The sequence below is a fragment of the Spinacia oleracea genome, chromosome 4 (genome assembly GCF_020520425.1).
Source record: "Spinacia oleracea cultivar Varoflay chromosome 4, BTI_SOV_V1, whole genome shotgun sequence".
Taxonomy (NCBI): domain Eukaryota; kingdom Viridiplantae; phylum Streptophyta; class Magnoliopsida; order Caryophyllales; family Amaranthaceae; genus Spinacia; species Spinacia oleracea.
Window position 1 is genome coordinate 90,388,704 of NC_079490.1, and position 72,089 is coordinate 90,460,792.

A 72,089-nucleotide genomic window follows, 5' to 3' on the forward strand; every position below is an offset into this window, starting at 1 on the left:
TAATAGTGTTATATAAATGGACACCTCACCTTTTCCCACCTCTCCTTCTTCATTTTCTTCTTCTCCCTTTTTTTCCCCTTGGTCCTGTACTTCATCATTCTCGCCCTGTGTTTGTGATTGCTTGGGTGATTTTGATGCATTGCCTGCATTTTAAGCCCACCAAAAGTATTTGGTTAGTGTGCACAAAGTATTAGTAGAATAAAACCATGATTTCCAAATCAACAATAAATAATGTACATTGTTTTAAAATAAATAATTCCTCACCCTCGTCTCCCTCTTCAACATTCTCTGCCTCTTCTTCTTCTACGTTTTCTACTCCTTTTTCTTCTTCCACTTGATCTTTTGTAAATAATTATAAGAATAAAACTTTGATTTCTACTTCAACACAAAATAATTATAAGGTATATTATTAGAAAATTTAATTTCTTACTATTTTCTCCCGCTTCTTCCTCTCCTTCTTCCGCCTGTGTTGGGTGATGTGTTTCCAAGGAAGCTAGCTAGTGTGGATGCTACATCCATTTCTGCTGCTGATGCTACTTCTGATGGTGCATTTGCTCTTATTTCCCCTGCTTCTACTGTTTTAGCAAGTGCATTCAAACAACGTCTTATTCCAAACATATAACAATTGTAATTATAACTAAATTTTATTATTTGATTATAATTTTATAAATGAATTTTCCACTTAAAGAAATAACTTGTTAATGTACCTGATTAACTTCTGCAGAATTTTCACTTATTTGCGCAGCAGTCTACATGCAAACATACAAACAATAGAATTTCCAGTTAACAAATCGACGACTATAATATACAGACACACATAATAAACCGGTAGTAATTCACAATTACCTCCTTCCCAAACACAACATTCAAATCATTGTCTTCGGGGTCGATCGTGAACTGAGCCACTTCTAGTGTGTCCACATTTTCATTAGCAGTGTTAACAACACTTTTCCAGGTTTGGTGACTTGGATCACCAGTGTTATAATCATGTCTGTTCGTAACAAATTTGGTCTTAGTATTAGTTCTCATAATTAAAAACGATCTTTTGTAACATAGCACTAAACCAAAAGCCATAACATACATTACTCTGAACAAAAGATGGAGAACACATCGGAAACATGCAATATGTAGATTGATTTAGTTAATTAGTAAGATTTCAACCAAAACTAACACATTCCAAATTTATAAAATGAACAATTAAATAAGTAAATCTAGACTTACTGTTCCTCGTCGTCTGCCATGGTAACTTCTGACTCCAACTCCCCAATTGGAATAGAGTAACAAGCGAACACTTCGGATATTATTCTGAATTTTGCTGGGAATTAGATATTTTGGGGGTTTACAGTTGCTTAGGAATAAAATGGAGAAGAAAAAGGGGTTTCGCGGTTCAGATCAAGGAAAACTCAAAAGAAGAAGATGGAGTAGTTTAATCTTGACCGTTTATATTGAGGAAGTAAAGGGACAATTTTGGTCAAAATTTGGGAGTTATTCAGAAATTAAAGTAAAAATAAATACGATATTGAAAATTTCAAACAAACATCCAATCAACTTACAGTAGCAATTAATTTTCACCGATTTCCAATGCTACTTTTTTCATAGCTCTCTGCACACAACTGTTGACGTGTATTTGGGAGAAAGTTGAACGTTTCACGTATGATATTTCCAATTCCAACTAAGTATAATTTTTTATAAACAATGTTTTGTTTGTGGCATACTAAATAAAATTAAGCAAACAATTATAACAATAAAGTTTATAACTATATGTTGTAGTCATACTAGTAAAAAGACATGGGTGTACGATTTATGTAGGTGTAACATTATTTTAAACTTTGCTGCATTATAGTACTAGAAATGTCCCCACCCCTTTCCTTTAGTAAATACGTTTATATAGTAAGCGTATATAGAACACTAAGTAATCGAATTACAATTTAATTATTGTTATTCATCTAATCTAATACTATATGTTAAAAGAGACACCAGGAATGACACGTGTCATTTCCTGGTGCGGTTTTTTCCGGCCACAATGTTTTTTCATTTGTTTTTATTTAAAAAAACATTATATTACATTTTTTAAGGAAATTAAGAGAAACATATATTTTAACCACCCCTAAGTAACTTCCATATTAACTACCATTACAATACTAACCACCCTACAGTTTAAAGGGATAAAATGGTCATTGTACATAAATATCCTTTGGGGGTTTCGTGACTACTATATATGCGCATAGACCAAACATGCATCATGCATATAACCATACACCAACGCTAATCAATTCTCACAATGTATAACCTCCCCCATTTTACGATTACCTTCGCCGAGCGTGGGCTAAATGACAACCGCGTCAAAGTGGTGAAATACATTCTTCTCATAGTCCTTGTTATTGTCATTATTTTTATACACTCCGTCTATTGTATTTATATAATATTATTTTACGGCCAATTTACCCCATGTTTACGTAATGCTTGCAGGAAATACCGGCTAAATTTAAGAAGGCTAAGGACATATAGCGCAAGAATTTAGTTGCTGGTAGGATATGCATGGCAAATACACAAAGGGAATGGCACGTTGCAATTTGGCGTGCTAAGGGGCACTTGTACATCGGGGCTGGGTGGGAACATTTCGTTGGTGATTTACACCTTCGAGACCAAGATGTATTGTATTTCTATTATGCTGGGATCGGTGTCTTTCATGTCAAAGTTTACAATAATTCCATGGAGGAAAGGTTCTATGAACAGCCCGCTGGACCTGTTGACGTGGAGGAGGCTGCTATAGGGGTGGAGGTTGTTGACGTGGAGGTGGCTCCAATGGAGGAGGTTGTTGACGTGGAGAATGTTACGGAGGAGGCTGCTATAGGGGAGGCTACTGTAGAAGAGGCTGTTGACGTGGAGGATCGAGAGGAAGCTGCTATAGAAGAGGCTGTTCACGTGGAGGACCGGGAGGAGGCTGCCGTAAAAGAGGCTACTCGGGGCTGATAACGTGAAGAGCCTCTCGTAGCAGAAACCTTGTACAGTTCTTGCATTCATTATGGATGCTGGATTGTGTGTGGGTTGTGTAAATAATTTACTCATGTCGTGTGTGAATTGTAATAATTATTTTTAATTGCGGATTGTAATAATTAACTTATATTGTGGATTGTAATAATTAAATATTATTTGCAGGTCCAGGTTTGATGTTTTTCATTTAAACTCATAGAACATCAATGATTTTACTATCCTAAACATGGCTTGTAGTTTTAGTAAATGTAAATTATAACAGAGGTAATCCAAATAAACTACCAATTACCCTTGTGTTTTATAACCTTAATCTATAAAACGACACAAAACGATCTTTAGAATACTCAAACATGACTAACTTATGATTACTACTTTGCCAACAAATAATATCTTAACATATAGGAATACCTTTTTAATAGCACAAAAAATATTAGTATGGCATAAAATATTTAACTGTATCTACTAAAAATACTAGTACGTTATAAAATATCGACACTTATTTAAAACATTAGTATGCCAAAAAATATTTAACCACACTTTTTGAAAAATATTAATATGAAATAAAATATACATAGTCAACAAAATCGTTGAACATATACTATACAAGTTCAAATAGTCCAATGTCTACGGCCTCACGTCACATTGGTCACTAGAAGTAAATGCCAATCCTTTAAAAAAATGGTCACGATTTCGATTCTAACTTAAATTTTATTTATTGCCCTTAACTTTTACAATAATGTTAAGTTGTTTTAAAATTATTTTAATCAGTACACTAATTAATTAATTAATGACAACAAACATCCTTCATAATCTGTGTCAAAGGATAAAACGTAATAATAATAACACAATTTTGTTAAAACATCCCCTATTCATCTACAGGGAATGGTTACACCAATAAAAAGTCATAACTTTTCTAGGGACATCACTTAGGGTTTAGGTACTATATTGTAATTTCTATTTAGCATCCCCTATTTATACTTTATTAGTTGTAATTTTTTTTTTAAGTTGTTACTATATTTGCAAAAATTCAGAGCAATTGTTAAAATTTGATGTAACACTGGTTGTAATTTGAATATTTGCATTTAATTGATAAATTTTTTATTTAATATTCCCGCACTAGTTAATAATAAGGGCTACGTAATATTTTTGTGAACAATGTTGACACACCCTTCGTGAAATATTGGATCCGCCACTGCCTATCGTTGTCATTGTTATTTCAATTATAACCATAACATGTTTCATTGTAATTACAAAATATATAGTTCAACATAAATATGGATAATTTTGTACTATGTGTTTTATATTCATATTTTAGTTGCGTGCATGCTTATCTCAAAAATTTGTAAATGAAGTGCATCAAAGCCAACCTAATAAAGGCATAAAATGGATATTACATACTCAAATAAAAATTAGGAAAATTTGTAATTATTAATACAACTTTTTCCCGGTTTTCTTTAATTAAGCCTACCTATGCGATATTTCTAAATAATCCAACCTTTATGACCCAACTACTATTATTAAGCCTGGATGACCGGTTACCTGCTACAAAGTCAAGGAAAATTTGTAATTATTAATCCAACCTTTGCCCGATTTTCTTTAATCAAGCCTACCTATGCGATATTTCTAAATAATCCAACCTTTATGACCCAACTACTATTATTAAGCCTGGATGACCGGTTACCTGCTACAAAGTCAACGTTAAAAACGTTGACAACCTAAAGTTGGTTTCCCTGCTAAAATATTGGACACGTCATCATCACTTGCCACCTAAACAAGGATTTCATTTTTTTTTCCAAAAAACCCTTAACCCTTCTCTTCTCTGTACCGTGTTTCAATTCCTCTCTCCTCCATTACTGCTGCTTCAACCACAATTGTACTGGTTCATGACATCATCAGCGATTTTCTTGTGGAAATAGGTGACTTCATCCACGCGCATTCAAATTTCGTCTCCAAAATCGTACAATTGAAGGTGAACTTACGAACCTTAGCGTTTTTGTTCCTGTTTTGGTAAATTTTGAATTTTGGGCTTCCTTGATGGTCAGTTCGTAAAAACCCGAGCTGTTGCAATAATATAGTTTTTTTATGTTGTGGGATGTTGGTTATTGTGGTCTTGTTGAAAATTTAGAAAGAAAAAAAACCTTAAATTTAAAGAAGATCCAGATCCAACAGGCAATTGCTTTACCCCAGCCATAACAATTGCAGATTATTTTTGATGAACTTCGAATGGAGAGGTATGAGGGATCGACAATGGTGGACAAGTGATAGAAGAGAAATAATGGAGAGGAGTTCAGAGATGAAGCAGAAAATCGCAGAGGAGAGAGGAACGGAAATTAAAATAGCAATTAAAGAAAATAAGGGGAAAAAAATTATAATTGTTGTATGCCACGTAAGGGTAAATACCGTCTATAGCAGGTTAGTAACTTGTTAGGCTTAATAATAGTAGTTGGGTCATAAAGGTTGGATTATTTAGAAATATCGCATAGGTAGGCTTAATTAAAGAAAATCGGGCAAAGGTTGGATTAATAATTACAAATTTTCCTAAAAATTATGTAAATTTATTTAAAAATTCCATAAAAGTACTTACATTATCCGTCGTTAATCGGAAATTTACACACACACAACTTAATATTATTTACACAACACAATCCTAAAAACTTTCATCAACTAAAATAATGATGCAAAATACAAACTTTGCAATACTTACACACACACACACACACAAACCCATACCAAACACATAACTAAAAACACAAACCATTTGCAGCGTAGTGCGCAACATAAATTTAATACAGATCAACAAGTCGTATTCTCCAGACTAGCTTAGAATTTGGCGGGTTATCATTGAAATCGTTGAAGTCGATGTTACTAGGGACGGAGAGCAGGCGGTAGCGCTCACCCCTTGAATAAAGTGTCCTGGCCTCCTCCCACAGTTCACACACGCACTTATACTTTATGCGAGTGAAGGTACCATCTTTTTCTTTGTAGTCCTTGATCTCGTAATAACGGAAATTGGACATGCGAACTTTTCGAAAAAATTCAAACGTCCAATCAGGGTGAAAGTATTCTTGTATGAGTTCCATGGCCCATTTCTTACAAGCAAAAACGGAACTTACCCTCGTTGGTCGATCCATCTTAGACCAAATTATATCCATCAAATCAACGTCCGAACCAACTATGTTTGCGCTCGTACAAGAAGGGCTGCTTTGGTCTTCTTCAACCACCGGGTTGCTTCCAAACTTCCGGTGAAGTTCGACTTTGAACATATTAATGAGATCCGGCATGCGTTCACTTTTGTGTTGTTCCGTAATGTCAAACCGCAAGTGGTGGTTGGGGCACACCTTTGGATATTTTGCGGCAGAAATTTCCATTGCTATAACTAAGTATATGTTCTCTAGAGATAAATATTTAGTAACTTTGGGGTGGTTAGTGGTATATATATAGAGAGATCACGTTAATAACTGCCACACCCCTCACATACATAATAAGCGTCATTATCAACAAGTACGCAACACCTCAATTTTATTACCAATTTAAAAGGGCATACTAACTTTTGTACATATCAGAAGGAATATTTAATATAATATTGCGTAAATTTTACAATTTAGACTAACTTTTTTACGTATTAAATGCATACTAATTGAATACTATTTCAGACAAAAGTGAACAAAATTGCTAAACCCGCTCACATATTTGTTCATTTAGTTTTGTCATACTAATTATATATTATTTAAGCCAAATACTATAAAAATTTACTACAGGAATGCAGGATAATTAACACAATAGACACCTCAAACATAAGAAGTCGAGTAAATGAAACTGATTTATGACCTTCATGATTTTAACCGCTTTGCATGCAAACCAAAACAAGACCCAATCAGGGGTCGTGTCTCTTCAGAAAACATAAAATATGGTCTTCCTTTATAAAATCCTCGTAAACTTCTCCACCCTACCAAATTTCCGTTTTCCTCACACCCTCTCTCTCCTTCTCCGCCCTTATTATCTCAAACCGAGATAATACCATGTCAAACGATAATGATCAATATATTTCAGCATTCACTTGCATAATCCAAAACCTCCCTGTCAAGTATAATGAAAATGGTAGACCTGTTAGTCAAACCTATGAATGGTTGAAAGACTTACTTCTAAGCCTGGGGTATAGGGAAAAGAAAGTCACTCCTATGGGGTGTGGTGGTGAGTATGGTCTGATTGAGTTTGGGACGCAAGGAATTGAACTTCGTTCTGCTGGTCGTTTGGCGTGGAAGTTTAATCGTGCCCGGCATGGAAAGTTCAGGTGGCTTCTTGGCGCTGATAAGAAAGGGCCCTATGTATGGCTGGCCAAGACAATTGACCTTCCCCTTTTTGGGGGGAATCAGGTTGATGTTGTCACTGTTGACAGTGCATGGAAGCGCCTAATGATGGAGGAGTACTATCTCAATGACATGGCAGACACATACGCAATAACTGAGGAAGCTATTGCTACCCGTTGCTGATTATTGCGGCTATAATATTCAACGTTTTTACAATGAAAAAGATGTTTATAATATGTCCTGGTATTAAAGTTCACTGTGTGTTATTTTTTAGTATAATTTGTAGTTCTTTTAATATATGGTTCCCTTTCTTTAGTTTTAATATTATGGTGTTTGCTACATTTATATGAATATTATTTGTATAATGATCATATAATATGATGCCCCTTCTTTTGTATTGTGTATATTAAATGCAGCATGATGCCATTGTCTTGTGATGTACAATATGGGTATCGCCAGCAAGAATCAAAATTATAAGAATCTCTAATCCAAAAGTATTACTTGCTACACCAAATAAAATTAACATAGAAGCAATGTTATTGTTTTGCAATAATTGATCACGTGACTTTTTGGCAGCTTGATGACGTTTAGGTTAGGTCTCCGATTCGTGTTGTTGTTTGCAAAAAATCTTGTTGGGACACTCACCCACCATAAACATTTAAATCTTGGGTGAGAACTTTATTACATATGTAACGATTTGTATGATTCATACCAATATACAAAAATTACCGGTCGGGAAAAAAATTATACATACTAATTAATTGGAACGATCACCGTTTCTTATTACATCGATGGGAAAAAAAACTCATTCGAAAAAAAACTCATATAGTACACATTTTAAAACAAATTACGTAATAGTACATGTGATTACATAAGTAATGTATGATTACTTGTGCAAAGAAAATGCATTTTCAACGACTGGGGAAAATCCATATCCACCATTTGGGCCCAAGTCTAACAGTAAAGCCCGTTCAATGTTCTCTTGGTCCCATAGGCAGAGTGGTGATGCGTTGTGCCTTATCAGGTGGTGAGATCTTGAATAGGCTAAAGTTCCCAAGTAGATAAGCTAGACGAAAATTCAATTTGTAAATTACCAAAATATTAAAAACAGTGTACAACACCTTAATATAATCGAAGTGTATGTAAAAAAATGACTTGCAAGCAACAATAGAGTGCATCCACCATAGGCCTCCTTGATGTGTGGAAGTAGTGATTACGATACCTCACCAGCCACTTCAAAACATAAGCCCCCCAATTATATTCTCGTGCATGTTCAGCTTTGTCTAATACACGTACATGCAATGTACTTATATGTCCCGATTTAAATGCCGGACATAAAACCATGCCTAGTGTGTATAGGAGGAAGTGTTTTTGAAATTCATTTTTGCGCGTTGTACCTCGGAAAATATTTCGAACCAACTCCGAGTCTAAAATACGACCACGAGTCGTGTATTTCGCGTACTGCTTCCTTAGCCCTTGCAACACATCGCTACTTGCCTGATGTGGATAATTTAGGTCCTCACCAGATCTAAGACCTAGAACCGAACAAACGACTCCTTCGCCTACCTTGATCGAGTAATTGTCCCTAATTTAAAGCTCTAACTTGTTCGGGTCAAACCTCGATGTGATCCACTGAGCAAACCTAGGATCAATATGTGTGATATTCAAACACAAAATTTCTTCGAACCCCATTTCCTCAACCCACTCTTTCTGAATTGTTGTCAATCTTTTAACCATGGAGGTAAATTGACCAAGATCACATTTCGACCTAACACACTAAAGGAAGAATTGTTACGGTTTACCTAAGTTGATTAAAGGGGCAAATAGTTTACTCAACATCTACTAATGTATACCTTATTAAATGCTACCCAAATTTGGGGCTTCGGTAGACCTCCATTAAACTCCCTCTAAGGGGCTTAACCTTGTAATATTGTTTTCCCTAAGTTGGCTAACATGACTTTTCCCCAAATCCTGCATTAATATATATTTTATATTATACTGACTATTGTTGTGATTTTCATAATAATAATTATGAAAGTGCTAATGAAATCCATTTCACATTACTGTAAATCTGTAATTTAAAAATTTTATTTCAGTCAAAACTATGGAATTAAACAATACTCGTGTGTAATTGAATAAAATTATTTTGTACCTTAGCACAGCGTTTTGTTATTGCAGGCCCAGGTAACTTCGCCACAGACTTCCTCTTCCTCGTGCTGGGTTGTTGTTCCTCTTCCCCTCTATTATAACTCTGGATAATGAAAGTAAATCCTCCCCGTTGGTAAGCCTTGTCCTTCATCTTGTCGAAGTCTTGAGAGTCGTCATAAATTTCTCCCTCCTTTGCAAAATATTGAATATCCCGGACATACCAGATCTTGAATTCTCCAGTTCCGTGACTTCGGATTAGATCATTGACATTATCAGGGTTGAAATGTCTTTTTGGCACCAAGTATGACGATGATAACCCTCCAAGGTACCGGCGTCTCGGGAAGAAATACAATTTCCCGGCGTGCCATATGGTCAGACACACCAAAGGGTATGTGCTACGGTTGCCCCTGTCAGAAAACCAAATAAATCAGGGGAAGGTAGACTGAAATATACAATTAAAACACCGGCACGCCGGGAATATGTACTTCTACCCCAGTTTTGGCTCCAAACCACCAGCAATTTTCCAGATTTGGGGCCAAACAGAAAGGTATTTTCCAGATCTAACTTACATGTCGACAGCTGGGTTATTCTTGACTCTCCGTTTCATTTCAATAATAGTGGAGTGAGTCAATAAACAAACATTTATGGAACTTGAGCCCTAACTCAGTTTAATTCGTTGTTGAAATTAATGTCAATCTTCACAAGTGGGTGTGCAAAGTGGCAGAAAAGTTAAAGGTTGCATAGAACAGTAAAGGAAAGGAAAGGAATCATATCATTAATTACTATTTAATATTCTGACATTAATTAACGTGGCATACTAAATAAAACATAAAACCAAATACAAATTTAAAAGGCTCGGAAAAAAGATCCCAGACCAAACGAAATTATGTCATACTAATACTTATGATTTCTTCAACGTCTATGACTTTGACAAAATATCACTTTTACAAAGTGTTACAAAATTCGCCCGTTTTGGCCTGGTTCAATCGTCGCGGCAGAGGTCAACGAAGTGGACTTTCTTTTGTCTCTTGTGTCGAATGAGGTACTCACCTGCCTCCATAGGCTCCCTCTTCAATAGGGTTTCATCAACTCTAGCAAAAGCCACCACCCTTTCACCATCTTTGTTCGGCTCAAGGTCTTCCCAAGAAAACTTCTCAAGGAGGTACGTGTCTCTCTCTTCCTTGTACACCTCGTCCACACATGGGGCGTAGCCTGACGAGGTAACCAACAAACCTGTCTTGAAAGGGACGACATTCTCAACAACTTGCCTCATGAAAATCCTCCACTGGATACGAGACCTCTCATGATCATGGCGCTCGAGATCGCGATGAAGTTGTTCGGACATCTTCTTTGACCAGCGGGGCTTTCTCTTTGGACGGACTGCAAAACAAGGAGGTGGAAAACATTACAAAGTTAAAAGGGATTATACTAAAAACACGACTCCTACTGAAATAGACACAAAATAAAATTGAATTGAAGACAATTAAAACACTTACTACCTTCTGGATTGACATTGGTAACCTGTGGAGGAGTCTTAGCATTATCTCCCACACTACATACCTTCTTCCCCCTTGGCATTGTACTAGAATTATCTTAAAACAAATTCGTGTAGATTTCCTAACCCTAATGACAAATGTCTACAGCTTATGGTGACAAACAATAATACTAAGATCTATATATAGTGTCCAAATCCGTGTAGTCAGTATGTTTTTGGCGGGAAATCCTGATACTTTCGCTAGTTATGCCGATTGAATTATACGTTCGTAATTGTCTAAATTATTGATACAGTATTTAAATTCATTCACAGCAATAAAAACTTTTAGTATGCCGAATTTTTTGAGGACCTATTTGCCCGTCAGGATTATGTTTCCCGCTCAACTCCAATTGTCGCAGACTGGCAGGCCCCACATATGAAAAACGACAGAATACTATCATTACTTTGTTTATTTCTTTTATTTAATTGAGACCTTTAACGTGTACAATGAATCGCTAGTGATTTCTTTAGGAAGGTCATCAATTGTAAAAGCAAGCATATTTTTCCTTCATTTAGTGTGTTATGTATAAAAAAAAAGGGTAACAAATAAGAGTAAATAAACAAAATTGTTTTCAACTACCTAGCCTTCACATATTCATAGGGGTGTCAAATCGGATCAACGGATCGGGATTGGGTCGGACTCATCGGATTCGGGTTTAAATAGATCGGTTTGGAACGAATTATTTTGGCTAACGGGTCGGATCGGATAGGATTGAAAACTTGACGAATCAGATTGGATCGAAATTTTTGTGCACGGGTTCATATCGGATCGGGTTGTTGAGTATATATATATAGTATATACACGGGTTGTTGAGTATATATATAGTATATGCACGAAAATTACCCTAAACCCTAATATCGATGACTTAATTAGGAGACGAAAACGAAACTAACTTTACAAGTCATAAGAATTTAAGATCGGTAATATAAGTAATTGCGTATATATATAGTATAATTTAAGGTCGGTAATTGAATTAACACCCCTACATATTCACATGTGCTAATCATAGTATAATTCTCATCCTCCCTTCAACTCGATAGTTAATTAACCAATTTTTAATTATATAACACCTCCTCCACTAATTCCTAGGTATGAGGCTCGTCGGTCGGGGCCTACACATTCGGACCCCAATCATATAACTCACGATAAGAAATTCTGCTTTCTTGATGATGGGTGCGGCCCAAACCCGTATGTAACAAATAATGGTATCGTGTTAGATTACACTTATTTTTTATGTTAGGAATATCTATGTGCACTATTTAATTTCCGAAATTTATCCTACACCATAATAACAAAGTCTCTCCTTCGTAAGTCATAATACATTCCAAATAAAAGATAATAACGCATTCTATATAAAAATAATTAGTCATTCATTTAAACAGTAAGCTGTTAAAAGGGTGAGACGAGGCTCTGAACATGGCTCTCCGCGTGCATCGGTATCCATTCAAAACGCGTACCTTGTACATGTCTATGCTCATCAAAAACATGATCAACCACCTTTATCTCATCAATTTCATGGTGTACCAGACATTTTCCAGAGGATGAGAACGCTAGAACATGTGGGAAGAACCAAGTAATTCTAACCCACTTCACCCAAGAATGGCAAAAACCAGATTGTTGTTGCACCAATCTCCAAATTTCGAAATCGGGATTTTGCTCATCTACACGCTCAGAAAACAAAGTAAGACACCATTCACTCACATAAAGCTTGTACATTATATTTTTAGTGACCGGGAACTCCACATCTATGAATTTATAATCCAACAAACAGAAACTCATAATGTGGTTATCTTTAAAGCCGGTGACTATCCAATACAGACGATCACCACAACAAACAGCATTACTATCACCCGTTGGAAAATATCCAACCTCCGTTGGGAATTCAAGTATCGGGTTCCATTCACCACCTCTAACCTCGAACACCCAAGCCTCCATTCTTTTGATACCATCTTTTCGATAAAGAGATTGAAATGAAGCGAATATCTTATAATCATTGACATTAGATGCATAACCAAAACCACATTTAGTTAAGTGTTCCACGGACGGAGTTTCAATAACGCGCCTAGATTTGGTTTCTGGGTTCCACAAGATGAACTTACCCTTTACAAAATTACCACAATCAACAAAGAAGCATATTAAACCATTACCAACATCCCACAACACAATTGCGACGATACAACTCAAGATTCAATCCAAATTCCCTTCTAACATCCAATTGAAGTAATCTATGACCATTTTTGCTTTTTTCATCCAAATACAATAGGAAGCACTCAGTAGCAGAAGTCCTAATCAGACTGTCATCTCTCATATGAAGACCCCTTAAAAAAAAGGAAGTACGAGATGATAATGAATGGAGTAAATGGGATTTCACAAACCCTGAGCTAGATATTACAAGATACCAACTTTTGCAAACAGATTTGAATCGAATTAGGGACTTTACCGGAAGTCGGGGAAGGATATGATTGGAAAACAATTCGTCAGGGATATGAGGGAGGTCATACTTCAACTTCGAATTGGCCATATTCCGTCCTATGACAATGGCGGTGAAGCGGTGGTTTAAAGCTAGGCGGCAGTTTTGTGTAGAACGGATCTGTTTTGTGTTGCAACGTCTCTTTATAAGATAAGGAAGGATCCCAAATTTTAAAATTCGAATAATTTTTGTAATTGAATAATTATTTTAAGACCGTCTATTTATAAGATTAGGATGACAACAGGGACAATTAGCACGCAATAAAATGAAGATATCTAAATCAACTTTTAGTATGTCGATTACATTATACGAAGGTAATTTTAAGGAAACTACTGATACCATAATTAAATAAATGCATATGACTGAAATATTTTAGTATGCCACATGTTTTGATTCCCTATTAAAATGTATTCAAAATTCTTTTCCTGCTCAAGTCCAATTGTGGGCGCAAGGCATGAATTATTAAACTGATAATCATTCCATATATAAAGTAATGAATTATTCAAACCTGATAAACATTACTTAGTCTAATTTCTTAAATTTGGGGTACAATTGTTGTTTGAAACCAAAATTACAACATTGGAATACATATAATCATTCACTCCTCTAAACATTTAGGCGGCCCTAATAATATACACATTAATTACTAACTCCTAAACCGGCCCTAAACCCTAAACTCGAAAAAAAAACTGATAATATACCCATTAGCTCAATTAACATTAGTAGATTATATGTTGGATTGAAAGGGACACCATTCATAGATGTTATCCAATTATAAAAAATATGTTTCGCACATTCTATTTCATATTCAGATTAATAAAGTCCATTGACTAATCTAGCAGATCCATAAAACATATCTTTAAAATAAAACGAGCAAAGGAAAATCCCTTAGCATCTAATCAAAAAACATAAATGATGTTTTCAGTAACACCTGGACCATGGAAACACTCGTCCAGTTCCAAAACGACCTTTCCGTTCTTCTGATCCTTCTTCACATAAGCTATAGTTGAAACTAGTTACAACTATTTGTTGGTACGCAGACCATATTTTAAATTACAAACTTTGGTACTTTAGACCATTTGTACACATTTTACAGATGTTAAGCACATTTTATTATAACATTTAGGGTGTAGGGTTTAGGGTTTAGGGTTTAGGGTATGTACACGTGCATACTAACGTCATCGTATCAGTACTATATTTTGCCTGCTGGTTAGGATTGAAATTTAAAAGCAGCATACTAAAAACGCGGTGTCTGTACTAATATTTGTCTACTGGTCGTCAAAGTATGTTTAATACAACTTAATCCCATGACGTCCTCACCTCAGAAATTACAATGTCACACTAAAAAGTATTTTAAAAAGTAGAATAATTGATTAAACTTTGAAATAGCAACATCCTTCAGGTATAATCCGTTCAAACTAATAGTTTTCATGGATATCTTAATTTTGGGGATTCACCTAAAACCTAGAACCCAAAGACAATTTACCATATTCCGCTATTGGAAGATAAAACCCCGCCGTGTCTTCCCCGTATCGACACCGTAATTGCTGGAAAATTGGAGTCTGCTTCCCTTATTTAATCCGGCGTTTCATATCAATTCATCGGAGGGAAAATGGTGAATTCGAAGATGAAGTACGACCTTCCTCATATCCCTGATGAATTGTTTTTCGATCAAACCCCGACTACCGGTAAGGTCCCTGAATCGATTCAAATCTGTTTGCAAGAGTTGGTTGCATGTTATTTCTAGCCCGAACTTTGTCAAATCCCATCTACATCATTCAATATCATCGTGTAATTGTTTCTTTATTAGATCTCTTCCGTTTACGAAACAGAATCCGATTAGGAGTTCCCCGACTGAATGCTATGTGTTGAATGATAACAAACACGAAAATAAGTTAGTTCAATTGGATGTTCACAAGGAATTTCAACTGAATCTTGAATTGTGTCGTCGTAATTGTGTGGTAGGGTGTTGTAATGGTTTAGTATGCTTCTATGTTGATTGTGGTCGTTTGGTTAAGGGTAAGTTTATCCTGTGGAACCCAGCTACCAAAATAAGTCGCGTTATCGAAACTCCATGCGTTCAACACTTAGCTAAATATGGTTTTGGTTACGCATCTAATATCGATGATTATGAGATATTTGCATCATTTGAGTCTCTTTATAGGAAACCTGGTACGACACAAATCCAGGCTTGGGTGTTCAAGGTTAGAGTAGGTGAATGGAACCCAATAATTGATTTGCCAACGGATGTTGGATATTTTCCCAGGGGTGATAGTAATGCTACTTACAGTGGCGATCATCTGTATTGGATAGTTGGTGGCTTCAAAGATAGTCACATTCCGAGTTTTGGTTTATCAGATTTTAAATTCAAAGATGTGAAATTCCCGGTGATTATGAATACAAGGTTCAAGCTTCATGTGAGTGAAGGGTGTCTTACTTTGTTGTCTGAGCGTGAAGAGCTTACTCGGGGTACAGAGATATGGAGATTGGTGCAACATCCATCGGGTGAGTCCGATTCTTGGGTGAAAATGGTGACAATCACTTGGTACTTCCCCCGTATTCTAGCGTTTTCACCCACCGGAAAATGTCTGGTCCAACATCATCTTGATGAGGTAAAGGTGGTTGACCATGTTTTTGATGAGCCTGCGCATAAACATGTTGAAGGGGTATATTTTGATGGTTTTCCGATGCACGCGGAGAGCCATGTTGAGAGCCTCGTCTCACCATTTTAAGGGCCAAAACGGTAAGAGGAATGAATGACTATAACTTATTTGGTTTTTATAAAAGATTTGTATCCAAGATATTATTTTGACAACCTTATATGTAAGTTTGTTTTAAGGAAGTATTGTATTAGATTATCCAAGATAAATGAAGTTCACTGATTATTGATCCATGATACTGTAGACACCTACTTTTGTCCCCATTCCCGAAAGGGAAGGTTCGATGATGAGAACATGAATCTCCACTTGACAACGCATCTCCTATAAAATAACGAATCTCAATTCCCCTTTTCATTTCACCCAAAACCTGCTATTTATAGAAACATTCTATTTATGGAAAACTGCTAAAAATAGTAAATACCGTAATGAGTAGTTGTTAAAAGTGGAAAATCATAAAAGATAGAAACCTGTCAGAATTAGGTGTTGCACTCCAACATAAATCCTAAATGAGATAGAAATTGCGAGAGAATCCTGTTCCTAATACGATTCGAAAATAAGAGTTACGTATTAATTAAAATCCTAACGAGCCTAGAGTTCGTAACGGGCCCAGATGCATTCCATCATAAAATTAATACGCACTAAAAGACTCGATTAAGTCTCATATACTCCGGATTCTAAGAGTCCGAATCTGACAAAGAAACGGCCCAGACCCTATTTTCAACGCCTGGCTCTTGGCGCCGAAATCTTCGGCGCCCAGCCCTGGGCGCTGAAATTACCTAGGACGTGTTCTTTCCTAATTCTTCGTGGATTAGAGTTCTACAATTCTATCTTTCCACGAACTCTTTTCTATAAATATAGCCCCAAGTTCGACGTGAAAAGAACACACGACACACAATTCATATTCTGAGTATTGACTCTAAAACCCTAAGCCTAAGCCTCACGCTGCGAAATTGATCACGCGTTCTGTCGCAATCGATCCAAAAATCGAACAGAACGTATCCTGTCCCGTAATTTGAGATTCTTTAAATAAAAGGAGAAATAGCAAAGTCAAAGCGGTTAGTTTTCTGAGAACCGTGACGCACCTTGAAGGAAATAATGCCCTTGGTCCAAGTATGCATTCTATAGTCTAATAAGTGCGGTTCAGTATTAATTAACAGTTAATAATTCAGTGAGATCAAGTGAGCTGAATGCCTAGCTAGAGACCGCTTCAGTTCAAGTGGAATTAATGATATTAATCCACATCTTACTCTTGACTGAACCCGTAGGGTCACACAAATAGTACGTAAACGGATCAAGTATTTAATGGCATTAAATACTCTATCTATGGATATTCGGAATCGACGGATCTTGGTTTTAGTGGGAGCTGAGATCGTCACAAGCAAGAAATGAATACTCCGGAAACGATGATATTGCCGGAAACGGAAATATGGATCGTATCGGAAATATAAATATTATCCAAGTCGTAGATGTTGCCGGAAACGGAAACATGGTACGTATCGGAAAATATTATCGGAAATGGAAATATTGCCGGAATCGGAAATATTGCCGGAAACGGAAATATTGTCAGAATCGGAAATATTATCGGAATCGGAAAATAATTCCGGGAACGGAAATATTAAATGTTTGTTCGAAACGAAAATTAATTCCGGAATCGGAAATATTAAATATTGTTCGTATCGGAAATGAATTCCGAAAACCGGGAATTTTATCGGAAGCGTATCGTACGAATAGGCATCGGACGAGGCCTGCCGGACGAAGGCCCAGCACGAAGCCAGGCCATCGCCCAGCAAGCAATGGCGCGCCACAACACAGCCCAAGGCTGCGGCAGGCCTACCGCAAGGCAGGCCCAGCGCGCAGCTTAGGCCATGGCAGCCTCGTGGGCTGCGGTAGCTCGCATGGGCTCCGTGGGCGTGTGGGCTGTGCGCGGGCATGGCCTGCATGCTTGCGGGTCATGCTTGTGTGTGTGTTTGTGTCCATGCATAATTCCTAAAACTATTAGGATTTGATGTATGATTAAATTCCTATTCCTATTAGGATTATTTAATTAAATAGAGTCCTTGTAGGATTCTAAGTTTAATTAAAACGTATCCTACTAGGATTCCAGTTCCCTTTCCAAACCTCTATAAATAAGGGCCTAGGGTCATAATTTATATATACAATTGAAGTATTCAAAGGGTAAGTTTTTAAAAGAAAATTCAGCCACACTCTTGCACAATAATAACCGAAATTCCTAAGTACCTTAAGGGCGATCCTAGTTGGTCAAGCTTAAGGCGGATCCGGACGTGCTGTGGACTATCTACGGAGGGACGACACTTGGAGTCCTAAAGACTTGTTCTTGTTCCGTTCGGGCGCAGCTAGGGAGGGCACGCAACAAAGTGTATGCATCTAAACTATGCTAAATGATTATGTGTAAATAATATGCTTTCCTGGCTTTATGATTTTTTCCGCATGATTTATGTTTTGTCATATGAATCATAACCTAACAGTGGTATCACGAGCCTCTTATTATTTTCATAATCTAAATTGCATAAACATGGTTAAATATTACAAATTTGCAAGAATTAAAAGGGGTGATTAATTTTCGTAATTGTTAATCAATTGCAAATTGCGTTTATTTAATTATACGTACGCAGTTTTTCGGCAGTTTCTTCGTTACTCATCCAAATCGAGTGATTTTTGTGTCAATTCCGCATGTAAAAGGCATTCTAACATTTTGACAAAAATAGTGTTTTTCGGCCGAACCCAGAATTCTCAAATTCGAAGCCTAACTATGACTTTTCGGAGGTTTTAGTTTTTCGAATGCAAAATTTCGTAAATTTAAGATGTTAAATTAAATATTTGCGATTCTTGTTGACAAATCTTGAATTTTTGATTGACCTACTGTATATGTTTAACAAGTTTGAATGCCTAGCCTTGTTAATTATGCAATGTAATTTGTAATTATGATTAATTTGTTGAAAATTGGAATAATTTAGAATTAATTTGATTTTCATAATTAGTTATAATTTAATTAGATACCTATGATTAAAAACCACCATAAAAATTGTAAATTTATGTTAAATTTTAAATTTTTATGACCTAGACTTGAATCCATGTTAATCGGAAATCAATTAAATTATAAATTTTCGATTTTTCGCCCTAAAATTATGAAATTAATATTATTTATTAATTTGTCATTAATTTTGAATATAAATTTTTAATTTTATGCGACTCGCTCATATAACTTGCACGCACAAAGCAATGGACGCTACGTGTTACCCTTAAGGGGTGTTGTATAGTGCGGGCATGCGACGACGAGCAAGGGAGCTCGTCGCCCATGCGGTACGAATGCAGCGAGCAAGGGCATGGTGCACGAGCACAAGGCAGCAGCCCTGCCTTGTGTCGTGGGCTGTGAGCAATTGGCGTGTGGGCAGGGGCGAGAGCAAGGCACGAGCAGTCGCGTGTGGGCAGCAAGCGTGCTGCGCCACAGCGCGCACTGCCTCGCGCAAGCATGCGGAGCCTCGCGCGCAGCGAGCGCAAGCTCGCGTGCCACGAGCGCTACGCACATCGTCGATGGCTCGCGCGCAGCGAGCGCCAGCTCGCATACTGCTGCCTCGTGCGATGAGCGCAAGCTCGCGTGCGGGAAAGGCAGGCGCGCAGCGAGCGTTGGCTCGCATGGATCGAGCGCTGGCAAGCGAGCGCAGCGAGCGTTGGCTCGCGTGCATCGAGCGCTGGCGCGCGCAGCAAGCACCAGCTCGCGTGTTCGATTGATGCCTTGCGATGGTGAGCAGCAGCGATGCGACGCAGCGCATGGGCTGCGCGCACATGGCCAGCGATGGCTGTGTGCGTGTGGCCCTTGGGCGTGCGTTGCGTGGGATTGTTGCGTTGCGATTAGATCGTTTTGAAATTTTAATTTGAAATTTTCAGTTTACGTAATTTTAATTAATTTTAAAATTAATAATTTAAATTATTTTCTTGGATTTTAATTTTGAATATTGTAATTATAATAAATTTTATTTATTCTAATTATTTTACTAAAATTAAAATCATGAATTAATTTAAATACGACTGAAATTAAATTAAACTTTTTGGATTCAATTATAAATTTATATGAGCTTTAAATTTTAATTAAATTTGTATGTTTCCGGTTAGACTAGAAATACATTTTTATGTTTAAAATTAGTAAAGCATATGAATTTATTGGTTTAAGTGGGAGCCCTTTTTAGTCATAAACTCTTGATTAGGTCTACAAATCCTTAAGGTTAAAACAACTTGATTAGAATTAATAAGGACTGAATAATTTGTAGATTATTGGTGCCCTTGATTAATTGCTGCAAATGTTTATGTGATGCATAATGTGTTTTACTAACCAGCTATGTGGGCCATTCATGATAATGAATGGGTGAATGGTATATATTGTATATGTACTGTTTTGCAGGTTATAAAGTGACTAGTATGGCCCAAATAGGATAGAAAATATGGTCTGCGTACCATTAATTTGAATGTAATTGGTCTAAAGTACCAAAGTTGTTTTTCAATTCAAATATGGTCTGCGTACCATCAAATAGTTGTAATTAGTTTTAATTATAGCTTATCCTATTTGAAGAAAATGGTGCCTCCCACGGAGATTTTCAAGACGGACTTTGAAGTTAAAGCTTCAAGATGAAGTCGGGCCATACTAGATCACATTTATCTTATGCATGCTTTAAGTTATTTATTGCTTTAAATATGTCTTAAATATGCATGAGATCAAAGCTTGATTATGTTGCATGATTAAGGATTTTAGTTCACTTAAAATCTAACCAACATAGTAAGAGCCTTAAGTTCCAAACTTAAAAATTGAGTTAAAAGGTGCCATGCCAAAATATACACTTGCTTGGATATCCTTTACATCAATCTAGTAATAGTTTTCGCTCAGCGAGGTGTTACTTATTGGTCCTAAAGGGGCAAGGTACACAAATAATTGTGAGTACATGTTAGTTTTGGTGAAACTCAACGATATAAGTAAGGAGTCCTTTTATGTCGTGGCAAAATCGATAGGTTTACCTAATAAGTTCTTAGACGTACCTATCAACCAAGAATAGTTTCTAGACTATTAGCAAAAGGTTTTTGCTTACCTAAGATGTTTTAGAATTGAGTCGACAAACTGTGCTTAGTTCTTCAATGATTTTAGGATCTTGGAATCATTTTATTCACACCTGCCGGAACAATAAATTCGAATAAAATGCTAATAACTTGTTTAAATTGAATGATTTCTTTAATTTTCAAGTTATTATTCATGATAAATGTTTAGACTTTGCATGCTTCAATGTATGTTTTAATTATTGTTTATAATTAAATATCTTGCACTGCAATAAATCCTTTTAGAAAGGTAACAGTAAATTTCCTCGATTGGTAGTGAATTCAAGAACGATTCACGGAAATGAGAGAAAATGAGCGATTTAAAATGTGCGTTTCTTTTAGCGACTTTTATGGTTGTTTTCGAGAATCAAAGTCGGATGGCAAACCGATTGGTGCTTGTGAATTCAAAATACAATGTAGTTTTGAGATCATAAAGCATTGAGTTTAAACACTCAGCTTTACCAATGGTTAACAACCTAAACATCTTTGTCCATTTAATTCTCGAATGAGTCTAGTCCCTAGACATTCGAATAGATCGATGCTTAGAGAACTTTAGAAGCTTCTGGTAAGATCATCTAGTTGAAACAAAATATTCAACATAAATTAAAATGGTAAGAACCTTGTTGGAATGACATTGGACATGTCTAACAAAGTATAAAAGTCAACACTAGAGAATTAAATTCTTAAGACTATAAGAAAGAGTACGAGAAATAGAAAAACAAGGAACAAATGAAAGGAATTTACAATTCCGTTTCTACCTGTAAGTTTATGTTTAAAGAGAAGTGACCTAGCAATCAAACTTCCTTGGTATCATATACCGCTTGAGGTTCTTACTTCGGTAATAACTCAAACAATGGAAGCTAGGCTACACTAATGGCCTACAAGTGGGAAATGAAGCATGGTAATGCTACATTAGTTGTAGGGTCATCTAGTTTGTTTTAAGTCCTTTCAAAGGCTGGAACTTAATGGCTATTTTGTTCCATGATCAACAAACCTAAATTTCTGTTTTCAAACACAGAAAGACTCACATTCAAGGAAAACAAAAACAATGTTTGTTTGTTTATTTGAATGAAATGGTCATTTACGGGTTGAGTCAATATGCTTGATTAAAACAAACAACTCTTTAAAGAACTTTACTAGGTTCAAATCAACCCCTTGATTTGAGTTCCACTAATCTTTGTCATTGTTGCTTAGACCATATCAACAAGTTAACATTCAAAAGCTCTATTTTGATGGACTTTTGAAAGTTCATTGATTTCTAGATCAATTTAAGACGACTAGTCTTACTTGTTGAAAGTAACAAAAGATATGAACTATTGTTAGAACGCCTAGACAATAGAGTTCAAAGCTAAAGAAAGATTTTATGACTTTATTATTTCACATGGATTTGAGTGAATATAGGTTTATTTACTCAAATGTGATATAAGTTGAATCTGTTTGGCTAGTTCAAAGATTCAGAAGTATAAAATCCACTTGGCAAGAAATCATAAAGATCTAGGTTAGATCATGTTGATGATTACTTGAGACCAAATATGATCATCAATGATTGTGTGTTGTAAGTTCACAATCTAGCTCCATAAGATATGGCATATCTACGTTGGAATGATCGAAGTCAATTAGTACTTGATTCGATTAATGATGAATCATAAAGACTTTTCCTATAATTTCTAAAACAAAATGCTCAACTACCACCAAACTAAACCAAATTAGTCAAAGCTATTGAAAAGTAATTTCAGAATAACTTTTCATAAAATATATCTAGAGAGTTGCAAAACTCAGTGGGAGCTTAGTGTTTGTCATTCGACAAACTAAGGCCCAAGTATAGATATATGTTTCATTGTGATTTATTCAAATGAGACACAAGGGTATTGTTTCTACCACGAATTTTTAAGAACATAATGTTTGTTTGCTCGAAATAATGTCCTTTTGGGATTCGTTTCCAAAATGACAAGTGGGAGAAAATAGACCTCGAAAGTCTTCGAGGCAAACAACAAACATAAACGGACATTCCGGAGGCTTTTCGAAGTTCTTTAGAAAATCCGAACACGTATTCTTTAAGGACTTTAGAAGTGGCTTTTAAAGAATAGACATCTCTTAGAAGACTTTACAAGTGCTTCAAGGAGAACAGAATATTCAAAGGACTTTCAAGTGGCTATTGATATTCTATTGTTTGATGTTCCATACCCAAGTAGGCATAGAGTTCAAGTCACTGAAACTATGCAATTCTTCTATTAGATAGTGAAGAAACATGGAGTTCAGGTCACTGAAACTATGCAATTCTTCTATTAGATAGTGAAGAAACCTACAACTTGCAGTCAAACTATTATCATGTAGATTAATGAGTTTGTGACCTGTAAGAAAGCTATGACGAAACCCAGATTCCCTAAAATGGTTAGAGGCCATATATAGACTCAAATGTTTTAAATGGCTAGAGGCCATAAAACATACTCAATGTTTTGATGACAAAATTAAAATTTTGTTGATTTGCAAGAATAGTTTCACACCTATTGGTTGCAAGTTTGTTTTAAGGGTAAAAACCATCAAACATGAAATTGTGTTCACACACAAAGCTAGATTAGTTGCTAAAGGTTATAAGCAAATTCACGATGTGGATTGTGTTGAAACCTCATGCAAAATCGTAATGCTTAAGTCTATAATTCAAGCAATGATTGCATATTGGTACATGTGGCAATTGGATGACAAAACATCTTCCTCAGTCAAATGTTGGAAGAAACTATGTACATGGTATGTCATAGGATTTGTGGATTCAAATAAATGCTTGAAAAGAAAAGCTAGTTTATAAAATCTAAGTACAGATTTAAGCAAGCAATTGGGAATTAGAAATGTATTTTAGTGAAGCTAATAAGTATTTTAGTTTCATAAAATGTACATGATTCTTATAGATATATAAGAAGTTTAGTGGGAGTACATAAAAACTTAACTGGTCCTGTGTGTATCACACACATATCTCTCTATTGTAAAATAACATTCAAATGCTAATGACTTAGATTTGAAATTATTCATCAATGATGGACCAAGGCGAAACTTAGTACATACTGGGTATTAAGATCTATTTACAAAGATCTTATATTAATGTTTTGGATTAAGTAATGGCATTTACTAAATCAAACACGAAAGACTCCATTGGAGATATTCGACCCATGTGAATAAATCTAAGTAAAGAATGTTTGAACTATGTATAAGCATTTACTAAGTTAAACATCAAAGAATCTAAGTAAGATTCTTAAACCTATATTATATGTCAAAGAATTTAGCTGGATTTAGTATCTACTGAAACTAGATGAGCTAAAGTTACATGAATAGAATTCAATTGGGAATTATTCTGCAAAAGAATTTATCATGTATGATATAATATGAGGATCGCCAAAAACGTATCGTATGACTTTAGGCATGACGAACATATACCAATCTCTATTGATCTAAGTAAAGATCAACTAGATTGAGATCAAGAATACTTATGGTACTTGAAAAGGTACATAGGAATAGTTCTTGATTCAAGGAAATAAAGATATGCTAAATATTGATGCTACACGCATAAACACTGGCAAAGGATCAAGCAAAGACCCTTTGGAGTTAACCATTGACAAGGACGAGCTAAAGAGCATCGTGTTTCGAAATGGCAACATGGATTGGAGACCATGAGTTGTTGCGTGGGAAATTAAAATATTAATTTCTATGTTCTAAGATACAGTTGGAAAGTCTTCCACATATCTGTGAACTGCTTGGATAAGCAAATCCAAACAAAGCATCACTAGCAACCTAAACAGTTGAAGTAAAAGTACTTATTGCCTAAGAAGCAATAAAACAGAGTTGTTTATATTAATGAGTTCTTCATTGAACTTGGGAAGATCACATGTCTGTTGACTTAATGGTTCTTCATTGCAAAATGCGTAGTACCACTAATGTAGCAAGAAAGACTAGATCACAAAATAAACATACTCAAAAGTTCTTATCATCATATCTTGAAGAACATTCGATGAAAAGGATGTTAAGATTGGCAAAGCGTGATAACTAAACCTATGCAACAAGTGAGAAGCAACACTCACGTTGTAGCAGTGCAAATCAAGCATAGCTTTGAATTCCATGAACTGTTTTAAAGATGGGTTTCAGGCCCATGGTTGTAAAACATTGGGGTTGAAAATTTATCATATATGAAATGGATTTTCATATTCCATTTAATCTTGGTTTAGTATTAAATGATGAGTCCCTTCAATTTGACGATATATTCAAGATAGACTGTCAGGACCAGTCCTGTGACTAAGAAATGTCTATCAAGTGAACTTGAATGTCAAAAGTTGAAAATGGTCCCTGGTCGGAGTTTTCTATAAAGATGGACGCATAGAAAACGTTAGACGACTAGAATGCAAGATGACTAGTAGTTCTGTTTCTTGAACTATGTGGACATGGCAATGTCAGAATCATTTGCGTAGATACTTACTTTGGAAAGACTAGTATCGGACAAGACCTATGAAACTTTACTGTAAGAGATGAAAATCTGTCATAAGTAAATTTCATTAAAATTATTAGACACTAAATCCTCAATACCTGAGTGATTTGAGATTACTTGTTTGAGAACTGGTTGCTTTGACGTTGACCAACCGTCGCACCGTAAAAGGAGGCTATAAAGGCAACGCTCAGGTAATCACCTATCAAACGAAGTCTAATCTCAAGATCGCAAGATTGGGATTGTCCTCCCATAAATCGGGATGAGATGCTTAAAAGTTGTACAAGGCCACTCGGAGAGTTAGAAACTGTGAAATGCATGGCCGTGCTCGGATGAATCATAGGCTATGATTATCTGTTAATTTGATCAGTTGAACTCTGAAACCGAGGAACACCTCTGGACATAATAAGGATGACAACTCTTACCTTATGTTCAAGAGCAAGCATCGAGCGACAGAGGAATTAGGAAATGCACACTTGTCCCTAAGGACAAGTGGGAGACTGAAGGAAATAATGCCCTTGGTTTAATAGCTCTTTTTTTTTTTAATAGCACAAATATGTGATTAAAACGGGATTTGGCCATTAATCCGATGAATAAATTTGATTTTCGTTAAGATAAGTGTGATAATTATCAAACGACTATGTGAACTATAGACTATGTGTATGTGTTTTGTGACATGTGTTATGAAGCAATGAATTAATTTTTAAGTCATAAACTACATATAATTGATAAGGAAATGTCATAAGAAAATTTAGATAGAATATTTTATGAGAATTGAAGAATTGAAAACAATATTGGGAACTCTGATATTGACATTTGGGGTAATACGGTAATTCCCGAAAAACACATTCAAGCACCTAATTAATGAAATTAATTTTAATGGGAACTATTTGGGGAATACATGTGACATATTAGGGTATTAATCAAGGTATTCTAACCTCCTAATCACCCATTAAGTAAAGCTTAAACATAGATACTTCCAGCAGTATTCTGCAGCAGACCCACCTTGGGAAATGACCAAATTGACCCCCCTAAGAATGAGAAATTACAAAACTACCTACACCCACCCTTCCTATAAATACAGAGCAACCTCTCATAGTTTTCTCCACCCCAGAAAAGTCCAGAAACCCTCTGCCCAGAGCTCTTCCCTCCTCTCCTTCTGTCTCGCCAGTTCTGGCGTGTTCCAGGTGAGGTTTCACCTCCAATTTTCGTCCCTTTTCCTTCTGAATTTTTGCATGAAACTTTAGGAAATTGTTCTTTACCTATTTGTGCAGATTGGGTAAGCAATCGTTTGTGGAAAAACCAAGGGAAACCAAGCCAACCGAAGCCAAACCCACCAGCTAAGGTAAATCTGCTAGGGCTGTAACTTGGGTTGAATTATACCTTATTCTTGGGAGTTTTCTTGTCAAATTCTTATATTATGTTGGTATTGAATTAAGGGAAAGTGTTAGTGAAGGAATCTCTGATTTGTGAGCCATAGTTGAGGAGATATCACCCCACAATTAAGGTACACAAAACAACCATCATAAGCTTCTTTTTAAAAGCTATGCTATTTGATATTTATGGATGATTTTTGGGTGAAACAAATTGTGTGAATTAAATATTGTTCTTGGTGATGAAATATACTTGGTTTCCTGTTTATTAAGTGGTTTTAGTTGCTGGTCAAGTCGTGATTGGTAGGTAGTCCAGCAGAATCCATCGAAACGAACCGTAGTTTCAATTGCAAAGTTTCCTTGTGTGATTTTCTTTTATAAACTGAATCAGTTGAATTATAGAACTTTGGATGTAACCTTTTGTAGTCAAGATATTCATGTATTGACCTGTTTCCTTAAGGTTTAATTAGTTTTGAATAGAAAGGATTTAAATTTACACAAAAACCTCGGGAATTGCTCGTTTTCGCTTAAACTAAAAATCTTAAATTTCAAGCTCTTGTTTTGAAAAGAATTTGTGAATTTTGACAGCAATTATTTGAGAAACGAGATTTCAATGAAATATGAAGATAACCACTGCTAGTTCTTGATTTATTTATTTATAACTCGTGATGTAATTATGATATAAGATTTTTGAAATGAGTTTTATGATTAAATTTATCAATTTTGGTAACCAAAAGAAGAAAATAAGCTATTTGATCTTTTAAAAAGTCTAATTTTGAGCAACCCATTATATTATGTTGTTTTCCAAGATAATATCTATTCTATTCGTTATCGAGTTTTGAAGATCTATTAACTATGTTAATATATTCTATATTTCAAACTTTTGATTAAGAATTTATTTAATTGGAGGAGTCAATATAATTTCCTGTAAAGAGTATGTTCGTATTGAATAATTAAGATCAATTTTTTTTTTAGTGTGATATAATATAAACTATGTATATTTTGATACGATTAGATTGTGTATTTATACATCGTTTTATACTATATTTTAATGAGAATTATTTTTAAGATCTAAATTATAGTGTTGGGTATGTAACCACGTACGATCAAGATAACATTAAGTTGACTAGTCTTAATTGAGCTATTAAGCTAACTTGGGTATAACCTATATGCATATGGAGTTACTTATAAGGAAGATTTTGGGTTATTATACTTGGAGTTATGAAAGTTTCATAGTATAATAAGGGTTTGAGTTTATTATACTATTGTGACTAAAGGTTTGAGTAATTTGAAATGGTGATCTTTGTGCTACAAACTTAATATTTGCATTTTTGGGACCGAGTATATATCAATAGATTAATATTGAGTTTACTACTTTTTATTCGTGAGTATAATTCCTGACAAGCTTAAGGATTTCGGCTATATCTTGGATTTTAACTATATGCGAGTGCTTTCAAGCGAACCGAATGACATATAGGTGCTTAGGTTATCTTGTTTTTAAGATTTATGTATACAAAGTTTGTGAAAATCTTTGGATAAGCTATTATGATCTTTAAGCAAATCTTTTGAATGGATTTGTCAAATTGAATAAGTATCATTGTGACAATATTTTCAACTATGTTTAATTGTGTTTAATTCAGATGTGACTTGGTTTGTGATACAAGCCTTTGAAGAATTATATTTATATATTTCTTAAATTTGTTAAATGAGTTTTAAAATGTGTTTTAGTGGGGAAGAAGCCATTAACAACGGCCATGAACAAAACTTGTGTATTTGTGTGTGATCTGTGTAAATGCACATCTGTGCATCTGTGTAAATGTACATATGTACATCTGTGTGGGGACATGTCCTAAAAAGTCTTGCAAGCATGTGTGAAAAGGTGGGTGACGACCCCTAAAAAGTTTAGAGACAGTGGTTCTTCAACCCATCTCTATTCGTGTTCTCTTCCCCGATTTTTATATATGTTTAAAAGATAAAATGTGTTTGATTATGCTAGAAGTAACAATTATTGTTTAGCTTGTCAATGTGTGTGATTTGAAATGTAAATGATTTGCTAGAAAAAGCAAATATCTCTAAAATCTTTTCTTTTGTGCAAGCTTTGGATTATCAAGGATTTCTAAGAAATACATTTTATATATTACTATTTGATATTATTTCCAAAATACATTATCGTGAGCAATCCGTATTTGAGTTCGTTGTTCCAAAAAGGAATATACATGTGTGATTTGGATGTGAGCCTCAACATGAAGGTTTTCTTCATATTATATTGGGAAGTGAAGAATTAGTCTTGGTTATGTCGTGTTAATTGTTTAAGCTCGTGTAGACTTGAGATACGAGTTGAGAATATGTGATGGATTCATTCTCAAAGCATATGAGATTAGTTATATTGAAAAATGGATTTGAAAACTTCTGAAAATATAAATCGTACGATCTTTGGAAAACACTTGGTGACTAAGTGCAACCTTTGCTTGATTTATTTATCAACTAATAAAATCAAAGTTGTGTTCAATGTTTCATGTGCTTTAAATTATTGCAATTTGATTACTGAGTTTAATTTGAATATGATTTGATTCATATTGAATCGGTTTTGTCTTTAAAAATAAATAAATCACGAAATTATATTTTTAAGCCACTAAAATGAGTTTCAGGTTGGGCAATGTGTACTCGATTTCCCTGACTTTGTTCTTTGAACCTGTCCTGGTGGGGACAGAGTCCTTTTTAGTAATTTTGCAGGTATTGTGTAAGCTCGGATGTGGATTACAGATGTGATTGAGGAAGGAATAATTTTGCTGAAATGTTTTGAGGCCATCAAAGATTATGATAGGTTAAGATCTCTTGTGTATTTATATTTGATTATAAGGGATAATTCAGGTTTTATTTTGTAAATTGGATTCTAAGTGTAATTAGTGAGAAATAAGTAATTCTAAATAAGCAGCTCAAAAGTGTGGGCTGTTACAGGTGGTATCAGAGCCAAGGTTGATTTTGGGTTTGCTATGATCTTCATATCATAGTATATGAGTTGAAAATGGGTTATTGATTTGATTAAGAGTTAATAGGTAAGTGAGTTCTATTTGGGATGTTAAGCACAAAGTCTTGAACGAGTCAGGAATTGAAGGGAAGATTTGAAGTGATGATAAGTTTACTTGTGAAATATCTTATGGATATGAAGATTAGAAAGCTAAAGATATATGTTCTGGAAATTGGTGAACCTCATTTAACCATGTGGAAAGAAGTGTCAAGGATTGAGGATATTAGTATAGTTATGCATTTGGAGATGATGGATTGAGGATTATAGATTTCATTGGTTGTTTTGAATTGTTAAAATTAGATTATATAATAGATTGTTTGATCTTGGAAATTAAAGTCTTAACGAAAATATTAGGCTCATTATAAAATCTATTGTTTGATTTCGTCATCTCCTGATCGATTGTTTTAGCAAATTGTCTTAAAAAAAATATATATCTATTTAATTCATTAAAATCATTCAATACGATTTTCTTTCATTATTAAATGAAATAATAAAATTACCTAGTGATTCTAAATTAAGCTAATTCCCTTGTACTCTTCACTTCTTATGAGTCTTCCTTTCTACATCCATGTAGGACTAGTGTCTTGTTGTGGAAATAACAAGTGTCTTCCACCCTCTATCTATGTATGAGTCAACAAGTTCATGTTAATCATTTTTTTAAGGAAAAGCATTTCAGAAATTTTACAATGCAAAAACATGGAAACATTTCCCCTTTCTTCCCACGCACGATACATCTTCTTTCTCCTCTGAGTATTTTCATTCGTCATTTTTGTTTGATCAAATTCTTCCATCATTCGATCATATTTGGTAAATGCTTCCTTCATGAAAGTTATAGCCCATGAAAGGATAATCATTTTAGCCTCAAGAATCACTCAATTTGGATCTGTGGGAAACTAAGCCCGAAATACATTGGACCTTATGAGATTTTGAGAAGAATCGGAGAGGTAGCTTATGAACTCGCTCTTCCTATCGAACTGTCAAAGGTGCATAACGTATTCCATGTATCACAGCTGCTGAAATATGTTTATGATCCATCCCATGTATTAACCTATGAGCCATTGCAAATCGAGGAAACCTTGAGCTATATATGAAGAAAGACCTCTGCAAATTTTAGATCGTAGGGACAAAGTATTAAGAAATCAAACGATACCATTGGTTAAGGTCCTATGGACGAACCATGGGACCGAGGAGGCAACCTGGGAAAAAGAAACAGATATGAAACTCCGATACCCACAACTATTCTAAGGTACGATAAAGTTTCGAGGACGAAACTTCCTTAAGGAGGGTAGATTTTAATAGCTTTTTTTTAATAGCACAAATATGTGATTAAAACGGGATTTGGCCATTAATCCGATGAATAAATTTGATTTTCGTTAAGATAAGTGTGATAATTATCAAACGACTATGTGAACTATAGACTATGTGTATGTGTTTTGTGACATGTGTTATGAAGCAATGAATTAATTTTTAAGTCATAAACTACATATAATTGATAAGGAAATGTCATAAGAAAATTTAGATAGAATATTTTATGAGAATTGAAGAATTGAAAACAATATTGGGAACTCTGATATTGACATTTGGGGTAATACGATAATTCCCGAAAAACACATTCAAGCACCTAATTAATGAAATTAATTTTAATGGGAACTATTTGGGGAATACATGTGACATATTAGGGTATTAATCAAGGTATTCTAACCTCCTAATCACCCATTAAGTAAAGCTTAAACATAGATACTTCCAGCAGTATTCTGCAGCAGACCCACCTTGGGAAATGACCAAATTGACCCCCCTAAGAATGAGAAATTACAAAACTACCTACACCCACCCTTCCTATAAATACAGAGCAACCTCTCATAGTTTTCTCCACCCCAGAAAAGTCCAGAAACCCTCTGCCCAGAGCTCTTCCCTCCTCTCCTTCTGTCTCGCCAGTTCTGGCGTGTTCCTGGTGAGGTTTCACCTCCAATTTTCGTCCCTTTTCCTTCTGAATTTTTGCATGAAACTTTAGGAAATTGTTCTTTACCTATTTGTGCAGATTGGGTAAGCAATCGTTTGTGGAAAAACCAAGGGAAACCAAGCCAACCGAAGCCAAACCCACCAGCTAAGGTAAATCTGCTAGGGCTGTAACTTGGGTTGAATTAGTACCTTATTCTTGGGATTTTTCTTGTAAAATTCTTATATTATGTTGGTATTGAATTAAGGGAAAGTGTTAGTGAAGGAATCTCTGATTCGTGAGCCATAGTTGAGGAGATATCACCCCACAATTAAGGTACACAAAACAACCATCATAAGCTTCTTTTTAAAAGCTATGCTATTTGATATTTATGGAAGATTTTTGGGTGAAACGAATTGTGTGAATTAAATATTGTTCTTGGTGATGAAATATACTTGGTTTCCTGTTTATTAAGTGGTTTTAGTTGCTGGTCAAGTCGTGATTGGTAGGTAGTCCAGCAGAATCCATCGAAACGAACCGTAGTTTCAATTGCAAAGTTTCCTTGTGTGATTTTCTTTTATAAACTGAATCAGTTGAATTATAGAACTTTGGGTGTAACCTTTTGTAGTCAAGATATTCATGTATTGACCTGTTTCCTTAGGGTTTAATTAGTTTTGAATAGAAAGGATTTAAATTTACACAAAAACCTCGGGAATTGCTCGTTTTCGCTTAAACTAAAAATCTTAAATTTCAAGCTCTTGTTTTGAAAAGAATTTGTGAATTTTGACAGCAATTATTTGAGAAACGAGATTTCAATGAAATATGAAGATAACCACTGCTAGTTCTTGATTTATTTATTTATAACTCGTGATGTAATTATGATATAAGCTTTTTGAAATGAGTTTTATGATTAAATTTATCAATTTTGGTAACCAAAAGAAGAAAATAAGCTATTTGATCTTTTAAAAAGTCTAATTTTGAGCAACCCATTATATTATGTTGTTTTCCAAGATAATATCTATTGTCTATTCGTTATCGAGTTTTGAAGATCTATTAACTATGTTAATATATTCTATATTTCAAACTTTTGATTAAGAATTTATTTAATTGGAGGAGTCAATATAATTTCCTGTAAAGAGTATGTTCGTATTGAATGATTAAGATCAAATTTTTTTTTAGTGTGATATAATATAAACTATGTATATTTTGATACGATTAGATTGTGTATTTATACATCGTTTTATACTATATTTTAATGAGAATTATTTTTAAGATCTAAATTATAGTGTTGGGTATGTAACCACGTACGATCAAGATAAAATTAAGTTGACTAGTCTTAATTGAGCTATTAAGCTAACTTGGGTATAACCTATATGCATCTGGAGTTACTTATAAGGAAGATTTTGGGTTATTATACTTGGAGTTATGAAAGTTTCATAGTATAATAAGGGTTTGAGTTTATTATACTATTGTGACTAAAGGTTTGAGTAATTTGAAATGGTGATCTTTGTGCTACAAACTTAATATTTGCATTTTTGGGACCGAGTATATATCAATAGATTAATATTGAGTTTACTACTTTGTATTCGTGAGTATAATTCCTGACAAGCTTAAGGATTTCGGTTATATCTTGGATTTTAACTATATGCGAGTGCTTTCAAGCGAACCGAATGACATATAGGTGCTTAGGTTATCTTGTTTTTAAGATTTATGTATACAAAGTTTGTGAAAATCTTTGGATAAGCTATTATGATCTTTAAGCAAATCTTTTGAATGGATTTGTCAAATTGAATAAGTATCATTGTGATAATATTTTCAACTGTGTTTAATTGTGTTTAATTCAGATGTGACTTGGTTTGTGATACAAGCCTTTGAAGAATTATATTTATATATTTCTTAAATTTGTTAAATGAGTTTTAAAATGTGTTTTAGTGGGGAAGAAGCCATTAACAACGGCCATGAACAACACTTGTGTATTTGTGTGTGATCTGTGTAAATGCACATCTGTGCATCTGTGTAAATATACATATGTACATCTGTGTGGGGATATGTCCTAAAAAGTCTTGCAAGCATGTGTGAAAAGGTGGGTGACGACCCCTAAAAAGTTTAGAGACAGTGGTTCTTCAACCCATCTCTATTCGTGTTCTCTTCCCCGATTTTTATATATGTTTAAAAGATAAAATGTGTTTGATTATGCTAGAAGTAACAATTATTGTTTAGCTTGTCAATGTGTGTGATTTGAAATGTAAATGATTTGCTAGAAAAAGCAAATATCTCTAAAATCTTTTCTTTTGTGCAAGCTTTGGATTATCAAGGATTTCTAAGAAATACATTTTATATATTACTATTTGATATTATTTCCAAAATACATTATCGTGAGCAATCCGTATTTGAGTTCGTTGTTCCAAAAAGGAATATACATGTGTGATTTGGATGTGAGCCTCAACATGAAGGTTTTCTTCATATTATATTGGGAAGTGAAGAATTAGTCTTGGTTATGTCGTGTTAATTGTTTAAGCTCGTGTAGACTTGAGATACGAGTTGAGAATATGTGATGGATTCATTCTCAAAGCATATGAGATTAGTTATATTGAAAAATGGATTTGAAAACTTCTGAAAATATAAATCGTACGATCTTTGGAAAACACTTGGTGACTAAGTGCAACCTTTGCTTGATTTATTTATCAACTAATAAAATCAAAGTTGTGTTCAATGTTTCATGTGCTTTAAATTATTGCAATTTGATTACTGAGTTTAATTTGAATATGATTTGATTCATATTGAATCGGTTTTGTCTTTAAAAATAAATAAATCACGAAATTATATTTTTAAGCCACTAAAATGAGTTTCAGGTTGGGCAATGTGTACTCGATTTCCCTGACTTTGTTCTTTGAACCTGTCCTGGTGGGGACAGAGTCCTTTTTAGTAATTTTGCAGGTATTGTGTAAGCTCGGATGTGGATTACAGATGTGATTGAGGAAGGAATAATTTTGCTGAAATGTTTTGAGGCCATCAAAGATTATGATAGGTTAAGATCTCTTGTGTATTTATATTTGATTATAAGGGATAATTCAGGTTTTATTTTGTAAATTGGATTCTAAGTGTAATTAGTGAGAAATAAGTAATTCTAAATAAGCAGCTCAAAAGTGTGGGCTGTTACAGGTGGTATCAGAGCCAAGGTTGATTTTGGGTTTGCTATGATCTTCATATCATAGTATATGAGTTGAAAATGGGTTATTGATTTGATTAAGAGTTAATAGGTAAGTGAGTTCTATTTGGGATGTTAAGCACAAAGTCTTGAACGAGTCAGGAATTGAAGGGAAGATTTGAAGTGATGATAAGTTTACTTGTGAAATATCTTATGGATATGAAGATTAGAAAGCTAAAGATATATGTTCTGGAAATTGGTGAACCTCATTTAACCATGTGGAAAGAAGTGTCAAGGATTGAGGATATTAGTATAGTTATGCATTTGGAGATGATGGATTGAGGATTATAGATTTCATTGGTTGTTTTGAATTGTTAAAATTAGATTATATAATAGATTGTTTGATCTTGGAAATTAAAGTCTTAACGAAAATATTAGGCTCATTATAAAATCTATTGTTTGATTTCGTCATCTCCTGATCGATTGTTTTAGCAAATTGTCTTAAAAAAAATATATATCTATTTAATTCATTAAAATCATTCAATACGATTTTCTTTCATTATTAAATGAAATAATAAAATTACCTAGTGATTCTAAATTAAGCTAATTCCCTTGTACTCTTCACTTCTTATGAGTCTTCCTTTCTACATCCATGTAGGACTAGTGTCTTGTTGTGGAAATAACAAGTGTCTTCCACCCTCTATCTATGTATGAGTCAACAAGTTCATGTTAATCATTTTTTTAAGGAAAAGCATTTCAGAAATTTTACAATGCAAAAACATGGAAACATTTCCCCTTTCTTCCCACGCACGATACATCTTCTTTCTCCTCTGAGTATTTTCATTCGTCATTTTTGTTTGATCAAATTCTTCCATCATTCGATCATATTTGGTAAATGCTTCCTTCATGAAAGTTATAGCCCATGAAAGGATAATCATTTTAGCCTCAAGAATCACTCAATTTGGATCTGTGGGAAACTAAGCCCGAAATACATTGGACCTTATGAGATTTTGAGAAGAATCGGAGAGGTAGCTTATGAACTCGCTCTTCCTATCGAACTGTCAAAGGTGCATAACGTATTCCATGTATCACAGCTGCTGAAATATGTTTATGATCCATCCCATGTATTAACCTATGAGCCATTGCAAATCGAGGAAACCTTGAGCTATATATGAAGAAAGACCTCTGCAAATTTTAGATCGTAGGGACAAAGTATTAAGAAATCAAACGATACCATTGGTTAAGGTCCTATGGACGAACCATGGGACCGAGGAGGCAACCTGGGAAAAAGAAACAGATATGAAACTCCGATACCCACAACTATTCTAAGGTACGATAAAGTTTCGAGGACGAAACTTCCTTAAGGAGGGTAGATTTTAATAGCTTTTTTTTAATAGCACAAATATGTGATTAAAACGGGATTTGGCCATTAATCCGATGAATAAATTTGATTTTCGTTAAGATAAGTGTGATAATTATCAAACGACTATGTGAACTATAGACTATGTGTATGTGTTTTGTGACATGTGTTATGAAGCAATGAATTAATTTTTAAGTCATAAACTACATATAATTGATAAGGAAATGTCATAAGAAAATTTAGATAGAATATTTTATGAGAATTGAAGAATTGAAAACAATATTGGGAACTCTGATATTGACATTTGGGGTAATACGATAATTCCCGAAAAACACATTCAAGCACCTAATTAATGAAATTAATTTTAATGGGAACTATTTGGGGAATACATGTGACATATTAGGGTATTAATCAAGGTATTCTAACCTCCTAATCACCCATTAAGTAAAGCTTAAACATAGATACTTCCAGCAGTATTCTGCAGCAGACCCACCTTGGGAAATGACCAAATTGACCCCCCTAAGAATGAGAAATTACAAAACTACCTACACCCACCCTTCCTATAAATACAGAGCAACCTCTCATAGTTTTCTCCACCCCAGAAAAGTCCAGAAACCCTCTGCCCAGAGCTCTTCCCTCCTCTCCTTCTGTCTCGCCAGTTCTGGCGTGTTCCTGGTGAGGTTTCACCTCCAATTTTCGTCCCTTTTCCTTCTGAATTTTTGCATGAAACTTTAGGAAATTGTTCTTTACCTATTTGTGCAGATTGGGTAAGCAATCGTTTGTGGAAAAACCAAGGGAAACCAAGCCAACCGAAGCCAAACCCACCAGCTAAGGTAAATCTGCTAGGGCTGTAACTTGGGTTGAATTAGTACCTTATTCTTGGGATTTTTCTTGTAAAATTCTTATATTATGTTGGTATTGAATTAAGGGAAAGTGTTAGTGAAGGAATCTCTGATTCGTGAGCCATAGTTGAGGAGATATCACCCCACAATTAAGGTACACAAAACAACCATCATAAGCTTCTTTTTAAAAGCTATGCTATTTGATATTTATGGAAGATTTTTGGGTGAAACGAATTGTGTGAATTAAATATTGTTCTTGGTGATGAAATATACTTGGTTTCCTGTTTATTAAGTGGTTTTAGTTGCTGGTCAAGTCGTGATTGGTAGGTAGTCCAGCAGAATCCATCGAAACGAACCGTAGTTTCAATTGCAAAGTTTCCTTGTGTGATTTTCTTTTATAAACTGAATCAGTTGAATTATAGAACTTTGGGTGTAACCTTTTGTAGTCAAGATATTCATGTATTGACCTGTTTCCTTAGGGTTTAATTAGTTTTGAATAGAAAGGATTTAAATTTACACAAAAACCTCGGGAATTGCTCGTTTTCGCTTAAACTAAAAATCTTAAATTTCAAGCTCTTGTTTTGAAAAGAATTTGTGAATTTTGACAGCAATTATTTGAGAAACGAGATTTCAATGAAATATGAAGATAACCACTGCTAGTTCTTGATTTATTTATTTATAACTCGTGATGTAATTATGATATAAGCTTTTTGAAATGAGTTTTATGATTAAATTTATCAATTTTGGTAACCAAAAGAAGAAAATAAGCTATTTGATCTTTTAAAAAGTCTAATTTTGAGCAACCCATTATATTATGTTGTTTTCCAAGATAATATCTATTGTCTATTCGTTATCGAGTTTTGAAGATCTATTAACTATGTTAATATATTCTATATTTCAAACTTTTGATTAAGAATTTATTTAATTGGAGGAGTCAATATAATTTCCTGTAAAGAGTATGTTCGTATTGAATGATTAAGATCAAATTTTTTTTTTAGTGTGATATAATATAAACTATGTATATTTTGATACGATTAGATTGTGTATTTATACATCGTTTTATACTATATTTTAATGAGAATTATTTTTAAGATCTAAATTATAGTGTTGGGTATGTAACCACGTACGATCAAGATAAAATTAAGTTGACTAGTCTTAATTGAGCTATTAAGCTAACTTGGGTATAACCTATATGCATCTGGAGTTACTTATAAGGAAGATTTTGGGTTATTATACTTGGAGTTATGAAAGTTTCATAGTATAATAAGGGTTTGAGTTTATTATACTATTGTGACTAAAGGTTTGAGTAATTTGAAATGGTGATCTTTGTGCTACAAACTTAATATTTGCATTTTTGGGACCGAGTATATATCAATAGATTAATATTGAGTTTACTACTTTGTATTCGTGAGTATAATTCCTGACAAGCTTAAGGATTTCGGTTATATCTTGGATTTTAACTATATGCGAGTGCTTTCAAGCGAACCGAATGACATATAGGTGCTTAGGTTATCTTGTTTTTAAGATTTATGTATACAAAGTTTGTGAAAATCTTTGGATAAGCTATTATGATCTTTAAGCAAATCTTTTGAATGGATTTGTCAAATTGAATAAGTATCATTGTGATAATATTTTCAACTGTGTTTAATTGTGTTTAATTCAGATGTGACTTGGTTTGTGATACAAGCCTTTGAAGAATTATATTTATATATTTCTTAAATTTGTTAAATGAGTTTTAAAATGTGTTTTAGTGGGGAAGAAGCCATTAACAACGGCCATGAACAACACTTGTGTATTTGTGTGTGATCTGTGTAAATGCACATCTGTGCATCTGTGTAAATATACATATGTACATCTGTGTGGGGATATGTCCTAAAAAGTCTTGCAAGCATGTGTGAAAAGGTGGGTGACGACCCCTAAAAAGTTTAGAGACAGTGGTTCTTCAACCCATCTCTATTCGTGTTCTCTTCCCCGATTTTTATATATGTTTAAAAGATAAAATGTGTTTGATTATGCTAGAAGTAACAATTATTGTTTAGCTTGTCAATGTGTGTGATTTGAAATGTAAATGATTTGCTAGAAAAAGCAAATATCTCTAAAATCTTTTCTTTTGTGCAAGCTTTGGATTATCAAGGATTTCTAAGAAATACATTTTATATATTACTATTTGATATTATTTCCAAAATACATTATCGTGAGCAATCCGTATTTGAGTTCGTTGTTCCAAAAAGGAATATACATGTGTGATTTGGATGTGAGCCTCAACATGAAGGTTTTCTTCATATTATATTGGGAAGTGAAGAATTAGTCTTGGTTATGTCGTGTTAATTGTTTAAGCTCGTGTAGACTTGAGATACGAGTTGAGAATATGTGATGGATTCATTCTCAAAGCATATGAGATTAGTTATATTGAAAAATGGATTTGAAAACTTCTGAAAATATAAATCGTACGATCTTTGGAAAACACTTGGTGACTAAGTGCAACCTTTGCTTGATTTATTTATCAACTAATAAAATCAAAGTTGTGTTCAATGTTTCATGTGCTTTAAATTATTGCAATTTGATTACTGAGTTTAATTTGAATATGATTTGATTCATATTGAATCGGTTTTGTCTTTAAAAATAAATAAATCACGAAATTATATTTTTAAGCCACTAAAATGAGTTTCAGGTTGGGCAATGTGTACTCGATTTCCCTGACTTTGTTCTTTGAACCTGTCCTGGTGGGGACAGAGTCCTTTTTAGTAATTTTGCAGGTATTGTGTAAGCTCGGATGTGGATTACAGATGTGATTGAGGAAGGAATAATTTTGCTGAAATGTTTTGAGGCCATCAAAGATTATGATAGGTTAAGATCTCTTGTGTATTTATATTTGATTATAAGGGATAATTCAGGTTTTATTTTGTAAATTGGATTCTAAGTGTAATTAGTGAGAAATAAGTAATTCTAAATAAGCAGCTCAAAAGTGTGGGCTGTTACACTTGGTGGGTGTGACGCTTCTTTTTTGTCAAATCAAGTGTAATTGGAATTCCTGTGAGTTTACACCCAATTGACTAGTAATATGGGAGTCGCCATTCAGTTTTTAACGACAATGAGAAAAACTGACAAAACCCGGTTATCGTGACATAAAGGGAGTGCAATTATGTTTGACCACGACGGCCGTAGGTTCCCTTGTGATCCCTGGTGTGGGGATCTCTCAACATACACCCGCAAGGTAGAGATTGAGGGTTCGGGGGACTGTAACTACCGAGAGGAGTACTCGCTCTTCGATAACTACAGAGGCAGGATATCCTTACTAGCTCAGCATAAATAATTGGAGGGACATGCGTTAACTATTAAACTAATCTGAGTTGGTTTTAACAACATGCAACATATAATACTAGATCGAGCGCGATTATCTGATTTAGATTGTATTAAGAGACCTAGCATGATAATCCAATTTCCCAACATATTATCTTTATTAGGCGTGATAGAACAATCAGATTTGATTAGTTTAACAGTTTATAAAAAGGGCGAGGAAAGCAATTAAACCATGGAAAAGGGACACATTACGACTCACCCTTGAGAGGTGCGTCACGGTTCTCAGAAAACTAACCGCTTTGACTTTGCTATTTCTCCTTTCATTTAACGAATCTCAAATTACGGGACAGGATACGTTCTGTTCGATTTTTGGATCGATTGCGACAGAACGCGTGATCAATTTCGCAGCGTGAGGCTTAGGCTTAGGGGTTTAGAGTCAATACTCAGAATACGAATTGTGTGTCGTGTGTTCTTTTCACGTCGAACTTGGGGCTATATTTATAGAAAAGTGTTCGTGGAAAGATAGAATTGTAGAACTCTAATCCACGAAGAATTAGGAAAGAACATGTCCTAGGTAATTTAAGCGCCCAGGGCTGGGCGCCGAAGATTTCGGCGCCCAGAGCCAGGCGTTGAAAATAGGGTCTGGGCCGTTTCTTTGTCAGAATCGGACTCTTAGAATCCGGAGTATATGAGACTTAATCGAGTCTTTTAGTGCGTATTAATTTTATGATGGAATGCATCTAGGCCCGTTACGAACTCTAGGCTCGTTAGGATTTTAATTAATACGTAACTCTTATTTTCGAATCGTATTAGGAACAGGATTCTCTCGCAATTTCTATCTCATTTAGGATTTATGTTGGAGTGCAACACCTAATTCCGACAGGTTTCTATCTTTTATGACTTGCCACTTTTAACAACTACCCATTACGGCATTTACTATTTTTAGCAGGTTTCCATAAATAGCAGGTTTCTATAAATAGCAGGTTTCAGGTGAAATGAAAAGGGGAATTGAGATTCGTTATTTTATAGGAGATGCGTTGTCAAGTGGAGATTCATGTTCTCATCATCGAACCTTCCCTTTCGGGAATGGGGACAAAAGTAGGTGTCTACAGTTAGCCCCCACTTTGACTGAGTCTTGGAGTAAGACGATGGTCAAAGTATTAGACGGAGTGCGTCACACAAGCCATGGTGATCTGCTTTTGCGAGAGTCTCACGAGCCCCCGAGTGATAACATTTGACTTAAGGGTCATCACTTGAAGTGTCGACATATCCCTCACGTGTCATTCGGATTTCTCAACGGATAGTATAGAAACTCCCTCACTTTGTCATTGGAAGTATCTAAAGAGGCGTAGAAACTCCCTCACTTTGTCATTGGGAGTAGCTACAGATGTTTTCGAAATCAAAGCTATAAAGTGTAATTGGGCCTGGCCAAGCCCAACCACGAGGTAAGAATGTTTTTTAAAGATTCTCATATTCAGGGTTAACTAAACGAGAAAACCCCCTTGTTTTTATAGGACGTAAAACGAAGGAAAATCCAGCACATCGCTCTTTTTTGGAAAAAAACAGAAAACCAATCCTTTAATTTTTTGGAAAAGGGAAAACCGGAGAAAGTTATCGCTGCAGCGACTAAGGACCTGCGCGGTTAGTGGCGCAGACCCCGTCGGCTAAAGATGGCGAGCCTGTCCGCTAAGGGTGGACGCCCCGTCCAACGAATTGGACGAATCTGTTTTTGAAATTTGAAAATAAGGACCTACGCGGCTTGTGACGTAGACCCCGCCGGCTAAAGATGGCGAACCTGTCCGCTAAGGGTGGACGCCCCGTCCGAAAGAAGTGGACGAATCTGTTTTTGAAATTTGAAAATAAGGACCTACGCGGCTTGTGACGTAGACCCCGCCGGCTAAAGATGGCGAACCTGTCCGCTAAGGGTGGACGCCCCGTCCGAAAGAAGTGGACGAATCTGTTTTGAAGTTTGTTTGTACTTTTTGAAAATAAGGACCTACGTGGTTTGTGACGTAGACTCCGCCGGCTGAAGATGGCGAGCCTGTTTTGAATTTGAAGACTTTATTTTTCGAAAACTGAGGACCTGCGCGGCTAGTGACGCAGACCCCGCCCGCTGAAGGTGGGCGAGCCCTGTCCGCTAAGGGTGGACGCCCCGCTCGCTGGAGGTGAGCGAACCTGAATTCGTCTTTTTGATTTGGGATTCGCGTGCCGCGGTCTTGCCTGATTGAGGTGGACAAGTCCCTATCGTGATTTCTTTTGAGAATTTCTTTTATTCATTCTTGTAAGAGCGAATTCTTTCGAGGGATGCTCGGATTTAGTTGTAACTTGAATGTGGGTTGACAACGTGCTTAGGCGGACCATTGTCTTGTGGCAATCATCTTTTCATGGTTTTGAGCTAGTCTTTTCGGCTCAATTTTGCCACTACTTGGGTCCTTGATTAGGGGACTATGTATAAGTATCAACGGCGACCTTTGTCTTGAGGTCGTAATCCGGTTTCATTTTTTTCGAGACATCCAAACATGGGACTTCGTACAGCGTAGTCTGGGAATATTGTTTTAACTTTGCATAATATATATTTTCCTTCGAGCCCCCAAGCACTCGTGCTTGACGGTCATTTCTTGTCAAAGAGGTTCCTTGGGGATACGCATTCTGTAATGTCCTTGATCGTGTTTGGGATTGTGCTCGTAAGTGCCAGCGATCTTTGTAGTGGTGTGCTACTCTTAACAAAGCCGTGAGGTGCGACTTTCAGTAAAGAAATCGGCAATTTTCAAGTCGAATGAATATGGCAGGGCCCTATAGAAGTCAGAGCTGTTTTTTTTTTTGGGTCTGGGATTATTTTCGGCGCCCATGCCTGGGCGTTAAAGATTTCGGCGCCCAGCGCTGGGCGCTGAAAATGATTTCTGGCGAGGGTTCTTGATGACACAGTTGGCCTCTTGTTTGTTTATTTCACTTGGAAATTCTACGTATTCTCTTCTTTTTTTGTTTTTTTTCTTTATTATTTTTTGGAACGTAAAATTTTGTTAGAAATCCCAATGAGTTGAGCTTATTTACAGCGCCCAGGGCTGGGCGTCGGGATATCTGGCGCCTGGTCCTGGGCGTTGAAAGTGCGTCCCTGACAGGACTTTCTTGTGATGATTTCTCGAGAAGCCGTAGCCGATTGGTGGACTACGGTGTTTGTCGCTTTGGGGCGATTATTTAAAGGAACTGTCGCTCTTTAAGGTGTACAGTTATTGTAATAGCTGGGCGAGTCTATGTGGCCCGAGGAACATACCTTGAGGCGTAAGATTTTGATCGCTCTTGTATATATTTTTTCCTTTTGAACGCGTTCGTGAATTTTCGATACTTAGAATGATGATATGTATGTGCGAACGAGCGTTCATAGAATGGTCGTTGTGTGCGATCCATTAATCAGTTTGCTTAAATCATTTTTTTTTTGAGCAATGACTGATTTTGAATAGTTTGCTTAGAAGCCTGATAGGGTTCAGGCCCATTCATGAAGTGGGCTCAAGCATCGTGCCCTTTCGATCGTTCAAACATTTGCTTCGAGATTTTTTATTTTGCTATGGTCGTTTCGTAGCTTGGAGCCCCCAAGTATGCATGTTGGGATGCTTCCTTTTGGCGTACGATTTTTGTAGGTTCTTTCGAGAAAGATGCCTTGGGGTTTCGCTCGTGTAGGTGCGAGCTATCCCTGCCGTGGTAGGTAATATTTTGCTACCCTTAATCCTTAATGTAGAAGTCGCGTGGCTTGCATTTTGAATTTGGGCGATAAGTAGTCTTTTCCTCTTTTACACATGCTCTTGGTTGTGCCTACATTAGTGCAATATGCCTTACTGTCCTTTTTTTTAGACTTGCACCGTGGGATGGTTGAACTTATGGTGCGACGTAGGCTTGTGTGGCCTAACGGTGTGTCTTAGAACATTCCTCCAGGTGTCGGGATATTTTTTTTTTTGCATTGGAGTATTTCATCACGCCTAGTTCAGGTGCTCGAACAAGTGTAGCACCTTCTGCGTGGGTGTGCACGGCTTATTACTTCGTTCGATGCGAGGATTCATAGATGTTCCTTTTTTGTTTATCCTCGACAGCCTTTGCCTGGAGTTGATTTTCAGCGCCCAGAGCTGGGCGTCGGAATCTCTGGCGCCTGGTCCTGGGCGTTGAAAGTGCGCCCCAGGCAGGACTTTCGTTTTTGCTTTGGAACGACGTAGACTGTGTAACGGGCGCTTATAGGGAGAGCGTTATGTGCAGTAGTTTGACCGAAGTTTTGGTGACTCGCGATTTTTAGTTACCCTTGATAGTGGGGTGACTTTATATATTCTAAGTAGTGCTTTAGAATTTGGGAGGGGTTGTAGCCATTCTAAGGTTCGTTTTACACGATTAAAGCTTAGGATTGTGCCCCTATGACGTATGTATAGCATTAGCGTCGAGAATTTGCGATAAAATCGTCATTTCGAGCATTTTTAGAGTGTTTTTCTCAAGCCCCCAATTGTAGCTACGGGATTGGCTTGGTGCTATAATGCTTTGCATACGTTTTTATGCATTCATGGTGACATGGATCATGAATAGTTTAAACCAGACTCGTTTAGTGCGAGGTACGTTCGAGTAGTGATTTGCTACCTCTCTTGTAAATGTCGTATTGTGCGACATTGCCATGGTCAAGGTAGCCACATGTTGAAGTGTGCCTTGACCAAAAGCTAGGTGCCTTTCTTTACCCCTAATCATATTTAGAAATCTTTTTGACTCACTTGCAACATCAAGATAAATACATACTTAGCTTAAACCAATGACACTTATATGTTCGAAGAAGTTATTTGAAAATTATTTGAAATCCGAGTCCTACTGTGTACAATCCGAGGTGTCCTAAGTAGGTTGACTTATAGAAGGGTTCGTACAGGATTATATGAGTGAATCAAAATACTGTTACGATTTTTGGAATGCTGTCTAAGGATTTGCGGGAATGCTGTCTAAGGATTTGCTGGAAGCCAGGGTGCAGGTGTCAAGATATTACTTGTGCCCGTTTGGCATATGCTTTAGGCTTTTAGGGCCATCTTTTCAAGAATTGCGGGAATATAAATCGTTTTCAAATTGACTTAGATTTACTTGGTGTATGTCCGTACAAAAGGTCAAGGTATATTTAGTTCTTTCCCTAGCTCTTTCATTTCAATTTTTAGCCCCCAGTTGCTGTTATGTCTTCCCATTAATGATGCTTTCAGATTTCGATTTTAGATGCCCGTGTCATATGTCTGAGTAGGGTGAGCCTTGGTTAAGTGCCAAGTCCTATTGACAATGTCTGATTTTTTTCAAAGGGGATTCGCAAGCATTTGAATTACCATGAACGGGTGCCCTGAGTTCGAAGGAGCGATGGGGCGACGCCGTAGAACAATCCTCTTTATTGCAAGCTTACTGCCTTTACTACTTGTTGGCGATTATGACTGTGTCTAGTGGTGAAAGGAGGTCTTTAAGCGAACAACTATGTCTAGTGGTGAAAGAAGGTCTTTAAGTGAGTTAGTTCGCTTTAGGGAGGGTCAAGTCGAGTACTTTAGAGGTCATGGACGCTCGCGCTAGCCCCCATTCAATTGAGGCAAAGCGATCTTTTGAGTCTTGGCTAAGTGCCTAGGAGTGTGAGTGCTCCTTCTGGCAAGGGTACGTGCCCTTATTATTTTTCGATGTGTGCTCGTTTTGGCATCTTGATGACTTGGATTCTTCCTTTGACTTAAGTTTTTCTTTCGACTTGGATTGTAAGTAATTAAATTTCAATACGGGACTCTATTTTTTATTCTTGTTATTCTATAGGCTCTAACATTTTTGCAAATTGGTTGGACCGAATCATGGATTGCCTACGTATCCGCCTTAAATAGATTTAATTTGGAATAAGGTCTTGCGTAGTTCTTGGCCTAGAAAATGGTTTCTTAGAATGCCGATTTTAAACAAGTACGTTCTGAGGTGGAATCGTAATGTTTGAAATAGGATGAGATAAGTGAAGTCCATTATTATTTTAATCTGCTGCTTTGCCGTAAGCCAAAATTTTGTTTTATTTTTTTAAGTACATGTATTTGCACAAAAATCTTTTCATGTGTTTTTTGGTACGTATATCTGAATACGTGTTGTACCCCTCCAAGTGTTCGTTATTTTTCCGTGCATGTGCGGATAAAATGACGAGCACTTCTGGACAAAATTTGGCAAGCAGAGAGAATCAGCGCCCAGGCTGGGGCGTTAAAGATTTCGGCGCCCAGCCTTGGGCGCTGAAAATGATTTCTGGGCGAATCTTTTTTTTGGTGCGCAAAATGCTTTTTTTTTTTAGACGAACTTTAAAGGTGCTTTGCAAAGTTTTTTTTTATTATTAATTTTTTACGTTAAGCGTAGAATGTACTTTTCATTGGTCTTCTTTTTTATTCGTGACTCAAGACAGCTTGAAAGATGGGTTGAATGAGTTGTATAGGTATTAGTCAAGCACGAGGATTACATCAACCAAGGCCAATGAATAGCATGGGGACGGCTCAAGGGTATATCAACAGGATGTATTCAAACAAGTTATATGGTCATTGTACTAGCGGTGATGTAAGAGCAGGTTTTGGAAATGACGGGTATGACGCACATGTCAATGGTCGTACGTGGTTTGCAGTTGATAACAAGTTCAAGAACAAGAGTCGAGGTAATGGTTTCTTGGGTTATGGCAATGAGAACATGGATGGGTTAAATGAGCTGAACAGGGGCCCTAGAGCGAAGGCGTCTAAGAACATAAGGATTGGAAAGGGTAGACATCGTAGAACTTTATGTAGTTTTTTGTGGCATGATTTGGATTGGTTGACTCAGTTCTTTTCCTTCGTTCACCTTGGTAAATTCCGCACCTTGGAAGGTACGGGCTAAGTATTTCATGGCTCGCTCTTTTCGCTCTCCCTTTTCTCTTTCTTTTTAAGTATTTCATGGCTTGCTCTTTTCGCTCTCCCTTTTCTCTTTCTTTTTTCTTTTTGCTTGGGATTTCTCCCCAACATAAATCCTTCAAAAAAATTTATTTGGGCTAAAAGGTAGATGGTTGTGGTCTTTGAGTCACGAGGCGAGACTGAGTGAGCCTCGTTTGGTAGGCCTATAGTGGACCTTTAACTTTAGTAGGCCTAGGGTGGACCTTTAGCTTTAGTAGGCCTAGGGTGGACCTTTAAATTGTCTTACTTTGCAAGCGTATTTAGTCGTTTCTTAAAATTTGCAAATAGCGTAGATTCAAAATGTTTTTTTTACCTTATTGAAATTTAACGAAAGAATTACATCGAAAATAATTTTTTGCTTCTTTTTCAGATTCCAGTTTCTCGGATTTAACTGGAAGTTGTGATTTAGACTCGAACTTTCATTAATCTTTCTGATTATAACCTGTGTATGAATACGAGGAGGTGACCTAGACTCAAAATAATGACGTGGCGTAAGCCTATAACACTTGACCAAGCGACTTTCAGATTTAGGCGAATTGGACCATAACTTTCATTGGTTGACACTTTAGATTTTAACCCTTGGGTGTTTATTTGTCATGCGCCATTTTGCTTAATGTTGGCAAGGTAGTTAATTGGGGAGATCGAATTTTTATTTTTGCAAGACTAGAATCATTAGTGCGGCTTCCCTCTTAGTGTGTATTGCTTTACCCCAATGGTAGCCTTATGGTATCCCGATTTGGGTATTTTCATGGTTCGTCATGTTGCATTCATGGAAAATCTTTTAGTCCGTACTTAGGAGTATTTCAAGGAGCGAGTGGATCGAGAGGACTATGATAGTCGTGACCCAATGTGATCATAAGCCTTGAGGCCATTAATTTTTGCTAATGGTATTGACACCTTAGGTTCACTTTGGGGGTTGTGCGACTATGGGGGAATGATTTTCAGAATGTGACCGTTTCCATTTTGCAAATACTATAATATATTCTTTTTATTGGTGAGAGAGAGTATTGAGGTCGTATACTCTTAGCAAGGGATGACAATTACATATGGGTGCTTATTGATTTAAATGTTAGGAAGGGAGACTCAATATGGTTTAACCTTTTAACTTGCAGAACGACACCAAGCATTAGGACCGATTCTATGGATAAGACAACTAAGACTTAGGATTTAGATTGTATTTTGGCACAGCCTAGTCTAGACTTGGATTTATTTTTTTTATTCGAACATTATTTTTCCTTGAAAACTTCATTTGAACATTATTTTTTTGGAATACTTTGCCCATGTGACATTCAAGGTTATTTCAATTAGCGTGTTCGGTTTTGATGCCGAGCATTGTCGTCGTAGGAGGCCTAACAACGACACAAAGAGTTTTTTTTTTATAAGTCGCTTTTGGAATCGAGTGCTTTTTCATACGCCCTCGTAGCAATTTTTTTTTCACGAAAAGTTTTTTTTTGCTACATATTTTCTTCATGCGTGGGCACCGAGGCTGCTGTGCCTGACCAAAAGGCCAGGCAGGAACTTCAGCGCCCAGCTTAGGGCGTGAGAAATTTTGGCGCCCAGCCAGGGGCGTTGAAAATGCGTCCCTGGCTGGTTCTCGGAAACCAAATTTACAAAGCATAATATAAGTCCAAAATTTAGCTTTTTAAAATTTACAAAGCAAAATATAAGTCCAAATTTACAAAGCAAAATATAAGTCCAAAATATAATAATCTTATATTGGAAACCAATTTTACAAAGCTTACTTGTACTAAATGAAAATCTAATAACCCCAAAAACTTTAACTAGATATTACCATGAAATACATCCTCTTACTTGTAGTAGAGGAAAATTCATAATTAGATACTACAAAATAAAATTACAACTTTAGTGAAAATTTTGACAAAATTATGATATAAACTAAAAAAAAAAAAAACATAAACTACAGGATTTCAGAAATCCCATATTTTATGACACGTCCAACACCAACTTTAGTACCAAGGTCCTTTTCCATACATCCCGGAATGCTCACCGGAGTCGCTAGCTCCTGATTCGATGTCGCCCTCCTCCTTACACCGTATGTAGTTGTAGGTGTGCAACCTCTCGGGCCTTCTATTCCTCCTCTCTCTACGTCGTTCCGCTTCCCTTGCTTGCCTCCTTATTCTTCGTCTCCTCTGGCGACGACGCTCCTTCCGCTCATCGCGCTCCAAGTCGTCAAACAATTGAAGAAGGGACAACTCAGCAGGTGAAAGGTTTTTCTCCGGCAGGACCGTGGTGGGGAGTTCATTGATGTTGGGGTTGGTATCTACAACGTTGACCTGTGTGTCTGGACGTGTAGTTTGGTCTACAATTGGGAGATTTTGGTGATTGGATGCCATGATTATATTGTTGATGGTGAGAAAGAGTGTTTATGGAGTGAGTGGGAGATGGAGAGAGAGATAGAAATGAGTCAGAGGGAGATGAATTGATTTGTTGGGTATGGTGTTCAAATGTTGTATTGCAACCTATTTATAATTGTAAGGGATCAAAATACGAAACGACGTCATTTGTCGAGTGCCTGTTAATCTTGTACTCTTTTACTCTTGAAACACAAAAGAATACTAAAATTATACTCTACCGCATAAATGTTTTCATTTTACAGACTACTATGTTAGCCTTTCCGATTATTCTAGGTTTCAAATTATAGTCAATTTGTCATTTGCTAATACTAGAATCTAGAGGTTGTGTAGGCTAAATGAACATGCAAATGATCTGGACCCTTGAAAGTATTAAACAAATATGGACCGTCGGATTGTTTAAAGGTAATTTATTTATTTTTTTGCATAAAAAAAAAGATTTAATCTTTTGAACTTCTCTTATAAGCTAAAGTTACTGAAAATATATTAAATGTCATACCAAATCAATCAACTCAATGTCGGGTGTAATTATTACTTTTTTTTACCTATTCCCAATGCAAATTTGACCTTTGAAATTTGCATGTTAGTCCGTCGATATAGGTAAAAAATATTTCATACTAAACTAAGATATCAAAGAATATGTAAAAAATTTATTTTATAAACGAATTTGTATATGGCATACTAAATTTAGGTGTAGAACATTTTAGATAATGTTGGTGACCTTTTAGATGTGAATGCATTCAATTATTTTGTCATGTGTCTTTTGGTTAGTGTGACTTTAAATATAGGCATGCAAAGTACTTATGATCTACCGTATGTGTTACAAGAGGAATCTACCTTTGGTGCAAAAAATAATGTTGAAGGTAATTTGCCATAATTTTAATCCGAGCCATACTAAAGATAATAGTAACAAGCAATTATAAAAAACTCTCGCAGACTATTTTCACAAGGAAAAAATGAAATAACAGGAATGTAGAAAGTCACTGTTAGGGTCCTATAAATATAGCTTCCCTCCAGTAAGTATTACGCACTTATCATTTAAGAGAAGTCTAGTCTCTCTCCTTCTCTCTCCTTTATAATTTTCTCTTTCCAAAAAACCACCAAAAAATGGAGGATTACCCTTGTGAATGCCCAAATCACCATCTTCAATTTGATAACTTCGAAGACAGTCTGAAGGATTGAATTGCTGAAAAGAGGGAGTCCTTCGTCCAATCGCTTGATAACCAATTCGGGCCTAACCCCTTGGTCCAATTCGATGAAATCTACTGTCCAACGAAGGTAAGTGCGTCCTTGGTTGGGTCAATTCCAGAAATTAGGCAGCAAATTCTGTCTAAACTTGATTATCAGACCAGGGAGAGGTGTATCACTGTTTGCAAGGAGTGGGGAAGGGAAATTAACTACTATTTCAACCAGCCCCTTTACGTATGGGATTTTTTGACTCGTATTCGGTATGCCAATTTTTTCTACTATGAAAGTCACCACTTAAGAAGTGAAGATGGTGTTGGCTTGAAGGCTTTGATCAAGTATAAGTGTGCATGTCAACTATGGAAGGAGGCCAAAGAGAGGGAAGATCCAAAGGCTGATGAATTGCTCGAACCAAGCGATGATGAGTTCGAGGATTATGATGCGACTCCCGGGAATCGCAGACTTATGTGGATTTTAGAATATGATTTTTAATTTAGTATTATGATGTTAATGTGTGTTTTATTTTTAGTTTAGTATTATGATGTTAATGTGTGTTTTTTATTTTAGTTTAGTATGACTGTGTTAATTTGTGTATTTTGTATCTTTTAAGCTAACGCTTTATTTTGCGGCCATGTTTAATGTTAAATCCAAAATGGCTTTTGAGTGAACAAGTTCTTGTTTTGATGTTTTAATTCATGTGCTTAAATTTAATTTTTAATGTGTAGTGAATGATTTAAGATAAAATGATTAATTTTGATAAACGGCTTAGATTTTTCAATGAAACTACTTATTTGGCGATAAACAACGTATTATTATAGTTCCCTGTTTTTACAAATAGTATGATCCATTTGTTAGTATAAGTCACGATAACAAATTGAATCTCGGATTGTTAACGAGTCGAATTGTAAACGGGTCGGATTGTAGTCGGGTTGGTGGGATTGTAAGTGGGTCGGAGTGTAAACGGGTTAATATCGGTCCAGATTGTAAACGGGTCGGGTTGTAGTCGGGTTGGGTCGTATCGGATTGGTACAGGACAGATTGTTGACGACCTATAACGGGTTCGGGTTCATATCGTGTAACACCCCCAAATATCTTTCTTTTGAATACCAAAATTTAATTTGCATGCAACCTTGAGAGAAACTAGTGCAGCGAAATTACTCAAATACTTTTCTTTATTGAATAATAGTAAACGAAATAATAGTAGTGTGTATTTGATAAACCCTTCAACTTTAAATACTAAAATCTGAAATGACAAATAAAACTAACTTAGAAAAAGGAATTCTAGCTAAGTACGAATATATGCAAGACATGTAACACATTTGTATGTAATTGAGCATACTTTCACAAACCATTTAATTCAAACGTGCTTAATTGAAATCATAGAATATTCAGCTTCCAAAAGTAGAAACTTTTCACAAATAGTAACTTTCCATAATAGTATAAATATTGAAACTTTCCAAAAGTGTAAACATCGAAAGAAAAGATAAATTCCAAAAATAATAACTTTGCACGATCTTTGCTCTCGGGTTCTAAATGTGTTTTGGATTCCAAAAGGTCGGACAAACCCGTTGTTCACTGGGTTGGATTGAGACTTGACATCACGACACGTGGGACATTCAAATTTTTACGATCAAATATTTTTTTCAATTTAAAGCTCCTTTATAATCTATACTAATATATTAAAAGGCGTCCTAAAGAACGTATACGTGTCACGTATACCCATCTTTATCACGCCACCTCACCACTAATCAACATAATGACATATCATCTATACTAAATTAGTGTGCAATTATTTTTCTACCATGTTATACGTCATGTGAATAAGTTGTTTTCTAAATTCAATCATTACTAGCAGACAGGAAATAGTACTTATAAAACTTTCTTAGTATGCACGATTCATTTGCAACAATTGGCCTAAACCATAACCCTAAACCCTAATTGGCCTTAACCATAACCCTAGAAACCCTAAACCCTAATTGGTCTAAACCATAACCCTAGACCCTAAACCCTAAACTGGCCTAAAACATGACCCTAACGCATAAACCCTAAATTACATTAATGATCTACTAGTATAGAACCCGTTCAATTACATGACTTGTAAAATGCAAATACTAACCTCTCAATAATACAAATTTATAAATAGGTGATGATATTATTGTTAGATTTTTTAAAATTGTTATGATATCAAAGTTAGACCCCATTCAATTAGACAGTAGATGTGAAAGGTTTACGCTTAATTATTTCAAACTTGCCATAACACAAACTTTCACTTTATAGTTGTCAATTAATATGCAATTTCATAGGTTGAACAATTGATACGGTCCGAAAATTAAAAAATAGTATGCAATTATTTTTCTACCATGTTATACGTCATGTGAATAAGTTGTTTTCTAAATTTACTCATTACTAGCATACAGGAAATAGTACTTATAAAACAAGTTTTCTTAGTATGCCGAAACAAAAATTACCATTTACCACAAATAAACAATAATAAGGCATTCTAAATATATGTGAACATAAGAGTAAAACGTAGATCACAAGTCCAATACACAAAAGTAGTTCTAAATAACAGTACCACCAATATTACAAAATATGAATTCATAAGATCATTCATGCCTCTAGAACTTAAAGGGGATAAAAGGGTGAAACGAGGCTTTCCACATGACTATCCGCGTCCATCAGGAGATTCTTAAAAGGGACCCCTTCGACATGTTCAAAATCACCAAAAACAGAATCATCCACCTTTAACTCCCCAAAACGATGTTCAACCAAGCATTTCCCGGTGGGTGAAAATGCTGGAATAGTTGGGAAGGTCCAGCTGATCGTGCACCACTTCACCCATGCATTGCAATTACCAGTTTGTGGATGCACCAATCTCCATATGTTGTCAACATGATTAAGCTCATCATGTTCACCACGATCAGCAAACATAGTCAAACACCCATCATTAACATAAAACTTGAACCTAATATTTTCAACAGCCGGGAATTTTACCTCTTTGAATGTATCATCCATCAAACAAAAACTCATAATGTGCTTATCTGCCACATTCCAATACAGATGATCAGCACAAAAAACACCCCATACATAACCCGTATTACAATATCCCACATCAACTGGGAAATCAAGAACCGGCTTCCATATACCACCCCTAACCTCAAATACCCAAACTTGGATTTGGGTAGTGTCTTGAGCGTTTTGAAGAGATTAAAATGAAGAAAATATCTTATAATCATCAATGTTAGATGCATAACCAAAACCACATCTAGCTAGGTGATCAACGCACGACGTCTCAATAACGCGGCAAATTTGCGTAGCTGGGTTCCACAAGATAATTTTTTTTAAGACAAGTACCACAATCAACGTAGAAACATAACAACCCATTACAAGTTCCTACGAAACACTCCTGACGAAAGATTTCAAGGTCCAATATATTGAAATTTCCTCTGAACGTCCAATTGAACTAAAAGGTTACCAATTTGATTATCTTCATCAAGTGTCAAAAGAAAGCTTTCATATTGGGACCTCCTACCCGTACTAAAATCCCTCCTCATCGTACCCTTTATAAAGAAACAAGTACGTGATGATAATGACTGAAGTAGATGGGATTTCACAAAGGATTGGCTAGAAATTACATGTAACCAAAATTTGGAAACGGATTTGAATCGAAAAAAGGACCTTACCGGAAGTCGGGGAAGGATATGGTCGGCAATCAGATCGTCTGAGATATAAGGAAGGTCGTATTTCATCTTCGAATCAGCCATTTGTGCCTGATGAAAAGTGATGTGTCGACGCGGCGGAGTTAGGTGCGGCAGTGGACTCAGTTATTTGAAGTTTAGGACAATGGAGAAGAAAAATGGGAGTGTGTTGTGGAAATACGGCGGATTTCATTTGTTATATTGGTTAAAGAGTTCAGCCAATTACTCATATTCCATAATTACCCTTAACCTAATTTCAAATTTCAAATTTCAACTTTTAAGACATCTAATAAACTCTTAGTATGCGATTGTTAATTAAAACATGAGAAGGTCATGCTAATAAGTTGTTTTCAAAACAAAAATATACATTAAAGACAAGTTGTTTTCAAAAAACGATGTTTATAGTATGCATGCGTATTTTACGTAACCATAAACCCTAAACCATAAATACCAAATACCAAATGTTCCCACCATTAATTTAAAATAATGACTAGTGTAGATTCATTTAGACTAAATAAATATACTATGAAAGTTAACGATGATAAGTTAAATCATATCGTTAAAGTTGATTGTTAATTTTTCTGAGGAGATTCAATCGAATTTTGTTATCCGGCCATCAAACTCAATTAAGACTTGGACATATACAATTTACGATTTGTCTAAGACTCATACACTTCCATGCTACAAATCAATCAAGGGGTGTGCAAAAAGTGGGCCCGAACCGGAATAACGAACAGGACCGAACAGAACTGGACCGGACATAAGGCAATCGATATATTAACATGTACAAACCAACTATTGACTATATTCAAACTCGTGTCCGAGATTGAATCTGGCATGAATTTTAACCGATCCTATAATTATCCGATCCGCACTTGACCCCATGTGTAAGATTAACCCCATCATATAACAACCAAACCCGAACTTAAAGCCAAGTCGAACATGACTCTACCCGAACCCGACTTGTACCCGATAAAAGAAACAAAGCCCGACATGAACCGACTTAAGTCCAATCCCGACCTCCACCTTTCACTTTATAATTGTCAATTAGTATGCAATTGTTTTTCTACCATGTTAAACGTCATGTGAATAAATTGTAGAGATCTAAATAACCTTTTACTATGCCGATGACATTATACGAAGGTAATTATAAGAAAAGTAATGATACCATGTTTAAATAAATGCATATCACTGAAATATTTTAGTATGCCACATGTTTTGTTTCCCTATTAATATGCCCTCAGACTTTTTTTCCTGCTCAACCCATTTTCCACCCCAATTGTGGGTGGAAGGCAGGACCCATTGTTGGGTTATGATACATATGACAATTCATAAATCATGCGGAAAAAAACCATAAACCCAGGAATACATATTATTTACACATAATCATTTAGCATAGAATAGATGCATACTCTTTGTTGCGTGCCTTCCCTAGCTGCGCCCGAACCGAACAAGAACAAGTCTTTAGGACTCCAAGTGTCGTCCCTCCGTAGATAGTCCACAGCACGTCCGGATCCGCCTTAAGATTGACCAACTAGAATCGCCCTTAAGGTACTATAAAATTTCGGCAATTTGAGCAAGATGTGTGTTTGAATTTTCTCTCAAAAACTCACTTTGAATACTTTGAAACTTGTGTTATAAATTGTGAGCCCTAGCCTCATATTTATAGCGGTATGGAAAGGGAATCGAAATCCTATTCAGATACAAATTAATCAAACCTAGAATCCTACAAGAACTCTAATTTAATTAATTTATCAATTAGAATTAGGAATTTAATCATTAACCGAACTCTGCATGTTTTAGGAAACGTGCACGAACACAAACACTTGCACACACACGCACGACAGCCACGATGGGCCTCATGCGTGCGCGCGAGCAGCAGCCCACTCAGCGCCCGCGCGCGCTGCGCGCTGCGCGCGCTGTGCGCTGCGCGTGCTGTGCGCGCTGTGCGCGCTGCGCGCAGCCTGCTGGGCCTGGCCTTGCTGTTTGTGCGGCGCGCTTGGCTTGCTGGGCGATGGCCTGGCTTCGTGCTGGGCCTCGTCCGGCAGGCCTCGTCCGATGCTTATTCGTACGATGCGCTTCCGATTAAATTTTCCGATTCCGGAATTCATTTCCGATACGAACAATATTTAATATTTCCGATTCCGGAATTAATTTCCGTTTCGAACAAATATTTAATATTTCCGTTTCCGGAATTATTTTCCGATTCCGGTAATATTTCCGATTCTGACAATATTTCCGTTTCCGGCAATATTTCCGATTCTGGCAATATTTCCATTTCCGATAATATTTTCCGATACGTACCATGTTTCCGTTTCCGGCAACATCTACGACTTGGATAATATTTATATTTCCGATACGATCCATATTTCCGTTTCCGGCAATATCATCGTTTCCGGAGTATTCATTTCTTGCCTGTGACGATCTTAGCTCCCACTGAAACCAAGATCCGTCGGTTCCGAATATTCATAGATAGAGTATCTAATGCCATTAGATACTTGATCCGTTTACGTACTATTTGTGTGACCCTACGGGTTCAGTCAAGAGTAAGCTGTGGATTAATATCATTAATTCCACTTGAACTGAAGCGGCCTCTAGCTAGGCATTCAGCTCACTTGATCTCACTGAATTATTAACTTGTCAATTAATACTGAACCGCATTTATTAGACTTAACATAGAATGCATACTTGGACCAAGGGCATTATTTCCTTCAGTCTCCCACTTGTCCTTAGGGACAAGTGTGCATTTCCTAATTCCTTTGTCGCTCGATGCTTGCTCTTGAACACAAGGTAAGAGTTGTCATCCTTATTATGTCCAGAGGTGTTCCTCGGTTTCAGAGTTCAACTGATCAAATAAACAGATAATCATAGCCTATGATTCATCCGAGCACGGCCATGCATTTCACAGTTTCTAGCTCTCCGAGTGGCCTTGTACAACTTTTAAGCATCTCATCCCGATTTATGGGAGGACAATCCCAATCTTGCGATCTTGAGATTAGACTTCGTTTGATAGGTGATTACCTGAGCGTTGCCTTTATAGCCTCCTTTTACGGTGCGACGGTTGGTCAACGTCAAAGCAACCAGTTCTCAAACAAGTAATCTCAAATCACTCAGGTATTGAGGATTTAGTGTCTAATAATTTAATGAAATTTACTTATGACAGACTTTCATCTCTTACAGTAAAGTTTCATAGGTCTTGTCCGATACTAGTCTTCCCAAAGTAAGTATCTATGCAAATGATTATGACATTGCCATGTCCACATAGTTCAAGAAACAGAACTACTAGTCATCTTGCATTCTAATCGTCTAACGTTTTCTATGCGTCCAATTTTATAGAAAACTCCGATTAGGGACCATTTTCAACCTTTGACATTCAAGTTCACTTGATAGACATTTCTTAGTCACAGGACTGGTCCTGACAGTCTATCTTGAATATATCGTCAAGTTGAAGGGACTCATCATTTAATAAACCACAAATTAAATGGAAAAATGAACTCTAAAACTTTAAAACATTAAACAGAGACATCAAAGCCATTCTCCAATATGCTTGATTCCCATAGCTGCAGTGTGCGAGTTGTGCTTCGCTTGCGGCAGAGGTTTAGTTAATGGATCTGATATGTTGTCATCAGTTCCAATTTTGCTTATCTCGACTTCTTTTCTTTCAACGAACTCTCGTAGAAGGTGAAATCTACGAAGTACATGCTTGACTCTCTGGTGGTGTCTAGGCTCTTTTGCCTGTGCAATAGCTCCGTTATTATCACAATACAGGGCTATTGGTCCTTTAATGGAGGGGACTACACCAAGTTCTCCTATGAACTTCCTTAGCCATATAGCTTCCTTTGCTGCTTCATGTGCAGCAATGTACTCCGCTTCAGTTGTAGAATCCACAATGGTGCTTTGCTTAGCACTTTTCCAGCTTACTGCTCCTCCGTTGAGGCAGAAGACAAACCCAGACTGTGATCTGAAATCATCTTTGTCGGTTTGGAAACTTGCGTCCGTATAGCCTTTAACAATTAATTCATCATCTCCACCATAGACCAGGAAGTCATCTTTGTGCCTTTTCAGGTACTTCAGAATGTTCTTGGCAGCAGTCCAATGCGCCTCTCCTGGGTCTGACTGGTATCTGCTCGTAGCACTGAGTGCGTACGCAACATCCGGGCGTGTACATATCATAGCATACATTATTGAACCAATCAATGATGCATATGGAATCCCATTCATTCGTCTGCGCTCATCAAGTGTTTTTGGGCACTGAGTCTTGCTTAGAGTCATTCCATGAGACATGGGTAGGTAGCCTCGCTTGGAGTCCGCCATCTTGAACCTATCAAGCACCTTATTGATATAAGTGCTTTGACTAAGTCCAATCATCTTTTTAGATCTATCTCTGTAAATCTTGATGCCCAATATGTACTGTGCTTCTCCTAGATCCTTCATCGAAAAACATTTCCCAAGCCAAATCTTGACAGAGTTCAACATAGGAATGTCATTTCCGATAAGCAATATGTCGTCGACATATAATACTAGGAAAGCAATTTTGCTCCCACTGACCTTCTTGTATACACAAGATTCGTCCGCGTTCTTGATGAAACCAAAGTCACTGACTGCTTCATCAAAACGTATATTCCAGCTCCTGGATGCCTGCTTCAATCCGTAGATTGATTTCTTTAGCTTGCATACCTTTTTAGCATTCTTTGGATCCTCAAAACCTTCAGGCTGTGTCATAAACACAGTTTCTGTTAAAACGCCGTTTAAGAAAGCAGTTTTGACATCCATCTGCCATATTTCGTAATCGTAATATGCAGCGATTGCTAACATTATTCGAATAGACTTTAGCATTGCAACTGGTGAAAAGGTTTCATCGTAATCCACACCGTGGACTTGCCTGTAACCTTTTGCAACCAATCTAGCTTTGAAAACTTCAAGTTTCCCATCCTTGTCCTTTTTCAGTTTGAAAACCCATTTGCTTCCAATGGCTTGGTAGCCATCTGGCAAATCGACCAAATCCCATACTTGGTTTTCAGACATGGAGTCTAATTCAGATTGCATGGCTTCTTGCCATTGCTTGGAGCTAGGGCTCGTCATAGCTTGCTTGTAAGTCCCAGGTTCATCACTTTCAAGTAATAGAACGTCATAGCTCTTGTTCGTCAAAATACCCAAGTACCTTTCCGGTTGAGATCTATATCTTTGCGATCTACGCGGGGTAACATTTCTAGATTGACCATGATTCTCACCAGATTCTTCTAAAGATCTCTGAGTTTCATCTTGAATGTCATCTTGAGCATTCTCTAGAGTTTGTTGTTCGACTCGAATTTCTTCGAGGTCTACTTTTCTCCCACTTGTCATTTTGGAAATGTGATCCTTCTCCAAAAAGACACCATCTCGAGCAACAAACACTTTGTTCTCAGATGTATTGTAGAAGTAATACCCCTTTGTTTCCTTTGGATAGCCCACAAGGATACATTTGTCAGATTTTGGATGAAGTTTGTCTGAAATTAATCGTTTGACGTATACTTCACATCCCCAAATCTTAAGAAAAGACACATTTGGAGGCTTTCCAAACCATAATTCGTATGGAGTCTTTTCGACAGCTTTAGACGGAGCTCTATTTATAGTGAGTGCAGCTGTATTTAGTGCATGTCCCCAAAATTCTAATGGAAGTTCGGCCTGACCCATCATTGACCTGACCATGTCTAGCAAGGTTCTGTTCCTCCGTTCTGACACACCGTTCCATTGTGGTGTTCCAGGAGGAGTCAATTCTGATAGAATTCCACATTCTTTCAGATGGTCATCAAATTCATAGCTCAGATATTCACCGCCTCTATCAGACCGCAGTGCCTTAATCTTCTTGCCTAATTGATTCTCTACTTCACTCTGAAATTCCTTGAATTTGTCAAAGGATTCAGACTTATGCTTCATTAGGTAGACATAACCATACCTACTGAAGTCATCAGTGAAAGTGATAAAGTAGCTGAAACCACCTCTAGCATTTGTACTCATTGGTCCACATACATCTGTATGGATTAAACCCAATAGTTCATTTGCTCTTTCTCCAACTTTAGAGAAAGGTTGCTTTGTCATTTTGCCAAGTAAACATGATTCGCATTTACCATAATCCTCTAAGTTAAATGGTTCTAGAATTCCTTCCCTTTGAAGTCTTTCTAAGCGTTTCAAGTTTATATGGCCTAATCGACAATGCCACAGATAGGTGAGATCTGAATCATCCTTTTTGGCCTTTTTGGTATTTATGTTATATACTTGTTTGTCGTGATCTAATAAATAAAGTCCATTGACTAATCTAGCAGATCCATAAAACATCTCTTTAAAATAAAACGAACAACTATTGTCTTTTATTATAAAGGAAAATCCCTTAGCATCTAAGCAAGAAACTGAAATGATGTTTTTAGTAAGACTTGGAACATGGAAACATTCTTCCAGTTCCAAAACTAGCCCGGAGGGCAACGACAAATAGTAAGTTCCTACAGCTAATGCAGCAATCCGTGCTCCATTTCCCACTCGTAGGTCGACTTCACCCTTGCTTAACTTTCTACTTCTTCTTAGTCCCTGTGGATTGGAACATAAGTGTGAGCCACAACATGTATCTAATACCCAAGAAGTTGAATTAGCAAGTATACAGTCTATAACGAAAATACCTGAAGATGGAACGACTGTTCCGTTCTTCTGATCTTCCTTTAGCTTTGGACATTCTCTTTTGTAATGGCCTATTCCATCACAATAAAGACAGCTTGATGTGGACTTGTCCTGCTTTGATTTAGCATTGCCCTTGGACTTTCCACCTTTCTTGAATGGTCTCTTTCTAGCCTTGAGTAAATCTTTGGCTTCACAGTCCAGTACTATTTCAGCCTTTCTGACAAGGTGAATAAATTCTGCAACTGTTTCTTCTCTTGGTTCACTTAGGTATAGTTGCTTGAAGCGACCAAACCCACTGTGTAGTGAATTGAGCAAGACAGAGACTGCCATCCTTTCGCTTATTGGTGTTCCTAGTAGACTTAGGCGATCAAAATATGAACACATAAGATCCACATGGAACCTCAGTGGGACGCCTACCCTTTGTTTAGTGCGAAGGAGCTGAACATGTGTTTCTTGGACCTCCATCCTATAACACCTGTTGGGAGAACTAACCTTTAGACCAGACATTGATTCAATCAACTCATGGACGTTCAGGTCCCTGTCCTCCGTACTTCCACGACAGATATCCCTCAGATTCTTGATGAGCGTAAAAGGTTCATAGGCTACAAACCTTCTAGCCCAATCATCAGGGATATTGTTCAGCATGAGACTCATAACCTTTTTGAGATCCGCATCCCAGGCGTAAAACCTCTCAGGGGTCATGTCTCTGGCATAGTAGCTTGGCATGGGATGTGACAGTACATACTCAAGTCCATTGAGTTTGACTATTTCAACTAGCTTAGCTTCCCATTCAAGAAAATTTGTCAGGTTCAGCTTGACCATAAGCTCAGAACCCATGATGATGTTTTGATTGTTGTTTGCCATATTAAAAAACTACAATTGAAAAGAATAAACAAATAAATAACCATTCACAGTTTCTCTTAATAAACTTAAATTCTAGCATACATGCATAATTCAATGTTTATTAAGCATTTTATTCAAGTTATGTGTTCCGGCAGGTGTGAATAAAATGATTCCAAGATCCTAAAATCATTGAAGAACTAAGCACAGTTTGTCGACTTAATCCTAGAACATCTTAGGTAAGCAAAAGCCTTTTGCTAATAGTCTAGAAACTATTCTTGGTTGATTGGTACGTCTAAGAACTTATTAGGTAAACCTATCGAATTTGCCACGACATAAAAGGACTCCTTACTTATATCGTTGAGTTTCACCAAAACTAACATGTACTCACAATTATTTGTGTACCTTGCCCCTTTAGGACCAATAAGTAACACCTCGCTGAGCGAAAACTATTACTAGATTGATGTAAAGGATATCCAAGCAAGTGTATATTTTGGCATGGCACCTTTTAACTCAATTTTTAAGTTTGGAACTTAAGGCTCTTACTATGTTGGTTAGATTTTAAGTGAACTAAAATCCTTAATCATGCAACATAATCAAGCTTTTGATCTCATGCATTTTAAGACATATTTAAAACAATAAATAACTTAAAACATGCATAAGATATTTGTGATCTAGTATGGCCCGACTTCATCTTGAAGCTTTGACTTCAAAGTCCGTCTTGAAAATCTCCGTGGGAGGCACCATTTTCTTCAAATAGGATTAGCTATAACTAATTACAACTATTTGATGGTTCGCAGACCATATTTGAATTGAAAAATAACTTTGGTACTTTAGACCAATTACATTCAAATTAATGGTACGCAGACCATATTTTCTATCCTATTTGGGCCATACTAGTCACTTCATAACCTGCAAAACAGTACATATACAATATATACCATTCACCCATTCATTATCATGAATGGCCCACATAGCTGGTTAGTAAAACACATTATGCATCACTTAAACATTTGCAGCAATTAATCAAGGGCACCAATAATCTACCAATTATTCAGTCCTTATTAATTCTAATCAAGTTGTTTTAACCTTAAGGATTTGTAGACCTAATCAAGAGTTTATGACTAAAAAGCGCTCCCACTTAAACCAATAAATTCATATGCTTTACCAATTTTAAACATAAAAATGTATTTCTAGTCTAACCGGAAACATACAAATTTAATTAAAATTTAAAGCTCATATAAATTTATAATTGAATCCAAAAAGTTTAATTTAATTTCAGTCGCATTTAAATTAATTCATGATTTTAATTTTAGTAAAATAATTAGAATAAATAACATTTATTATAATTATAATATTCAAAATTAAAATCCAAGAAAATAATTCAAATTATTAATTTTAAAATTAATTAAAATTACGTGAACTGAAATTTTCAAATTAAACATTCAAAACGATCTAATCGTAACGCAAACACCCTACGCGTTGCACGCCCATGGGCCGTACGCACACAGCCATTGCTGGCCATGTGCGCGCAGCCCATGCGCTCGTCGCATAGCTGCTGCTTCCCTATCGCAAGCCTCCGCACGCATTGGTGCTCGCTGCGCGCGCCAGCGCTCATCGCACGCGAGCTATCGCTCGCAGTGCGCGCGCGCGACATCGCTCGCTGGGCGCGCGACATCGCTCGCTGGGCGCGCGAGCCATCGCTCGCTGGGCGCGCGACATCGCTCGCTGTGCGCGCGAGCCATCGCTCGCTGGGGCGCGACATCGCTCGCTGGGCGGGCGACATCGCTCGCTGTGCGCGCGAGTAATGCTGGGCGCAGCGCTCGTGGCACCCGAGCTTGCGCTCGCTGCGCGCGAGGCTGCGCGCTCTTGTGCGAGGCAGCGCGCGTTGTGGCGCAGCTCGCTTGCTGCCCACACGCGACTGCCTTGGCTCGCTCTTCGCCCATGCCCATTCGTTCATTGCTCGTGGCACACGACACAAGGCAGGGCTGCTGCCTTGTGCTCGTGCACTACGCCCTTGCTCATTGCATTCGTGCCGCACGGGCGACGAGCTCCCTTGCTCGTCGTCGCATTCCCGCATTATACAACACCCCTTAAGGGTAACACGAAGCGTCCATTGCTTCGTGCGTGCAAGTTTTATGAACGAATCGCATAAAATTTAAAATTTATATTTAAAATTAATGACAAATTAATAAATAATATTAATTTCATAATTTTAGGGCGAAAAAATCGAAAATTTATTATCCAATTGATTTCCGATTGATATGGATTCAAGTCTAGGTCATAAAAATTTAAAATTTATCGAAAATTTACAATTTTTATGGTGGTTTTTAATCATAGGTTTCTAATTAAATTACAATTAATTATGAAAATCAAATTAATTCTAAATTATTCTAATTTTCAACAAATTAATCATAATTAATAATTAGATTGCATAATTAACAAGACTAGGCATTCAAACTTGTTAAACATATGCAGTAGGTCAATCAAAAATTCAAGATTTATCAACAAGAATCGCAAATATTTAATTTAACATCTTAAATTTACGAAATTTTGCATTCGAAAAACTAAAACCTTCGAAAAGTCATAGTTAGGCTTCGAATTTGAGAATTCTGGGTTCGGCAGAAAAATATTATTTTTGTCAAAATTTTTAGAATGCCTTTTACATGCGGAATTGACACAAAAATCACTCAATTCGGATGAGTAACGAAGAAACTGCCGAAAAACTGCGTACGTATAATTAAATAAACGCAATTTGCAATTAATTAACAATTACGAAAATTAATCACCCCTTTTAATTCTTGCAAATTTGTAATATTTAACCATGTTCATGCAATTTAGATTATGAAAATAATAAGGGGCTCTGATACCACTGTTGGGTTATGATACATATGACAATTCATAAATCATGCGGAAAAAAACCATAAACCCAGGAATACATATTATTTACACATAATCATTTAGCATAGAATAGATGCATACTCTTTGTTGCGTGCCTTCCCTAGCTGCGCCCGAACCGAAAAAGAACAAGTCTTTAGGACTCCAAGTGTCGTCCCTCCGTAGATAGTCCACAGCACGTCCGGATCCGCCTTAAGATTGACCAATTAGAATCGCCCTTAAGGTACTATAAAATTTCGGCAATTTGAGCAAGATGTGTGTTTGAATTTTCTCTCAAAAACTCACTTTGAATACTTTGAAACTTGTGTTATAAATTGTGAGCCCTAGCCTCATATTTATAGCGGTATGGAAAGGGAATCGAAATCCTATTCAGATACAAATTAATCAAACCTAGAATCCTACAAGAACTCTAATTTAATTAATTTATCAATTAGAATTAGGAATTTAATCATTAACCGAACTCTGCATGTTTTAGGAAACGTGCACGAACACAAACACTTGCACACACACGCACGACAGCCACGATGGGCCTCATGCGTGCGCGCGAGCAGCAGCCCACTCAGCGCCCGCGCGCGCTGTGCGCGCTGTGCGCGCTGTGCGCGCTGCGCGCTGCGCGCAGCCTGCTGGGCCTGGCCTTGCTGTTTGTGCGGCGCGCTTGGCTTGCTGGGCGATGGCCTGGCTTCGTGCTGGGCCTCGTCCGGCAGGCCTCGTCCGATGCTTATTCGTACGATGCGCTTCCGATTAAATTTTCCGATTCCGGAATTCATTTCCGATACGAACAATATTTAATATTTCCGATTCCGGAATTAATTTCCGTTTCGAACAAATATTTAATATTTCCGTTTCCGGAATTATTTTCCGATTCCGGTAATATTTCCGATTCTGACAATATTTCCGTTTCCGGCAATATTTCCGATTCTGGCAATATTTCCATTTCCGATAATATTTTCCGATACGTACCATGTTTCCGTTTCCGGCAACATCTACGACTTGGATAATATTTATATTTCCGATACGATCCATATTTCCGTTTCCGGCAATATCATCGTTTCCGGAGTATTCATTTCTTGCCTGTGACGATCTTAGCTCCCACTGAAACCAAGATCCGTCGGTTCCGAATATTCATAGATAGAGTATCTAATGCCATTAGATACTTGATCCGTTTACGTACTATTTGTGTGACCCTACGGGTTCAGTCAAGAGTAAGCTGTGGATTAATATCATTAATTCCACTTGAACTGAAGCGGCCTCTAGCTAGGCATTCAGCTCACTTGATCTCACTGAATTATTAACTTGTCAATTAATACTGAACCGCATTTATTAGACTTAACATAGAATGCATACTTGGACCAAGGGCATTATTTCCTTCACCCATAACATTTTAAGGCATAATGACCAAAACTAGTCTTTCGTAATTTGAATAATGTTTAACCGTATTATCATATTCAACATCTTCTTCTTGTCCAAGTTATACGCCCTCCGCCCAGGAAAACTCACTAGAGTTGTTAATAAATAAGCCCCAAACTGATAATCATTTCATATATAACGTAATGAATTACTTAAGCCGGATAAACATTACTTAGTCTAACTTATAAATCCGGGTTACAATTTTTGTTTGAAACCAAAGTTACAACATTGGAATACATATAATTATTCATTCCTCTAAACATTGAGGCGGTCAAAAGGAGAGACAAGGCTTTCAATATGACTCTCCGCGTGCATCGTAAAATCGTCAAAATACACACCTTCAACTTGTCTATGCTCGTCAGAAACATGGTCAAGCACCTTTAGCGTCTCAAGATGATCTTGCACCAGGCATTTCCCGGTTGGTGAGAACGCTATAATACGTGGGAACAACCGAGTGATTGTCAGTATACATACCCAAGAATTGCATTCAACGGATGGATGTTGCACCAACCTCCATATATCTTTAACGCGACTACGATCTTCACGCTCAGACAACAAAGTTAGAGACCCTTCACTCACATAAAGCTTGAACCTAATTTTGTTACTCACCGGGAATTTCACATCTTTAAATTTAAAATCAGACAAACAAAAACTCAGAAGGAGACTATCCTCCCAGCCCCCAACAATCCAATGAAGATGATCACCACTGTAAATAGCATTAGTTTCACCCCTGGGAAAATACCCAATATCCGTTAGCAAATCATTGACAGGGTTCTATTACCACCACTAACCTTGAACACCCAAGCCTGGATTTGTGTTTCACTTGGCTTCCTATAAACAGATTGAAATGACGCGAATATCGAATAATCATCAATATTAGAAGAAAACCATACTTAGCTATTGTTCCACACAAGGAGTTTCAATAAAGCGACTTGATTTGGTAGCTGGGTTCCACAGGATAAACTTACCCTTAACCGAAATACCACCATCAACATAGAAGCATATCAACCCATTACAACATCCTACGACACAATTACGACGATATTCAATATTCAATTGAAATTCCCTTTGAACATCCAATTGAACTAACACATTTCCATTTTTTTTTGAATAATGTAAGTAGCAATACGTCGGTGAAGTCGTAATCGGAATATCTTTTGTAATCGGAAGTCCTCTTATAAAGAAACAAGTACGCGATGATAAAGACTAAAGTGGATGGGATTTCACAAAGGATGGGCTAGAAATTACATGTAACCAACTTTTGCAAACGGATTTGAATTGAATTAGGGACCTTACCGGAAGTCGGGGAAGGATGTGATCGGAAATCAAGTCATCAGGGATATGCGGAAGGTCATACTTCATCTTCGAATTCGACATTTTTCGAAGGGTGAAACGATGTGAAGCGGCGGAATTAGAAATACGGGTTTTAGGTTATTGAATGATTCCCAATTTTATATTCCATTAAACTCCTCTAAAGCATTGATTATTTATAACCATCAGATTCACAGCTTGAATACTTAGTGCGAAACATAGCCAAGAGAACCAATCGACTTTTTAGTATGATAGGATTTTCTTAGAAACACCTCGAATTTAAAAATTCAATCACTTAATTTTTATCAGTACATTCAGAACTTGAACTGCTTATACGATAGACACTGTAGCGGTCGGAAGTACTTTATTATGCATATGTAATTTCTGAGATATATACTTCATGTTAATTAAATGTTTTAAAATTTCTTACTTGAAAACCGTAAAAGGATTAGTACTGTTAGGACGATTTTAGTATGCCAAATTTTTTACGATTATTAACCTAAACCTTAACCCTAAACCCTAAACCCTAACCTTGTATAAAACTTTCCAAAATTGGCCTAACCCATAACCCTAAATTGGCCTAAACCTTAACACTAAACCCTAAATTTGCCTAAACCATTACCCGAACCCATAAACCCTAAATTAAACTTAGCCATAACCCTAAACCCTAAACATTAAACTGGCCTAAACCATTACCCTAACCCATAAACCCTTAATTACATTAATGGTCGACTAGTATAGAACCTCGTGCAATTGCATTACTTATAAATTACAAATACTAACCTCTCAAAAATATAAAGTTATAAATAGGTGATGATATTATAGTTAGACTAGATTAGATCCCGTGCGCGCACGGATTTTGATAATTTTTTCACAAAATATTTAACTGAATAACTCCCAAACTACTGCATAGTAATAGCATTTTTAACATACCCGTTTAAATTTATTCATCTCATATGCATATTTAAAATGCTAATATGATAATTTGACCAAAATATTGAGTGATATATTTTGCATTATTAATATAGCGATTTGACTAAAATATTACTAATTTAGAATAATTAGTGTTACGTCGTATCTATTATGTCATAATTTAAATTTATTCATCTCATATGCATATTTTAAATTCTAATATGATAATTTGACCAAAATATTAAGTTATAATTTTTGCATAATTTATATAGCGATTTGACTAAAATATTACTAATTTAGAATAATTAGTATTACGTCGTATCTATTATGTCATAATTTAAATTTATTAATCTCATATGCATATTTAAAATGATAATATGATAATTTGACCAAAATATTGAGTGATATATTTTGCATTATTAATATAGCGATTTGACTAAAATATTACTAATTTAGAATAATTAGTATTACGTCGTATCTATTATTGTCATAATTTATAAACTAAAATTTTATTTCCATACATAAATAGTTTACAAAAAATGGTAGAGAATAAAAATAAAATAAACACATACATTTTTTTTGGGAAAGTGTTTTTTAGCGGGAAAAAATTGCACCAGGAATTGACACATATCATTTCTGGTGTCTCTTTTAGTATATAGTAATAGATTTTTTAAATAGGTGATGATATCATAATTAAACCCCATTCATTTAGATAGTAGATGTGAAAGGTTATTTACCCTTATTTATTTCCAACTTGCCATGACGCAAACTTTCAATTTATAATTGTCAATTAATGTGCAATTTCATAGGTTGCACTATCAATACGGTAATAAAGTTCAAAATTAGCATGCAATTGTTTTTCCACTAGGTTAGACGTGATGTGAATAAGTTGTTCTCTAAATTCAATCATTAGTAGCAGACAAGAAATTGTACGTATAAAACTTTCGTAGTATGCCCGATTCATTTACGAAAATTACCCTAAACCCTAAACCTAAACCCTAAACCATAAACCCTAAACCCTCAATTGGCCTAACCCATAAACCCTTAATTACATTAATGGTCTACTAGTATAGAACCCGTGCAATTGCATGACTTATAAAATACAAATACTAACCTCTAAAAAGTAGAAAGTTATTTTCTAAGTTCAATCATTAGTAGTAGACAAGAAATTGTTTTCCCACTAGGTTAAACGTCATGTGAATAAGTTGTTTTCTAAATTCATTCATTAGTAGTAGACATGAAATTGTACGTATAAAACTTTCTTAGTCTGGACGATGATAAATTAAATCATATCGTTAACGTTGTTTGTTAATGTTCTTAAGATTCAATCGTATTTTTTTCTTAACACTACTAGAAATTATACATCTAACGACAAAATAATAACGAGCACACCTATATGTTGTTGTTAATATAGCGCGCTACATTTTCACCGCAAAAAGATAAGTCCATCGTTGAAGCTCAATATAAAAAAAAAAGTTCAATATAAAAAATAAAGGAAAAAAGAAAAGAAAAATGTGTTCGTCGTTATCCCCTCCTTTCTTCATGCTTCAAGCCTTCAAATTTCCCTCACCTCCAACCTAAAACCCTAATTGAACTCGCCTCAAGTTTTCACTTTTATCTTGAAATGAAAATTTCGATTCTTTATCACTCATCTCCAACCAAAAGCCCTAAATTTCACTCACCTCTCTTTAATTGACGAAAGTGCAGTTAAATTAATCTGTGGTTGGGCGAGGCTATTAAGCTTGAATTCACATTCGTCAATTTTATGCAAGCTTGCAACCCCATTTGATTGGTAAGCATTATATTCATATGTCTTTTCTACTTTAAATGAGTTTTTCTTTAAAGTTGGATATAGGGATTGTAAATCTTTTGGTTCAATCGATTAAAATTATGTTAAGATGTCGCTGGAAATTTTCTTGAATCGCAATTTTCATTTCTGCTAAGTTCCTATTTTTCTTTAATTAATACAACTAATTCAGCCCTTTTTCTTTTGAATTAATCAAATTTTTTATTCCTTGTATTGTTCCATCAAATTTTCTTTCACAACATTCATGCTTCTAATATATTATTAATATTCCAGAGACCAATATTAGAGGGAGTACAAGTGGTTGACTACCTGAGAGCTGGAATCCTACATTAGAACTTCCTACGATTGAATTCTAAGGTTCGATTTCTCCAAGTATTGGTTGGTTCATGTATTGTTTTTGCTGGATGGTTTGTGTTTATTTTGTTAGGTATAGTTATGTTTGTTCTTCTTGTCAGTTGTATTACTGATATAGTTTGTTTGTTGATTGTGTATCTCAACAATGTTGTGACTCATCAATGGTCCGAATTAGGTGATTTTTATCTACCTACATACCTCTTGGGTTAGTTGAAGTTTTCGAAAAGCTATTTTGACCTTTCTTTTGGTGTTTGTAGTTCCAAATCTCTTATAGACTTAGTCATTGTATGTTTTGATTTCGACCCCTCCAACTCTTGTGTTTCTTTGTTTAATAAACAAGTGATGGTGCTGATGATGAGTTAGACGAAGTTCCTCTTGTATTATACGTAATAGATTTATATATTGGTGTTGTTGGCGTGTTTTTCTTTGTTTTTTTGCAGATAGAAACTTCTGTTTTTTATTCAAATTGGAAGGGGAAAAAAGGATGTTCTTTTCCATCTCCATTTTAGTATATTCTTATCCTTATTTTGGAACATAAGAGTCTAATTTATGGTTTAGGTACTGAGTTGGGTTTGCAATGAATTAAATAATTTTATTGGACTCTTTTTTATTTATTTATAGTATGTCTATTACTTTCATTATATTTCCTCTTTCTATAGTCCGGAGTAAACCATAGGAAAAACCTATTAGCTATCTTTCCCCTAATTTCCATTTTCTAGAAATAACATGTTATGCTATATACTTGATTGTTAATTAGATGCTTTTTTATACAATATTTGTTTTAAGACTCAGAACTATGAATCTAGTTTTATGAAATACCAAAATTACGAAGCAACTTTTTCTACATTTGAGAAACTTAAGTTACTTTCCTCCTGTGATTAAAAAAAATGTAATCTTTTCGTAAGAGTAAAAGTTGATTTAGAGTTTTCGGTTTTGTGGCCTAGCACTATTGGTGTATTATTTTCTTCTTATTGAGTGTTTAGGATATCCGGTAGGAATTATGGATGTTATATTTTTGTTTATCATGGCATGAATGCAATTTATTTTCGATTTCTATTAGTTAAACTATGTAGTATT

General features: G+C 36.1%; 3 protein-coding genes and 2 long non-coding RNA genes across 5 annotated transcripts; 4 read left to right on the forward strand and 1 right to left on the reverse strand.

Moving 5' to 3' along the window:
- Positions 1 to 2,538: 2,538 nt before the first annotated feature.
- LOC110775708 (B3 domain-containing protein At3g06220-like) lies at positions 2,539 to 2,973 on the forward strand. Its single transcript, XM_021980316.1, has one exon. It carries the CDS (start codon positions 2,539 to 2,541, stop codon positions 2,971 to 2,973), a length of 435 nt encoding a protein of 144 aa, XP_021836008.1.
- Positions 2,974 to 12,373: 9,400 nt separating this feature from the next.
- LOC130471697 (F-box protein At3g08750-like) lies at positions 12,374 to 13,505 on the reverse strand. Its single transcript, XM_056841962.1, has 2 exons — positions 13,194 to 13,505; positions 12,374 to 13,084 (listed from the first exon to the last, which is right to left on the reverse strand). The coding sequence occupies exons 1-2, from the start codon at positions 13,503 to 13,505 to the stop codon at positions 12,374 to 12,376; spliced, it is 1,023 nt and encodes a 340-aa protein (XP_056697940.1).
- A 1,561-nt stretch (positions 13,506 to 15,066) lies between these two features.
- Positions 15,067 to 16,186, forward strand: LOC130471698 (F-box/kelch-repeat protein At3g23880-like). The gene is made up of 2 exons (XM_056841963.1): positions 15,067 to 15,147; positions 15,287 to 16,186. Exons 1-2 carry the CDS (start codon positions 15,067 to 15,069, stop codon positions 16,184 to 16,186), a joined length of 981 nt encoding a protein of 326 aa, XP_056697941.1.
- Positions 16,187 to 26,654: 10,468 nt separating this feature from the next.
- On the forward strand, positions 26,655 to 30,091 carry LOC110775705 (uncharacterized). The gene is made up of 4 exons (XR_008920005.1): positions 26,655 to 26,866; positions 26,954 to 27,024; positions 27,119 to 27,186; positions 29,763 to 30,091. It is a non-coding gene; the product is annotated as an uncharacterized lncRNA (long non-coding RNA).
- Positions 30,092 to 32,189: 2,098 nt separating this feature from the next.
- Positions 32,190 to 35,259, forward strand: LOC130471345 (uncharacterized). Its single transcript, XR_008932005.1, has 2 exons — positions 32,190 to 32,352; positions 34,931 to 35,259. It is a non-coding gene; the product is annotated as an uncharacterized lncRNA (long non-coding RNA).
- The last annotated feature ends 36,830 nt before the right edge of the window (positions 35,260 to 72,089 follow it).

What these genes read in the sequence shown, in the direction of transcription:
- LOC130471698 (XM_056841963.1), top strand. Translation starts at nt 15,067, where the DNA reads ATGGTGAATTCGAAGATGAAGTACGACCTTCCTCATATCCCTGATGAA. An exon ending in AAACCCCGACTACCGGTAAG is followed by an intron (nt 15,148 to 15,286) that starts GTCCCTGAATCG and finishes TTTACGAAACAG; the next exon opens with AATCCGATTAGGAGTTCCCC.
- LOC110775708 (XM_021980316.1), top strand. Translation starts at nt 2,539, where the DNA reads ATGGCAAATACACAAAGGGAATGGCACGTTGCAATTTGGCGTGCTAAG.
- LOC130471697 (XM_056841962.1), bottom strand. Translation starts at nt 13,505, where the DNA reads ATGGCCAATTCGAAGTTGAAGTATGACCTCCCTCATATCCCTGACGAA. An exon ending in ATAGATTACTTCAATTGGAT is followed by an intron (nt 13,085 to 13,193) that starts GTTAGAAGGGAA and finishes AATTTTGTAAAG; the next exon opens with GGTAAGTTCATCTTGTGGAA.